Below are 72,089 nucleotides of genomic sequence, written 5' to 3' on the forward strand. Positions count from 1 at the left end.
GCCCAACTGACAAACAAATATCAAAGAGTGATATGATCTCCCGAAAAGTGGAATGTGAATAGTTACATGTTCATTATTAAGGTTCAGATTAAAAACTCCGGAGGTCAAACCTTTCATCTGTAACTGTCCAGTATTGACAGCTGTTAATAAACAGATACTGCATATGTAGATGTTTTGAGCCGTAAACTAAATTATGGATAGAGTCAAACCTTTGGATTCTTCCCTATGTTATTAATATTATATACATATGAACAAAAAGAGAAGTCCTCCATCCGGTCATCCGTTCATATCCTGTGGCACGACTGCTTCTTCCCCTGCTTCCCAAGACGCATATTATTGCGCCCGTGGAGTTTCCTGGAGGCCATGACCACGGGGGCGCCTGTGCCAGCAGTTTAAGGGGCTTAGGACGGCTGTCAGGAAACTCCAGAGTGAAGCATGGCCGGCACCAGGATCTTTTCTCTATCTCCGCTATGGCTGTTGATTTCTATCAGAGTGACTTAAAAAAGGAGGCTCTGGTTTTCCCTATAAAATCACATAGGGCACAGTCGATATAGTTATCGTCTTTAATTGGATTTTTCCAGGGAATATAAAAATGTATGTTGTGTGTGTCTTTGTATTAACAATGTTATCACAATAATTGTAATTGAGAGATTGGGGAGGTAGGTATGCGTGTCTTAGCTCCCATTGCATTCTAAAGGCATTATTTGAATTACACATTGCAGCCAAAATTTACACTATGATTTCAGATTCTGTTTGTCTTATTTATTTATTCTTTTATTATATTCAATATTATCAAACAGATTATATTCTTACTGATTTAAATTCCAACGTAACCAGTTATAGAACTGTTTTCCAGAACAATCATGTACAACATTTATTTTACATTATACCCAATACGTAAAACCATGGCATTGCTTCTTTAGTGAATGAAAAGAAGACTGAGGTGTGTTAATATAAAATGAGAAGTACATTTTCTACCTGCTGCATTTGCATAAATACATCTATGAGAAGACCCCAGAGGGTGAGGATAGATGGAAATTCGTTCCAGGTGGATAATAGACAGAAAGCCAAGTCAACTGGGTGAGACATCAATAACGCATCTTTTCTTCACTCTGGGCTGAAAACCCAGTTTTCTTATTAAGAATCATCTGCACTGCCAACCACTGTATTTGCTTTTGACTGTTTGTCTGTAATATGAAGCCTCGTCTGTGTTTGCTCTGTCTCTGTCCCACCTGATGTTCCAAAGCTTAAATATATTGTGTGTGTGCGCATGTTTGTGTGTCTGTGAGAAAAAGAGCGATATAGACTCTCTGCTGCCACAACGTGTGCCAACTTAGTGACAAAGATATGGTGTGTTTGTGTGTGTGTTTGTGAGAGAAAGAGAGAGAGGATATTGTGGCCGTTTGTGTCTGGTCAACTGCTAGAGGCATCAGTGTCTATTCGTATGTGATGTGAATGACATTGCGGGCATCAGAATGTTTAAGTAGATGAAGGGATTAACAGATTAATATGGATAATATGGATGAGGGAAAATGTTTGCCGTGTGGTGGAACATCCATCTCAAACGCTGATGGGTAATTTAATATTTTGATATTTAGTGAGTACACACATGCGCACACACACACAAACTGAAAACTGTATTCACAACTATTATGCTACACTACACCCATGGGGTTGTTAGAGTGGTTTTACTTTAGTTTTTTAAAGTTAGCAATTTTCTTTTTTTAAACTAGAACAATCAAGGATCGCTCTTTATACCTAAAACCGTCAACGGGTACAATTTACCTGTGTGCCTGTTGCCACAATTCTAGTACAACAAAAATGTATTCTGTCATTGTATTAAGGCATTGTGTTAACAAAGGAATGTCTCAAGTCATTAAATTAGTTTGTTTAATCATCACCTGTGAACCCATCTACCATCAATCCATTTTCAATATAAAAAGAAAATTGAAAACAGGACTTTTTTAAATTTTAAAAGGCCAATTAAAAAAATTATTTGCATATTTGAGGGGTGTGATATTATTATAAAACGACATTCATTGCATAATGAGCTTCCCATGTTATTTAAATGACCAAAGAATCCTAAATAAACCAAATGGACAAAAATGAGCCATAATAACAATAAACAACCACTGCACTGGTGATTTAATGTAGCAAAGCAATTAAATCGATATGACAAAGTCAAGCGCACAATATTCTATCCAGGATTTTAAAAATATAATATAATATTAGCACTTAGGCCCTATCCCTTCACCAAGTTTAGTGGAAAGCGGTTAGGTAGTTTTTGCAAACAAATGTTCCAACTGTCATCATTCTCAAATTTCATGCATTCATAAATATCAGTCTCTTAAATGTCCATCCAACCATCATCTATACCCCGTATCCTTGGAGGGACGCAGGGGAAGCTGGACCCAATCCCAAGCTGGGCGAGAGGAATGGCACACCCTGGTCGCATATCCATTCCCACTCACATTCACACCACAGTCAATTCAAAGTCTTCCATTAACCTAATTCCAATCTGCATTTCTTTGGACAATGGGAGGCTACCAAGGAGAAAACATGCACTCCAAACAAAAAGATCCTGGCCGAGCCGGGATGCAAACTGGCTCCCTTCTTCTGAAAGTGGCTAACACAGGCGACCGTGCTAATCACCGTTCCACAGTGTCGCCCTCCCTTAAGTTTTTTCACAAATAACCATGTATTTATCCCTGGGAAACAGGTGTTTTTGTGTAATCTTGTTTACTAACAAACAATCCAACAAACCCCCAAAAATGTACCTTCTTGGGGGAGATAACGCTCTTGGCATTTAAGAAGGTGCACACATGTGTAATAGGATAAAGACACAATTGGTGTTCATGGTAACAACAACTGCGTGAAAGGATAACACAAACTCAGTGCTTCAGTTTATTACTTACATTACAGTTACTCTGTAACTCAGGTCGGGCATAATAACATAATGTCTGCCAGCTCTGGTGGTGATCTGTATCTATAAACCATGGGGTAAACTAGCTCACACTTGTAGTAAAAATAATAAAATTACTCTTCAACCTATAAATGTGTATATTTGCAAGCAAAACAATAAAGCCATCACTGAATGGTTTCTCTCAAGGCCTCTTGAGGTTTCACTATATCTTCCTTCACAGCTTCTTTTGTGCTGATATTGTTCTGTGCTCATTTCATCACTCTGTTTTAAACATAAGTTTTTTTGTATGTAACTATAATAGTGTAAAGGTGGTACTGTTGGATGAATAATATAGATTCATATTTACAAATATTTAAAGCCATCTGCGGAGAGGATGAGGACACCTTCAAGCCATAATTTGTAAAATCTGTCTTTACTTTATCTGTACATCTCTCCCTCTCTTCATCCCTCTTTCTTCCCAGGTTCATTACGCTGAGGCTATGTGTACCTGTAGTACGTCTGCCAAGTCATGGCTGGGGCTCTTGGCACCTCGTGGCATTTTACCTCTTGGTTCCAACTGAAATCACAGGGTCTGCGTCCTTGACCCAGTGTGAAGTGGCTCAGCAGCCCAAGACCACCTGTTCTCACATGGCACAAGGCCACAAATCTTCATTATACACTTCATTAAAATAAACAAATTGCTGAGGAGAGAGCGAGAGAGAGAGAGCGAGCTCAGGAAGAAAAGTTTCTCAGTAACAGTATCCTTGATATCAATGAACGACCTGCTCTACCTGCTGATCCATGACCGCCTCACAGTTAACAGACTGCACAATACTAACATGTATGTTGACATGTTACTATTTCTGAATAGAGATCTGTAAACATGCCGGCCTACAGGCCAATTCTTGCCTGCTAATGAGGGTTGATAATTTGATTGCCCACTGAACAGGAACACAATTCACTCTCATGTGCAAAGTGACAATAGATTTGTTGTTACGCCGAAGTCTGTCTGCCTGCACAGGACACTAAACACTTTCTTGATGTTTTGACTGTCCGCTGAGCCACAGATGCTGATGGCAAGTCCGACAGACGTCCACATTTTCTGAGACAGACAGACAGACAGCGCCGGAAAGAGCACTGCAGACAGCTCTACAATGAAGCAACAGCACCAAACACTTCACAGAAGATGCAGGTGTGTGATGGTGTGCGAATCCCTATGTTCTATTGTTTTTTGCTGCTTTTTGCGAGTGAGAGGCCATTGCACATGGTCATACATCTCTGAGGGTGGCCATGTGGGTTCGCTCACCACTTAAGTCAAGACTGTCTCTCAGCTGATGTCTCTCAGTGATCCCCCGACTTCTCCATTACCCACTATCTGATTTGAACTAGTAGTGTTTAGTGACAATGACCACCCACCAGCATGAACTATTCAAAACTTTGGTGAATTGTACTCCACTGCCATCCATCTCTCAAACCATTATCCATGCAGCCGGTTCTTTGAAAGTTGTGGAGGGAGCTTGAGCTAATCCGTGGTAATCAATGGTCACTATATTGATACCATTCCTCCAACAATTATTTTGTCATAACCATCATCATACTGAATGGAGTTGAGACTGACCAACATTTACACAGGATACAAGGTGATCATCTGCTGGAGGGGATGATTCCCGAATGATCAATTTGTACTTTCACTGTCAATTCATGTCAACTACAGGCCTGCTGCAGAGCTCACATAAACTTGCAGATTAATCTGTGGCTGCTCAATTTTTGTGCACTTTGGTTGTTCGCAACAATCAATTCACTCCTCTTGATTGCCCAGCAGCACCATCAGCAGGCCCCACCAACGAATCAGTCCCACTGTGAATCATCTGATATGTCTCCAATTTGTCTCAGTATGTGGCACAGGACTCAGAATGCCACAGCGCTATTGCATTGAGGTCACATATGACTCAATGTCTTCTTCCATTTAATTCAAATTGTAAATAAAACGTGCGTCTTTCCCACAACACATTCGCTCTCTTAAATCTCGAAAGGCCTCAAAACTACAGCCATACAGGTGAGTGCATGTGTGAGTGAGACAGAGGGATTGAGACCGCCAAGCTCTTCCTGCAGTGATTTCTATTCTGTAAGTGTTATTGCCGTCTCTCCTCCACTCTGCTGTTTATTATGCAGCGGAAAATGATACTTTCCCTTCGGGAGGGTTTGGAAATGGTGGATGAATTGCACTTCCCTCTGGGATGGGTTGGAGCAATGTGAGTGTACCAGACAGCTTTCAGCTTTCTCTTACAAACCTCACTCTCTACTCCTCATCCTCTTTGTTCTGTTCATTCCCCCTCTTCTATTTTTTTATTACCCACTGTCTCTCTGTATTTGTGTGTGTGTTTTTGTGTGTGTGTGTGTCAGTGTATCTCAGGGGTTGAGAAGTGCTTGTCAAATTACAGCAGAATATTGATGCACGACCTGACGTGACAGCACAGACACACACACACAAAACACACAGGTTTGCACAGCTATCCTTATTACATCCCAATTTACATCTGCCCCCTAACCTTAACCAAGACCATTACTGCTCCTGACAAGATCATTCTTTATGCTGGAAAAGGTCCTAAAGATGTAACAAAATGAGTCCCGCACACCAACATTGAGAGCATCAGAGCAAGACACATCCCTCTGTTGAGTTAGGGACATTGTGCGTTTGAGGAGTGTGTTTATGTATCTGATGTGTGTATGTTTGTGTTCTTTCCTGAGCCCCGAGTCTAGGAGGAAAGTATGTACAACATGGCATTCATGGTAAATTGACTGATACTGTGCTTGTGGTGTGTTTGCGTGTGTCTGTTTGTTGTGTTGATGATGCAGTAAAATACCAGTATTCACACCTTTGTGGTCGCAGGTGTAAAGTTTCTTCCTTATGAATGTGTGACAGTCTTGCCTCGGTCTGCACATTTAAGTGTGTGTTTTTGTGTGTGTTGTCTTTGACAAACTCCAGACAGAATGGCAGAGCATTGTTGCGGAACAGCGTCGCTCTGTTGTGTCTGGTATAACAGATGTTGGATGGCTGAATGAACGATCATTAAATAGCTTTTATCTGGCTGAAATTGTGTCTGATGTTTATGTGAGTAAAATAAAATCTGTGCACCTCAGTAGATAAAACAATGTACAAAAAATTGTTGACCAATACATTTCTACAGCTTCCTAGACAATTAAAATCTGTGTAACTCATACCTTATCCATACCAGATGACATTGGGTTGGCGAGGGGTGTTTCCCTAATCAACTCTTCTCGACAAAAAGGGCTGCAGTTGTACTCCACTCCATTACAATGGTTATAGCCAGCAGACTAGACTTAGTTTAAATACATTTTTGTTTGAAGTGCATGCAGTTCCTTTTGTTGCATTGATTTCTCCTGCCCGGACACAAAAGAGAATTAATTGGATGCTTCAGAAAGATTGCTCTTTGTACGCTGAGGTGAGCGTCACACTGATTCAAACTGAAATATGTCAACAATGCACACTGCTCATGTAGCTGTGTGCGTCACATGCATCCAATGAACAGTTCCTTCACATATATTTATCCTAATGCTAATATTCTTTTGAGGAAGTGAAATGTGCAGTGAGTTGATTGTTGAGCCTCATGTCTCTAAGCTAAGAGCGTGGCTGCAGTCTTTTAGTGTTTCCTAAAGTTTGCTAAGAGAGTGAAATGAGCTTGAGGTGGCTGCCATGATATGAGCTGGTCAGATTTTAGAGAACATGGGCTATGGTCGGATGACAGCTTCTGCGGGCAATGCTCTTTATTTTGGGGCTTCTAATGTAAACAGTGGTATCCAGGCCAAGACTCCATCTTCTGTTTACGCCTCAAAACACTAAGAGCAATTACTTTCGGTGACGTTTTAGATCCTAATAGCATTTTGGCTAATTTGTTAATGTATGTTCCACCACTTTTGCTCTACACACGGACTGTTTACCTGCAGGCATCCAACGATTCTGCATATTAATATTTCAAATCTGCCCCAGATAACTGTCTGCGCTCTCTAGACACTGTATATCATGGTGCCTTAAGGTTTGTCACTGGTTGTAAAGCCCTCACTCACCGCTGCATCTTATATGCTCGAGTTGAGTGGCCATCTCTGGCAGCACGCCGCCTTATACATTGGCATATTTTTATTTATAAAGCTATCTTGGGTCTGCTCCCCCACTACTTATGTAAGTACATCTTTAAATCCCAGAGCAATTACTGCTTACGTTCAAATGAGCTTTATTTATTAGTTATGCCCAAAGTAAACACTGAATTTGGTAAGCACTGTTTTAAGTTCGCTGCACCTGCTGCTTGGAATGCACTGCAAAAAACTCTTAAGTTAAAGGAGCTCATAAACCTTGAAACTTTGAAGACTCGTGTGAGAGAAATTGGAGCGGCTTCATACCGCACTTGTTCTTGTTTTGGTGGGAATCCGGAGCTTTAGTCCTGTTGCCTTATCTTAAGGGAACAGGGAACTTATCTTATTTGATCTGTGTTATGTGATTTTTGTGTGTCTTGTGACTGTTGACATTTTTTGTATGCTGCTGTCTTGGCCAGGCTTCCCTTGGAAAAGAGGTCATTGTATCTCAACGGGACCGACCTGGTTAAATAAAGGCAAATAAAAAATAAATAAAAAAATCTGTTCATAAAGATTAGAACTGACTCTGACATTCTTGCTCTCACGTATAGCCCCTCTTGTTAATTTGAGGAGATTATTCGGATTTTAGTTCATGTCTAAAAGCAGCAAAGACCACGGGTCACAGAAATATCTTCACCAAGAGATATAGTCTAAACAGCAACAAAAGAACCAATAGCAAATTATTTTAATTGTTGTAAGTATTTTTTTAGTAAATAAAGAGTTGAGCTCCACTGCTGTTGTGTTGCTCTATTAATTCATCCATCAAGTAAGCTGAACAGTCAAATGTCAATCAATGTCCCCCTAGTCAATCTTTCAGACAGTCAATCGAGCAGCCAGCTGCTGCGTCACTCACAGGGAAGCGAGCGCTATCTAAAAATAATCTAAAAACCAGTCATGCCAGTCACTACATCATGCACTTTAACCTGGTGCATCTCTGCAGTCTCAGGATATAGCTCTGTGAGCGGCTCAGATACATTTCAGCTTGTAATAAATTCCTACTAATTCCAAGGAAGCCAAGTAGAAAATGGAGAATGAAAAACGGACAATAATTTGTCCCAAGAGGAAGGTGTATTTTCATGCCGTGCGCTGTTCCACTCTGCAATTTGTCCAGAGCATGCATGCATACAGTCAGCTAGGAATTCAGTCATCTGGCCAATTTATTTAGCCAGTCATCCATTCAAGCACTCAGCCAATCGGTGTGCCTGTGAATCAGCCAGCCATCTTACCCACTCATCCATAAACATGGCCTGTAATTCGCTCATTTTAGGACGTTAAAAGTGGTTTTGTTTTAATGGAGAGGTCCTGTAAGAGCACGGCCCTGCAGCAAGACAGATGCACATATTGAAGTCAATATCATGTGCATTAAAAATGCTTCATTTAAGATGATGTATAGAAAAAACACTGCATTCATCAGTTTCATACTATGGAACACACACTTTTGCAAGATTCTTGGTCCTTTTGGATTGACACTGCTCCCATTGGAGGGTAAATGTGAGTGACAAAAAACAAACATCTTCTTAGTTATCTCTATCAGCTGATTTTGGGGCTTGAAGCCTTTAGGTGTACGGTGAACAGAAGATAAGAGTCATGCATGAAATAGGCTTGCATTAAAACACATTTACAAATTGTAGTGCTGCACTACCGGACACATAGCCACTTGTTGTTTAATGAGAGTTGATCTCACACACCTCCTCCCTGTGCTGAAAATACTAACATAAAATAAAAAAGGAGAATTAACATTGGCTAAAGTGTCCTCGTTGCTTTTGTAAAATAGGAGAATAATAAAGGCTATAATATAAACATTTATGTGGAGGTGCTATGGATTTACCAAAGGAATAGAAAGATAAATAGTTTTAATCTCATAATTATGTGACACGTCTGAATAAGGATTTTATAATCTAATAATAATAATTCATGAGAAAACTCCGGTATCCCTCCATGATCTATAACGCTTATCTTTATAAGGGGCACTGGGGCCAATCCCTGCTGGGTGGAAGGTGGAGAAAACCCTGGACAGGTTGCTCATCTATCACAGGGCCAGCATACAGAGGCAAGCAACCAATCACACCTCCGGTTATTTAAGAGTCTCTAACGTATCTCAGGACTATGGCCGAAGTAACCTGAGAAAACTCACCCAGAGGGAGAAAGACATCATTTGTTCTATTAATTATAAGAATGATTTGAGGAGGTTATCAATCATCTCTATTTGAGAAGACAAGCACAGGATGGCACTTCCTTGCTCCTTGGTTTGAGACAATGTATGATGTGGATGACACTGTATTACTATTGGTGTGGTTTATATAACTGGGTATTCATGAAATAATTAAGATAAAGGGAAGCCATATTTACAGTGTAAGGTCTCTAATTGACAACTGGGCTTGAGGTGTTTTTGAAAGGGGTTACTTGAGTTCATCTTTTTTCTCAAACTACTGCCTCCGAAGTCAAGAATGAAACTTACCCAGACGTCAATTTAATGATCTTTGAACCTAAATAAAATGATCTGTGTATTTTGATGATATCAAGACACATCATTTGTTGATATATAAAAATACTAAAAATGTTATTATTATTAACCTAGAATGAAACTAATGCCCATGCAACACTGGAAGCCTGGGTCTTGCTTTTGCAAAATAAACAGTAACAATTATCTTTCACCACAGTTTCAGTGTCTGTTTCTTTAATATGTCGCAGACTTAAATATTCCTGCACTTACACTTCCTGCACCCATTTAAATGTAAAAGCATTGACCCTTCATGTTGTCTGAATCCATTCATTTGTTTAAACAAGGTTTTTAATTGTAAATGAAGGATCAGAAGATGAACGGATTCATACCATACAGTCCTGTATGTGATTGAGCATTTAGACCCATTTCTATTTGAGGAAATACTGTATATACCAGAAACATGCAGCTCTGAAGCAGGCGCGCTTGAAAGATGCAACAGATTGGCGAGACAGTCACGTCATGTCTGCACAGTGTGGCCCAGGTCTTAAAAATTAAATTCCCCCGCCAGCATCCATGAATTATTCTCTGAGACATCAATATGTTGGAAAAAACCCTATGTTAAGGAAACTGAAAAAAAATCCTGCGTTCACCCCCCTGATACGGATCTAAACCAAAATGTAATGGGTTCAAAGACAAGCGCAGATAAAAACACATAAATTCCTGAAGAAGATGAAGATATAAACCATCAAATTATATCAAATTCATATTATTTTCTAGTAAAAGATGTCATGTTTTAAAGTTAAGTGAAAAATCTTCACTGTGTGGAAAGGTAATGTACACTTTGGTTTGATATACTGTCTTATCTGCCTTGGCACGGTTTCAGTTTGCCTCGGGTTTCACAGATGAAACTGCAGGAGAGGAGTTGCATCACTATGAGGCTATCCTGAAATAATTTAGAAAACAATAAGCACACCCAGGAGTTGTGAAAATAATATTATTGACTGGAACACTATGACTCGAACAGCAATTACTGCTTCAGTTCTCCTGGCTGCAGGGCGCTGACATATCAATCATAGTGCCAGTGTGTCAGGGAGGCACACTGCAGCTGTGTGCATCAACATGCTGAGTTTCAACCACACGAAAATAACAAATATATTTACTACAAATGAAAGGAAGCCATTCCAGGTGTTTCATGTAAAATTCATAATTATTCATCGGTCCTGACATTTACTGATTTAATGATCATGAAAAGCATCAGTGTCACAATTTTGCATTGCAATGATTATTTATGTTATATTTTATATTGTTCACTATTTTTATATTGTTATATTTATGCTTGCAAAAAACTCACCAGAGCAAATTCCTCTCATGCGTAAACCTACTTGGCAATAAACCCTGATTTTGTTTCATAACAACAGGTTTGTTATATTTGCAGCTTTAGCACTATCTTCTCCTGAATGTCATACACTGTCCGACAAGCTTCTTTTATCATGTGAGTCAAAAGTTTCTCCAGTACAAAAAATGGATTCCAAAAGAGTTTTTGCCAGTTATCATATATATTCTTGCCTCATATTGAAACTGAGAAACACTTAATCAGTTTTTTTCTCTCGTTCACACTCATTCTCCTACAATCATGTTTCGAAGATTTGAAATTAAATCACAGCATTGTACTTCCCTGGTTTTCTGTCAACAGCACACACTCAGTCACGACTATTCGAAGTGACCGTCACTGTCAATTCCACCTGGGGCTTTACAAAATCTACAGAGAAGCACCTTTTGTTTGAGATGAGCCACGAGCCAGGTTGGCTGCGCTCCCAGTAAACGGCCCCATGTGTTGTCAGTGGAGAGGTTGGGGGAGAGAAGACTGGAAAATTACCACCAAGCACACACAATCTGAGTAACCTGACCGCCAGAGATGCTACAGAGACACATTACGAGGATGAGCGAAAACTATATCAAGCTGATTGGTTTGCTTGTGTGGTGTGTTTCACGGCTATATAGAGGAAATGACAGTGGTTATACCGTCTAACAGGTGATTTGTGTCATTGACAACCTCACACGTACACTGAGGGGATGTTTCCAGGAGCCGGGGGGGGCTGATTTGATGTGCCCCTCAATTGTCCGATAATGGTACATTATTACAGCTTTACCCTGGTTTCTGCACATGGCAACATCTGTAGTCCAATCACACAACATCACCCATAAAAATCAAAGAATCACTGAAATTTCTTTTGCACGAGTTAATAATGTACAAGGCCTGCTACAGAGGCAGCATAATAAAACTTCAACTTTTAAAATATTAACTGAAACAGGATGAGATGACCGTTCATAATACGGTGAGCTGATGTTAAATAATAAACTGTGCTTGTGCTGCTGGTCTATTTGCATCAGTCATGATTGTGATCGCAACAGTAAACTGATCATATTTGAATGCTTATGATTTAAGAAACACTGTTCATTTCACATACCTATAGCTGTAAATTGCTTATACACAATAAACTAGACAAAACTCCACCTCAGGGCTTCAAATCTCCGGGCAATGTCTGCTTTAAATGGACTTTTCAGAAGTCCTGTAGCTCATCCTCTCTCTGTGGCTGTTCTGAAACACAGCCAGCAAGCTGACACTTTATTTGGTAAGAGCTGTCAACAGCTGCTTTCCCATTGATTGTTTTCTTGCTTCAAAGCTCATCTAAAGTCCTGAGCATTCGCTTAGTCACAAATGTAATTTCATTGCAATTTCACCACAGATAACATTTTATATAGGAGCTGTGGCTCAGGGGGGATAGCGGGTTGTCGTCTAAACAGAGGGTTAGCGGTTGGAACACAGTCGTCCCCATTCCGCATGCCAAAGTATCCTTGGATAAGATACTGAACCCCAAACTGCTTGACGACTGTGCCATTGTCATGGAAAAAGTGCTCCCCATGATGCACTGTGTGAATGGTGGGTGGCAAACAACAGTAAAGCGCTCTGAGTGGTCGTCAAGAAAGCGCTATATAAATAGAGACCATAGACAATTTCTCAGAGTTATGCCAGTGGATGGTGATGTTACATTGTGATACTAAGTTTGTAGAGACGAGTCAGATTGGATGTGATGTGTCTTCTCACAGGTTAGATGTGTTGCTCTGGCCAGTGTAGGTGCACAAGGATACTTAGAGAGAAGATTGTGCTCCAAAGGCCTTATTGAGTGCAACTGTCTTCCTCCGAATACAAGGATGCACTTGAAGATACTTTTATATGCTGCTATTTTTGATAGTTTATGATGTTGTACAATGCTCATCAGTAACCAATCCCATAACTCCTCCTACTTCGTAGTCTTGGACGAGTGCTTTTCCAATGAAAGACACATACCACTCCTGACCCATGTTAACTCAACATTTGGGCAGAAAGGATGTCCTTACAGGACCTTCCCTTTATTGATCTTCTTGTCAATACACTTTCAGTTTTCATTCATGATGCATCACCCTGTTTTTAAAGCATCACATAACTATTTAAAACAAAATCATACATCAGTGTGATAAGAAATAAAAAATCTCCCATCCACAAACATGGTGGAGCCAGGATTTATGACTCATACTGCAGCCAAAAACTTTGGCTTCACTATCATAATATCCATCTTTATATACAGTGTGATTTGACTCAGGGTGTTATCATGTATCATATACATTTTAAAAGTACCAATGTTCCGTACCTGGCCCTACTCCACACACTTCTAACTAATCAACAGTGTCGACATCAAGTCTACTAAATAAAGCTTTTGCATCCATCTTAACTTGTGGTTTGATTGAAATAGCATAAAGCAATAAGACAAAAGACAAACATCCACAATGGGATACGGTTGTAAATGTGGTGAGGATGAGTGAGTGTGAGTGAGTGACAAATAGAGTGTTTAATAGCCTGTGACACGTTAAGATGAGAGCGTGAGCGGAGCTACACTCCAATTGAGGAAGATTTATAGTGGTGGATCATCAGGTGCAAAGGCTCCGAACAACACTGATGAAAAGAAACTCCGGCTTCCTGCAGTGGCTTATAGACGTGACGGCCAGTACAAGTGAACAAACCCAAAGGTCCCAAACAGTCCCAAAGCAGATCCTGCATCAGCTGATCATAAACCTACCTTAAAAACAAATTACACATTTCCAATCTAAAAAAAAACACTGATCTTTTTCAGTGTGATACAGTGCTAAGTTTTCATGGTTCACTTGGGAGACCATTTAGAAGAAAATCTCAGGTATATGTGCCACAATCAGGTTGCATGATTAAAACTAAATGTTTTGATGTAAAAAAGTAAGATATATATATTCCATGCACCTGTAGCATAGATCAGATCAGAAACCCACACTAGCTGCATAATTAAGACAAACAATTAAAGTAACATATAAAACCAATGAGAAATTCAAATATACTTAAAAACTGCATGGTGTATAGCAATACTTGTAGGAGCTCCATTAAGGAAACATTTAACTCTGCTTGACAAAGTACCACATAACTAAAGACTCAAACTGCCAAGTGTTGGAACACATATCAGAGAAGGAACTGCCTATACTATGGACACAGTATAAACATGGGAGAGGAGGAAAATACAGAGCTATATGATTTACTTGGCCTGAGGAGAATAATTATTTCAAAAACATGTTAAGGGAGATTTATAAATGTCAACACTCACACTTTAATACCACATTAGGCCTATATCTAAATGTTAGTGTTGGTACTCAGTTTGCCTGTTCAGAATCCAATAAATTACGTAACAAATTAATTTTGTTAAGCGCTGTTAACGTCCTCTGACTCTCTGGCAAAGAACATACCAGTATAAACTCAGTTGAAATTAGACCTTTTTTTTTTAATTCTGATTTTTGTAGATTACAATACTGAAAACAAATGTTTCCAATTGGATTTGAAGTGTTTTGGACCAACAATTTAATCCAAATCCAATTATTAAGGTCCCACCTCTCAAAGATCTGACATTGAGGGAAGTTGTAATTAGAGAAGCAATATGCTGGGTTTAGTCTATCAATCACAGTTTTAACTGTCCATCATTAATTTGAAGTTCTTAGAAAATGTCCTCACATTGTGCCTCAAGCAGCAGCTGGTTTGACCGATTACACTTCGCACATGCTGAATAATAGATGACAGGGGACCTTGAAAATGTTTAACCAAATCACCTCTGAGTAAAGTTTACGAGATTAGGATGCGGGGAGTAAAATGAGGGGCGGCTTAAATTCCTCAATTAACTGTATTATCTCCTATTTTCAGTACTGCTTATATATTTTGTTCTATTATTATATATTTTTACAGGGAGCAGAGAATGACTCAGTAACCGGAGATATGACAATGATCTAACACACACACTGAAGCTAAGTCATACACGGCGGTCTCTTTTTACATGTCCCTATGCAGGTCTATACAGTTCAATGACATGCGAAGCAATTGCTCACGTCCCTGTGCATTGAGACAAGAAAAGAGTCAATAATGTCAGTGATAATATAATCCTCAATCTAAAGCACCACTTAACTGCTGTGCAGAGGAGGGGCTGAAATCACCAGCCCCCAGATTACAGCTCCCTTAAATCAGGTGAGAGAAACTTTCCCTTCAAGTCACCAATCGAGTTGATCCTATTGGACCCTGCAGGTTTGACTGTTTGAAGCGAATCCCCAAGTTTAATTAAACTTTATTTTTTTAATCATTTATTTAATGACCACTATGAGTTCCTCCTGCAAAGTACACAAGTAAAGGTGGCTGCAGTTAGGAGCTGATGTAGCAAGTGGAAACAAAGTCCCTGCAGCAAACGTACTTTGTTACCACAAAGGTACCTCATGTTATAGAATGTTCAAAGCCAAAAATGCTACAGTTCAATGCCAAAAATGCTACAACTTCTACTCTATCATGTTGTTTCCTGTTTTTAAATTGCATGAACTTATATAAGCATTGTTTTGTGAGCAGGTGGTTTCTACTCCAGAATTAAATCCTGCAGCTTGACGGGTTTTTTTCCACAACTCAACCCCTGAGGCTTCTGCTGCTGCTCATTGTAAATATACAGTAAGTATTTACATGATGTGCTAGTTACACTAGCATGCTCCAGACTGTTCTAACTAACACACTCGTACACACACGTCTGTATATAATATCTCATTAAGTTCATAATTCGATTTGTAAAGAGAGATGTGTGTTTGTGTGTTTGAGAGGGGCGTTAGGGTCCAATGAAAGGATAAAGTGAGGGAAATGTGTATTTTTTTTAAACTTCTGATACACAACAGTCTTAGGCTTGAGTTTTAATGAGATCAATGAGTGAGTTACAAAGCCTTGATCACCTCCTCCTCTTTTTACCTTCCTTACTTCCAACAGCCTTCTCTCAGTCTAACCCCCTGTTCAGTCTTCTCTCCGTCTCTCTTGCCTAGAGTAGTGTACGAATAATGACAAGATTGAGTGATAAAACGGATGCAACCAACATCGCACATCCCTTTGTTTGCTCCAGATGCTGTTTAGTACACATACAATCTTGCCCGGGGTTACATCTGGATTGACTCACTCACAACACCAATTTCTATTCTCTGTGATCACATGAAAGCAGGTTTGGCACTCAGTGTCTTCGGATGTGAGAGGAGGGTGGAAGGAGGGCAAAGAGGAGGATCAGAGGTGTTCAGTGTGGGGGTGAGTTCTAAATCTTCTACAGAAGTATGGAGGTATATGACCTTTTTATTCCAGTACCTCTCTCAGAACTATTTATAAACTGACATGGCAGCAATATCATTAAATGTAAGAGATCTCAATGCTGTGGCTGTATGGGGAAGTTGGCAGAGCTAAAACCACATCTTTGACTTGCAGTGACTACCTTCCACTCACTAGAAAATGCTGGGGTTTTGTAGAGAACAGTCCTGACTAGCTCCTCCCAGGTTTTTGCACACCTTGTTGAGCTTTAAAATGTCCCCCCAAAATGAAATGGGACAAGGTTTTGTCTGAGGATATAAGTACATGGTTTGAAAGCAAGCAGCATTGGTGCACTTACGCCTTAGATTGCTTTCAAATTATATTATATATTTATATACACCTCAACATTGTCTCTGTACTGTTTTTAAAGTTAGATGGATCGGTTACAGTGGATGCTCTCGTTGTCCTCAGAAATGAAACAAAGCAGGCAAGACATTGTTCTTCCGGAATAAAAAAAACTTAAGAAGGGTTTACAAAATGTAGTTTGAACCAGTTCTGCTTGATTAACACATTTTTCATTCTCTCTCCAGCCAATTACATTCCCAGGCGAGAATACTACTTTTCCCTTTTGCATAACTCATCTCAGCCTCAGTGAGCGATCTCAGATAACAGGCTCATCTCCAGCTTTATCAACACCAGCTGCTGTTCATCAATCAACCCTCTTACCAGACACAACGTTGCTATTGGAATATTATGCACAACCCCATTAAACATGATTACTGATGTTAACCTACAATGGTTAATGTTCACATAAAAAAATCCTGTCTATAATGTGGGCATGGTACTATGGCAGGGGTTTCCAACTGGTTTTGTCCCAAGGACCACCATTCTGACAAGAAAGTAATCCGCGGCCCACTGATGCGCGTGCCTACGCACGCGCATGACTACTTGTGTGCGTGGGTGCATTTGGATAGAAGGAAGTTTTAACATTTGGTTTTCCATGTTGGTTTTATTTAAAAACCTCAAACAAATCTAGAAAAATCTTTGTAAACAACAACAAAAACGGTTGATTTTTAATGCTAAAGAATTGAAAACAAAATTAAAATGCAATTTGTAGTTGTACTGCCTCGCAGAACCATATGTACAATCATATATAACGTTCATGACTTAAATGTACAGACATGTAGCTGACATGACATGACGTTGAGAGCATGTTAAAGTAATGGTTATCAATAACAATCAACATAAGCTGGGGCTACAACTGAATAGGGAAGCTGACAAAGTAATGCAGAATATGTCACAAATGATAATCATACAATATCAGACCAACAATTAAGGCCTACTTAAGTTTAACCTCATGATCACCAGCAGCAAATTACACCTACTGCTAGTGTGTGTGTGTGGAGTGAGGGGAGACCTATCAGTGTGATATCTGGGCATGGTGAAGTCCACACAGCATGTCTATTCGTGGCGAAATGGTAGACAGCGACAGTCTCATGTCATTCTCTGGTTCAAGCCTTGCCCTGTACTTATTCTTCAAGTACGCTAGTGTAGAAAAACCGCTCTCACACATGTAGGTTGTTGGAAAGGGCAAAAGACACCTCTTTGCTTTTGCAGCAAGCTGTGGAAATTCTGTCGGGCAACTTATCCAGAACATAACAAGGGGCTGTGTGTCATACTGTGAGTCTTAGAGCTCTCCTAAGAAATTGTTTCTCAACCAGCGAAAGTGTCCAGCGAGTTTGTCTTTTTCCAAGGTATTTGTTTTTCACTATTTAATATTTTCATTATTAATTCTGCCCTTTTGGGCCTTCTTTTAGGGAAAATAAAAATACCCATCATACAAACTACAGGTGTGTAGGGTGCACTTTGTAAAATGTGGTTCTTATATTTTTATTTAGACTTAACATTGAGATTTATATAAAATATTTACATTTAAATGTAACATTTAAAAGTAACATTGAATGCTTATATTCATGGAAGATATTGTATAATTTTGCTTTACTGCAGGACATTGCTCTTAGAAAATGCATTTAACTTATTTACTTACATTTCTGTCTCAATGAAAAAGTGACTGTTGAAAGTAATGTAATGCATTTGAGCAGCATGTTGGGTGGAATGTGTTACTGTCTTAATCCCCACATTAAAATAGACAATGGTTGTCCTAAATGAGGACATACATAGGCTGAGCTGGCACTGTGTTAAATAAGAAGCTGTCACTTCATAATTTACCTATAGGTTGTTGCTAATGGTGGTGGAGGCTGAAATTTAGCATGAAACTATTTAAACCTGCTTGTTAACACTGGCCTCACTAATTAAAATGACTGATAAGCAACAGAAGTATTAACTACGGCAATCATCAGCATGTGCATAATTCTAGTTTGGTATGTCCATCATGGCTCCTCTACCCATAACATATGTGATTATACATTCAATTCCTTGTACAAGTATACGTTCATGACTCCGATTAGAAATGTGTGTGAGTTTTGTAAGTCATAGTTCACTGGTGTGAGAGAGAGAAATAGGAAGACAAATGTTGTACACTAGGCTAAAGGGCAATGTTGTACTTTATAGGTTTTACTCTGTGTTGCACAGGGTGAAGTATTCAAAAAGCCAGTGCCCTGGATCATTGCTGAAAAGCAAGACAGTTATGGGGCTTGAAGAACATCAGGAACATGGTGCTCTACCCATCACACTCTGCTGACGTCACCCCAGCTGCTTTACAATGCTGCAATCAGATATTTTCTATATGTGAAATATATTACAGTGCTTCGAAAGTACCCTTTATACAACGAGAAATGTGTGCCTCCTTATTATAATTAATGGCCAAGTGGACTGACTGCAGCCCTCCATTAATAAAATACAGACGCTCCGAGCTATTGATATCGAACAGGAGAGGGTTGGGTTTCAAACTTTATATGATTTAGATTAATTGCTTGCAATCAAGGCTTACCATTTTTTCAATATCCCCTGTTGACAGTTTGTTATCACAATTAATTAGCTGAGTGATTGAGTTTATTCATCTCTAACACGGAAATTATAGTCCTCTCTAGCACTGCATCCTCTGACAATGTACGGATACATTGTAAAAATAACAATTGTGTGTTACACATTCCTATTGAATGTGAATCCAAGGACCTGGATGACCAATTTCTTTAATTTTGAGTTAAAAGTTTATGCTAAGTATTATATAACTATCTTTTACATCTCTTTATATATTTGATTTCAGCACACTTGAGGCTCTGAATGTGAATAAATCATATATATATTACATTTTAGGAACACTAGTCATTCTATCATTGTGGTAAATGAAGTATTTCGAAAGTATATTCTAATTTATAAACAGTTCTAGTTTAAGTTTGGTCATTTATCTTTTTTATTGTACATTGTTCCTCACTAGCTCTTTTATAGGATACTCAGTATGAATTGAGCCTTATTCTGATAGATGTGAACATAATTCAAATGAGCCTTATTCTGATAGATGTGAACATAATTCAAATATTGATTATTATAGGATAAGGATAAGTCGGTCGTTACAACAGCGGTGTATATTCCGCCACTTATCAGGCCGCTGAGATCAGACACCATAGACTGTATACAACGATGGGCGATATGACTGAAATGTTTTGATCATCAACTGGTGGCTGGGTGCAATAATGGTCCTAAATCCCACCTCCTCCTGGTTAGTGGATGGGACATGGACCAATCTAGTCATCAACGTATGATATATTCACATTTATTTTCACAATCTTCCATGAATGAGACACCAAGAGTGGGACAGAGGATTGTGTTTACAGTTGCACAAGGACCCTGTTTTTGTATCTCATCCTACTTCAGTGAAAAATGAAGGCTCCCAGATTGAACGCAGCACCGCAGCCCTCTGAACCTTTTTTCTTTTCAATGGATTTCACTGTACAATGACAGTTTTTCACTGTGCAGAGCAAAGTGTAAGCAGCCATGGTCAAAACTGACTGATGCTAAGAAAAAAAAATCTAAAATGTGTTGGAGTTCCTTGAACAGGTGTCAGGTATGTTTTAAGCTTGTCTGGAAAATTGGAGAACCATATAATTTCTTTAATTTGTTGTGCAAACAGTGGCTAGTATAGAGCAAACCAAAAGCAGTGGAGGGCTCTGAGCTGAACCCTATGGCCAGCAAAAATCAGTTTCTGTCTGAAAGGACCTTTATTCATATACAGTTTATTATAAACAGTCAGAACAGTAACCATTAGCATTAAGATAATATTCCCTTTGACAAAAACTGTGAGATGATGCATTACAATTGTGAGACCAAAAGTTTGTATTTATTGGAGTTTCACGGTCTATTTGTGAACTTAATCCTCCCCTGTCTCATTAATGCCCGGCTCAAGTAGGCACCACTCATGTCTGCTATCATGACCATTACAGATCTGAGAGTTTAAGCTATTATGAAACATCCACTTTGACAGCAGCAGGCAGGAATCATTTTAATCGCCTATCCCTCACTGTCTCCGTCCCTCTTCCTTTAAGAAATCTTTACTAATTGTCACGACATTTCATTTCGCTCTCACAAATAAACCTTTTTTTCCACATAAACATTTAGCAATCTTGTATACGACTCAAGCTTAAACTGAAAAATGGACATCTCAATGCAGAGCCCGCTTTATATCGTTAGTATGCTTCTCAGACTCCATAAGTATTTATCACCTGTCAAAAACTATTTGCCCATCTTTCTACTGCTGTAGACGTCTGTCACTTTTACTAAGAATATCTCCTATCTTTCTCTTCACTGAATCCATTCTCCCTTCTTTCCCTAATTAAAGTCACATCCGTAAGGCTCAGCAAGGAAAGACTCACACACAAACAACCATAATTAGCCCCTGGATTCAGTTAGTTCAGTAACAAAACCACAGTTACAATACAATCACACTCAAGAGTAAAGACACACAAACACTGATTTGCACCACGGACACACTCATGCTGTCTTTCCAGATGTTTTGGGGTTGAGGAATTATTTCTAAGGAATTCATTTTTGACAGGTTGTTATTAAACAAGAGTTGCCAGGGCAATGCTCAGTAGGATTTAAATAGGCGTACACCCATCCTCCCTCTTCCAAACATGGTGGAGGTAAGGCAACACCATGAAAGGTCCTGTGTCTGGTTTGTCCAATCTGGGCTACCGTAAAAACATGGCAGTGCAGCATGGCAGACTCCATGTGGATATAATAATAGCTCTTTGTTAGGCTAAGAAAAAAAAAAATCCTTATTTTAGTGATAATTCACAAGTGACACACTCAAGGGATAGTTCTTAAAAATCCACTCACCGTCTACTCACCACTACGCCAATGGAAGGGAGGGTGAAGTGTTTGAGTCCATAAAACACAGTAGGAGTGACAGGGTTAATTGCAGACAAATGAAATCCAATTTAAGTAACTGGTGGCTCCTTCTTCAGACCTAATGAAACAGAAAAAATATATAAATGCGTCCATACGGCTGGTGTGGTGTCATCGAAGTGACGTAAGCTCAGGCATTCAAATTCAACTTGAAATGGCATCCTCTATACACCATGTTAAAAGCCTAAATAATAAACTGTTGTCTTTCCTTTTAATTTCTAAAGGAGTGCACAATTGTGCACTTGTTGCAAGTATCTGGTTTAGAATATGATAAAAAAAAAGCCCACCGTAGTGTGCTGGGAAGTTGATCAGTACTATTGTACTGTATAGAGTGCAAATCTTGAATCATTTATAAATTATAAGTTGAAGTTATTTGTCAGAGCAGGCTTTTGGATGCATTTATCATTACAGTCTTTTTAAATCCCTTTAATAATAATTTTCATCAACTTTTTTCAGCAATGGCCGTTCAGTAACCTCCATGCATAATATTTATTAATACATCAAAGACAGTTGCAGACGTATACTACCTCTGTTCCTCCATGTGAAATAAAGGATAAAAGAGTAGACAAAATGAAAGCGCTGACGTTTCCCTGAAGATATGTAATTTTTTTTTTTTTTTTTTACCATGACTCAGTGGAAAAATCTAACGAGCAACTTCGTCTCTGTCGGCTTTGCACATTGTAAACCATGATGAGACAGGAAAGTGCGAGAGAATAAGTTATAGCGAGCCCAGCGCTAACCATGCAATTTGTCACAGGTGACTGAGTAGATGGGTTAAACTTAATTAATATTTTAATAGGAAAATTTACCTTTTGTGTGCTCGACTTTCAAGATAGATGAGTTCCACAAACTTAAAGTCCAAGTGAGGATAAAGTCAGAACTAGAAAAAAAAAAGAAAAAATCTTGTGTAAGCTGTTTTGAATTTTTTTTTTTTTTACTTTCAGTGATTTTCAATGAATAAAAACAGATCATCTCTGGAATTAGTCATGGTTGGTTCAGTGGTAGAAAGCAAAGACTGTAATTAAAGATGGATGACACTTTTGTCTTTGGAGACAGTCTGTCTGTGCAGCAGTGTTTGTGATGTGCAGTTGTAGTATTAACATTCTGCCGATACATCATGAGTAGCTATCAGCTGTGAATCATGACATTTCACACCATTTTTTTTAAATCAAATAACGAGAAAATGTACCAGTATATACATCACTGTGAAAAGAGTGACCTAAAACAAAAGAAACCATATTTTGAAAACATACTTTTTTGGAACTACAGTCAGCCAGTAGGTGGCACTGCAGATGATTTGGCTTCACGGTAAAGTCATCCATCTTTATATAAAGTCTATGAAGGTAACAAAATAAAATAAAATAAAATAAGGAAGACAAAAAAGCTAAGAATTGTGCTACACCTCATATTTTGCAAGGGAAATAATATAAACAATCTACGACTACCTTCATCTTGATGAACATTTCAAAGTTGTTAAAAATGTGTTGGCATATCAATAGATAATGGTCTGCATTTATAATAATACATTTAAGCCATAAACCTTTTAATTTTAATACATTTTTAATTTTAATTAGAGACCCATTTTTTTTTGCAAATGCAATTACATCTTTGATCCTATTAAATACATTCGGTTCCCAGTACATGTCAAGGACACCATTTCTTAGCTTTTTCAGTCTAAAATATGTATGACTAAATCTTACCATATGTCTCATACCCTGTTTCTTTATACGTGGATATGAATACAACATTTCAGCAGCATTTTTTAAAACAGCCTTGTGCAGAAATTTTCTATTAAATGGCCACCATCCTTTAGAATCTCATTTCCCAGGAAACCACATTTGTGCTAGGCAAACCGAGGAAGAGAGGAGCCATGGGTTTGAGTTGTGACTGTGCTGGAGGGCAGAGCCACTGATTTCGCCCCAACAAATGACAGTTACAAAGTACCCAATAAAACACAGAGGACATCTGCAGCTGTGACAACTGTATCAAGTCATTTATTCACCCACTTCAGGAAACTTTACAATCTGACACAGGCACTTGGGATGCATAGTGAAGCCTCGCTGATTTCGCTTACCTCTTTGTTTCCAGAGACTACTGGCTTTGTCCTGATTCATGGTGACTCAGGTAGTGTGTGTGTGTTGAAATAAATTGAAGTCTGAGCTGCAGCATTAAGTCGTTTGTCATGGATGACAGAGTAAACGGGGTAGTCTTAATGAATATTTTAATTGATGCATTACCTTATTGAACTTTTGGCTTCTGAGTTTTTCTCCTGGCCGTCTCTAAAGGTTTAGCATCATTCCTAATTAATAGGTTGGTCATTTGTGATGCTGGCAGTTCTAAACAAAAACACACGCAGCCATTGATGCATATGTAGTGTAAACTCACACACACACACACCTACTGCAAACCATCCTAATTTGAATATCACTGTTGGAACTCCATTCATTTTTAATAGGCAAGGGAAGTCAGTCGGCGAGTTCAGTGCATGTCTGACAGCGAGTCAAGCTATTTTGAAAAGTACTGCAGCAAAGACACACACAGGGGATAGAGATGCATGTACACACATCCTCATATAGGACATGTTGCATGTGAGCAGACAAGCACATCATTATACAGACAGTACAGATTAGTGTGTATTTGAATAGATAGAAACCACCAAGCTGTTAAAAGTACCTCCCAAGAGGCTGTTCTGTGTACTTGATCCCTCCCCCCCACCCCCCTCTGAATACCAAACTCCTGTGAAGTGTGGTCTCAATTTGTTCCTCTTCACAAATAAATGAGTTTATTATGTTGATTATAAAAATATGCTAATTCACTTTCAGAAATGGCTCAGGTAAAAAACAGGAGAAGGGGTATTTCTAGTCCCGCCAATGACTCTGCATTAGGATGGATGACGTGCCTCCACATCCTCCCACTGTACAAAAATAAAGCCCAAATATGGCAGATATGGTCGCCGCAATATTGTTCTGGTGACATTTAGAGCCAGAGAAGAGCCTGTAAACTTATCAAGCACAGCACAGTACATTCCACAACAAAAACTAATTTTTGTACTTTTGGAAGCACAAAACAATGCCAAGAAAAGGGGTTGGATTTTGCCCTCCATTTTTTAACCTTGATTCCCAGTAAGAGATGCAGCTATGGCTACCAAGTCACATCAATCACAATCAATCAATCAAATTCTAATTCAATAGCCCACATTCACAAATCACAATTTCGTCTCATAGGGCTTTAACATTGTGAGACATCCTCTGTCTTTAACCCTCAGCAAGAGTAAGGACTACTAAAAACCCTTTTAACAGTGTAAAAATACGTAGAAACCTCAGAGAGAGCCACATGTGAGGGATCCCTCTCCCAGAACGGACAGAAGGGCAATAGATGTCAAGTGTAGGAAAACATCATCAAGATTAAAGTTTTTAGCAGCATTGATGAGGGTAAACATTTTGAAGGATAACTTCAAGACTATATGTCAAGCAGTCCTGCTGCAATCATAGTCTATGGTCAGCAGCCAGCAAGATCATGATCCATCATCCAGATCGGATCCACTATAGTCCAAAGTCATTGTCCACTACCGCCAGTCAGGATCCATCATCAGCTGCCACCTCGGTCGTGGTCCACCACCATTATCTGATGCCAATGCGACAAAGGATCCTCCATTATTATTACAATCAGCCAGCATGATATAGAATCCACCACACTGGATCCACCAATGCGACCTCTGATGCGTGATCCACAAATCGCAATCCATGATGATGTGGCCACAGCTGCGGCCCTGGATCTGCGGGCGATAAGGCAAAGGGACTCAGGGGAAGGGGTCAAGTCAGAAACATGTATTGATTAGATATGAATTATGATGTGATAAGGATGGAGAAGAGGAAGGTGAAGCTGGAAAGAGAAGCTCCGTGTGTCATAAATTCCCTTTGCACCATCAAGTGTTTTTGCCTTGTAATCAATGATACAGGCCGAACTTGAGGGTACACTGAGGCTCAAGGTAAATCTGACTGGCTACTGGTTTGTATGGTAGTTCTATGAAAACCATGTGGCTCACTCAGTAGATCAGACATCATTACTTCTATTCCTTTTTAAACTAAAAGCTTCCTAGTTAAGAACATAGGTTAAGTTACGCTCTGCCGCACTTATTAATGCATACCGCCAGTTGATGTTATCAACCTTCTAGACCTATAGCAGCATAACTAAGAGGAGGTCTAAGACAAGCCTGGAACGGCTCTAACTATAAGCTTTATCAAAAAGGAAGGTTTTGAGCCTACTCTTAAACGAACAGATGGTGTCTGCTTCCCGAACTGAAAGCGAGAGATTATATCGCAGGAGAGGGGCTTGATGGCTGAAAGCTGTGGCTCCTACTCTACTTTTAGAGACGACAAGTAGGCCTGAATTCTGGGAGCGGAGTGCTCTAGTGGGTTGATAGGGTACAACAGCTCTTTAAGGTAAAATGGCGCATTATTATTAAGGGCCTTGAAGGTGAGGAGGAGAATTTTAAATTCTATTCTAGATTTAACTGGAAGCCAGTGTAGCGATGCTAATACTGGAGAAATGTGCTCCCTTTTCTTGGTTCTTGTCAGGACACGTGCTGCATGGACAAGCTGTACAGTCTTTAACGACTTACTGCTAGAGCCTGATAATAATGAATTACAACAAGGGGTCAAACAACATCATGGGGCATCGTAGAAATATCTACCTTTAATCTTAATCTAGTTCTAGCTGTCACTGTACTACAGCATCCTGCCAAAGCCAGTGCAAACAGTGTCTGCAAAGCAAATGTGTCATGAGATAATACTTACGAAACATAACCAGTCACTTCATTACTATCAAATGCCTGTGTGCCGACATAAGCAAAGTAAAAAAGGGCACAATGTTAAAATGATCTTCTCATATCAGTTGTGGCCAGTAAATGACAAAACAAAAATCAACATTTGTATTAACTATCCTCTCTGTTAATACTAATAGACAATTAAAAAGTATGGATAGGTAGATTAGTAGAGTTGGAGTCAAAGAAATCAAAGAAAAAATATTAAAACCTAGTTTAAATGGACAACATTATATTAATTTGTTGCAGATAAAGTAAACTCCAGGATCATTCAGCTACACTGGTGACATGTTCTCTTCTTTCACATGGAGTGCCAAAATTATAAATATACATATAAATATTGAGGGCTCAACTGATTTCATAGTATCATCCCTCCTACAAAATTTGCCCTAAATCAAACCTGAACAAAATCCAGATCAAAAATGTAATCCAACACTGTCACCTACCCAGTGACATGTTTAGCATGCACATTATCATAATCATTTTATATGTGCTAATTTCACTTTAATTTACCATTGCTTTTGTTAACAAAAACTCAAAGAGTTGGAACTCAGAGGATAAGGAAATAATCAATGTCTAAATACAGGCTAAGGTCATACACACGGACAATCTAAGAAAATACAATAATGGCTGAAAAGTGGTCGGCTAGAGGAACAAAGCCAGCCTGGCAAACAGGAAGTGAACCACAGTTGATATACATTCAAGGAGATCTGATTGGATAATTGAGCACATGTGAGCAGATAAACAACATCAGGAAGAGAGCTAACTGAAATGCATGAGGAGAAGATTTAACAAAAATAAAAAGGGGAAATTTAGTTATGTGCAGTCCATGGTGTCTATGCAAGTGATTGCCATGTTACAGCTCACAGCAAAGTACATGATGTCGATTAAAGTAAACACCCAAACATAAGTGGTTGGATCACAGCAAATTTAGATTTTTTTCCCACCAGATCCAGGTCAGTATGGTCCTGTTCTCTGGAACAAGCTGCCTGTTGATTATTAGACTTATTATTAGTTATTATTGTGTGAGGTTTAAGTCGGTTGATTCAGCCAGTTTAATGCTGTGTTTAAGTGCAATCTGTAAACAGGGGCTTGGAAGCCTATATCATGTTGTAGAATCTCTATAGCAGGGGTCACTAAGGCAGACCACTGTACAGATCCACCCCCAGATCTATAACTGATAATTAATTGTCTTAAACATGAATCTCCTTTGAAACGTTGAAACAACTTAAGATTTAGTTGTTATTTGATGAGCAGTTAATGTAACGTGAAAGGGAAATTCTATGATAAGTAATCAGCAGTACAGTACATTTCTTAATATTGCAACGAAGATTCCTGGCTAATTATCAGTGTAAGTCTTCTCAATAATGAATGTTTAGTGGATGTGACAGAATGTGTCTAAATGTATCATAGAACTCAAGCAGTGTTATTCAATGTCTCATCAAGCCAAATGTCAGATCATTCTTCGGGACATGACATTAGCAAACTTACTTCATGGAATCCTCAAGTCTGTGTGAATCTGAACCTTCCACATTTACTATGACCTTTACTGTTGTGGAGATCCCATTGAAAGTGCATCAGATTCCTCCATCTATAGCTCAGCTGCCTCTGGCCATGCTTCAATGACCTCCATTCATCCATCCATCTCAACAGCAGATGCTCTTCTCACTTGCAGGATACATCGATTCTTTCATCACCTGAACATCTTAGCCAGCCTTGGTCATTGATTTGCTTTTCCTATGACACAGAGCTTGTACTTGCCTCAGGAGATGAAGCTTAAAAGAAGGAGACAATTCAACTCTACTAATAAGTATCTAAAAGCATCCTTCAGTATGCTTCCTATCCAACATGTGCACAGCTGTCTTGTTTGGGCACTGATTCAGAAGGATGCTATGGATTGCTACAAAAACTGAAATATCATATGGGAGGCTACAGATACAAATTAATATGGCTTGAATGCCCAGAGCTTGATGTGAACACTCTCAAAAGAAAAGTTCGAAACATTGGAACATGACAGTTGAAGAAGAGAACAACTGTCAGACCATCAGTGAAAAAGTGTATGTCAATCAAATACTACCAATCAACAACCTTAAAGACTGATGGCCTAGCCGAGGTGAATATTTTTTTTTAGTAAAACGGTTCACAGTATGTTATAAATAAAGTCTGTTTATATTAACATATTATGCCTTTTTATTGGTTAATTTTTAAATAGATAAATGAAGAATTTAGAAGGATCGTCACTATTAACCTGGAGATGACATTCATGGCCAAAATTGACCAGTATATCGTTGGAGTCCTCAACAAGAGGAGCTGCTAAAATTAAGATTCAGCGGATGAGATACAATATACAAGAGCTATGAATAAAAACATTTCAGTTCATTTTTTATTTCTACCATGTGATATTGGTTGAGCTTGATTTACACATTATCTCAGGCCATGGTTAGTGCTATGTTTATTCACTGTCACCAGAGACGTAACTTTGGACCCTTTTCATCCGTCGTCAGATGCACAGCTCATCAGCTCTATACCCTGAAGCAATGGAGCAGTGATAGCAGTGAAATGTGAATTGCTCCTCCCACCTGTAGGGCGACCCAGAGTGTTCACCAGCAAATTGTCATCTTACTTTAAGAAAGAAAAGGATATTTGTAATATTGCCCTTTTTTTTTTTGCCCCACTAATATGGCGACACCTGCGAGCTAGTTCTGGCAGGCAACTCGAGCGGCGCTGCGCCAATCAGGTGTCATACATCATGTGACATACCTCAATCTCCACAACCATCTTAATACACACCCACCTTATCAGGTGGTCTATTTAACCAGAGAGACATTTCCCATCAACCCCTCTTGCTCGCACTGCTGCTGCAGTATTGCTACCTGTTGCTTCAGCGTCTCAGCGTTGACCAAGTGACCGTTGTTCCTCCGTGGGTCGTTGTCTCTCTCAATCCGAGTAATTCCTCCTCTGAAGAAGTTCGCTTTATTTCCGAAATTTCGGCTCGGTCCTTCAAGATTCACTACGTGTGAATCGGACGTCAAGCGTCTGCGCCACGACTCCCGCGGGCCTCTCAGCGCGCACCACATCCTGGAGGAGCTGCGCACCCGAAGCGTTTAATTCATCGGGTCTGAGCCACGAGTTAGTTTCAACTACTTCTTGACTGAAGGCGGCTCCGCGAGGCCGAACAAACGCTGGTGGCAGCGTCACTGACGGCAGCTTCGCTGACGGATTCTTCCCGGCAGGGCTGGACTGGGAGAACAAAACGGCCCGGGCATTTTTTGGCTCAGACCGGCCCACATAATTAGCGGAGCACATCTGCCATTAAATTGACGTAACTTATGTCTTCTAAATGTACAAACGTTCTGGCCTAGTGGAAAAGGTGCACAATTTAACTAAAAAAACTCTCTTTCAGGTACCAAAAAAACACCAGGAAATGTGCAGTGACTTCACACTCAATTGTTTATTTAAAATGAATCTATAAATTTGTCATGATAGCTGGCAGAAAACCTGGACGTTGAGAGAAGAGAGCCCCTGGCAGCTGCCGATGAACTGGCCTTATCTGCTCTCTTCAGTCCAATCAGCTCCTTGGACAGAGAGAGAGGGGGGGGGGCACATACCCACTCTGATGTTAGGCACATACAACATCAGATTTTTAACGCTTTTATGTCGTGGTAATGTGGATATGTTTACTCACTTGGTGCATAGCCTTGTCTGCGCTCTTCAGTTCCAATCAGCTCTTTGGGCACACACACTACAGTCAATCAAACACTCATGAAACCTACAGATAGCCACACACACACCCACACAGCCACACACACACACACCCACACCCACACCCACACACACACACACACACACACACAGAGCGGGGGGGGGGGACATTGTGTTTGGAGCATCTTGCTTTGGATGGTGGTTCAAAAAAGTTTGCAGTGTAGCACGGTCTGGACGGCAAAAGTAGTCAACATCTGCCTCAACAGTCTGGCAAATTAAAAGAAGGCCAGCAGGTCTAAACGAGTCACAGAAAGTAAGCACCAGAATAAAGTAGTCCAACAATAGGCCATGTGATTGAATATCCAGTAGGAATAAGTAAAACAAAAATGTTCTTGAAAAATTAGCCAAATATGAGCTATCTAAAAAGATTAAATTGGCTCAACAACAGATAAGGCACATTAACTTTGCCAGTCATCACCAGTCAACCCCAACCCATATTTCCACACACCCATATGACTATATGGCACCAGCCTGGCTATAAGTCCACCCCAAGCCCTTTTATTCCCTCCCACCCATAACACACTGGATTATGATAAATGGGGAGACCAGCCTACTTCAGCTTCTTGTTGAAGCCAGACACCTTTTAACTTTCACCAGCTTGTCGATGTCGGGGGAAAGTTTCTGAGCAGCGGCTATTTTCATAACTTCATTCAGATGTCCGTGCGTCGTCTCCTCACTCCGCACATCAACACTCGTGTTCTCCCTCCGCTTCCTCATTAACCCCTGAGCCACCAACAACCAGCCAATGAGAGCCCGTCATTCCACACAGCCATTTGTCAAGAACTGTCACATGTCCCACCGCGACCCATTCACTGACCCTCTGGACATCTTAGTACTTATACTAAAAAATATTCGACCCTTATCACCCGCGGGCCGGATGTGACATACAGTCGGGCCGGATCCGGCCCGCGGGCCGCCACCCCTGGTGTAATGCCATAGTAGTGTAATACTACGTGGTAATAAAAACTTTCCAACGACTATTATTACAGCATTCCACCTGTGAACGGCGTGTATCGTGGGGCTATGCTGTGTGCTTGCTTATCCGTCAGGCATGATAGCGTGCAGCATGACTACTCATCTAGCATTTTCATTAGCATATTAGCATAGCCGTTTGTCACATCTATTACGCATCATTTTCATATCGCTGCGGCTGGCTAAATTCAAATCCATCATCTAAACGTATTATCCTTATGTTAATAGCTGCTTACCTGGTGCACCGGCAGCGGCTCACTCAGTCCATGAGCCTCGGGTTCGGACTCATCATCTCCTCCTCCCTGTTCATGGCTAATACTACCGTCACCCCCTTCCACCATCTGTGCTGTCTCCATGGGTGGATCGCTACAGCTAGCCTCCTCGCCCTGTCCACTGGTGCTGGTGGTGCTTGATTCACCTGAGGTGGAGGGGGCTCCCGAAGCACCTCCACTGAACATGTCAGTTATTTTAGCACATTTTCCGGCGTCTGCGGCTAGATTTTTGAGCCTTTTGGCCCTGAGCTTTTCAGCTCCACCTTTACGCTTTGGTTTGTCCATTGCCGTCTTCCACTCTCGCGCGCATAGCTAAATACAGGAAGGGGTGGGGCGTAATAATTGGTTCTGTCTCAGATGGCGCACTTGTGCACTTGAATTCAGCAGGCACCGTTTCAATGCGTATGGCGGCGTATTGGTTAGGTTACCCACCGAATAGTGCCGAAGTGACATCTGAGACACAAATTTAGTACCCCCCCACACATGCATGGGCCGAGGGCCGTCAACAAGACATCGTGGGCCGCCGGTCAGTTTATTTTTTTTTATTTTTTTGAAAAAAAAAAAAAAAAAAACCCGGGGGCGGCCATCGGCCCTCGAGGGACGTCGGCCCAGCGGGAAAATGCCCGGTATGCCCGATTGCCAGTCCAGCCCTGCTTCCCGGGACATCTCTGCTCTACCAACTTCTCCCTCACCGCGGGATGTTGTCCCTCGGAGGCAGAGGACGCGCGCCTGGATCCGCTTGGGCTTTCATCCTGTCTCCTCTGCTGAATGAAGTCTGCACTGAACGTTATGAATGAAACAATTCAGGCTGGAATCACACGCCATCTTCCCTGCACGTGATGTAAACAAAATTACGGGACCGGCTCGTGTTATAGTACTTCCTGGTACGTCACTCCAGCAGGATTATGGGAGTTGTAGTCCAATCTCCAGCCATGGGTCTGAAGCTTCTGTCTCCTGACAACAGTACCTTTCCCAAAGGAATCAAATGCTAGCAGGTAATATGTTTTGTTATTCCGGAAACTTTCAATTATATAATATAATATATATGTGGGTGGAGTGGTCTTCCTCCAACCAAGGGTTGGGGTTCAATCTTGTGCAGGGTGCTGGGCCCTCAGGTGGGCCCTCATAGATGTTGAATGCAATAATTGTAAATAACTTGTATATATGACTTTCTTATGACTTCTGGCATGCGATGATTTCGCAACGGACGTGCCATGTGCTATATTTATCGCATTGCACATGCCCGAGTTTCAGGGATAGGAAGGGAGCGAGATGGCTCACTCCTCAGCTACTTCCATCAGCACCTCCGGTAAAACAAAGTTTATTACAGCTGCGCGAATAACACGCGCATGAGGTAACTAACGAATGATCGAATATTAAATTCGCGGGCAACTATTTTGTCTTCGGATTGTCAACTACAATCTGGTGCACTTTGAGGTAGTGCACCAGAAAATTCTGGACATCCTTCATTGGATGTGAGAGAGTGGTGGTTTACTGTTGTGTCAAGACACCACAACACTTCTGTGCGCAGCGTTGTCGTAAGGCCTGCATGATTATGGCCAAAATCATAATTACGATTATTTAGATCAATATTAATATCATGATTATTCATACATTTTAGGAACAATATATTTTTATAGCATTTTCATGTTTAAAGGCACAAGAACACTGCTTCACTTCCATGTTGTGCTACATTCCAGCTAATGTACACATCTTTCATTAGGTCCTGGGCAATCGACTCTCCTGTCGGTTCTTATGGGAAAAAAATGACGTCTGTAAGCATCGACTCTTCATTGCAAATTACAATCAATGCAGTGAATTGTCAGGGACATGTACGGCTCCATTGTTGTGCTTGATCATTGCTCACAGTATTTATTGGACACATGTCTTTGGCCAAATGAAATGCGATCGCATCAGTTATTCCAGTGTGTCTTCGGGAAGGGGATGGATACGCTGTCGCACCATGCATGGTCGTTTATGGTTTTCTCTGTTGACGTTGGACATGGACGGAGATTCAGGGAGGTAATGTTAGTTTTGGCCTTGATGCACTTGTTGTACTATGGTTTGTGGGTCGTTTTTTCAGGTGGTTAAACAAGGTAGTTGTATTGCTATGCGGCGCAAACACAACTCTAAACGCACTCTGGCATGATTTGTTCTTGGTTATCATCACTTGCCCTAAATTCCAAAACTACCATACAACGGTTGATGATCCTTTTCGAAGTACTAGCTCCTCGCCTTCTGCTCCTGATAATTGATTTACCTTTCACACGACACCGTGATTGGCTACTCTCTGTCTCTACTCTCTAAGAAATACCGGAACTGGCTGCAGACAAAACGTTGTTCTGGCTACCGCTGCAGGGTGCGTGCATGACAACTCCCATTTTGTTCTCCCTCTGGTGGTTAGCGAATGTTAGTCGAGAAAGCGCTTGATTGGATATGTAGCAAAGCACGCATTTTAAATGTCAATATCGCTGACGATCATGCAATTCGATTAATTGTGCAGCCCTAGTTGTTGTGGCTCCCTTTGTCACTCTGAGGTCTGTAAATAGATAGATAGATAGATAGATAGATAGATTACTTTATTCATCCCCGAAGGGAAATTAAGTCGTCATAGCAGCCGGTACATTTGATTACAATAAAATACAATAGAATAAAATATTGAGGTAGAAAGAATAAAAACAGAAACACAAGATAAATAGGTAGATAAGGTGCAGTGGCAGATGATGGTAATAGTACTGATGATATGATGGTAATGCTATTGTTAGATAGTATATAAAAATTGTATAATATATATTTATATATGATAGTAATTATACCAATATAATAGCAGTATATAGTAATAATAGCAGTAACAGTATATATAATAATAGTCAAATATAATAATAATAATAACATGTACACATGTATAAATATGTGTATATAGACTTATATATACAAAGAATATACAAAGAGTATGATATTATATATAGTACGGGTATAAATATAAGTATTTGGCGATGCAATAGATAATATAATGTACTATGAGTGTAAGAATATGTAGACAGAGTGTGCAAAAGACAATATTATTGTATAAAATGATGAATTGAGACAGGTATATTTAGTTTAGTTCAGTGATGGTGGCTCTGACAGAGGTAGATGAGTTGTATAGTCTTATTGCGGTTGGGAGGAACGATTTCCTGTATCGTTCCTTAGAGCAGCGGGGTTGAATGAGTCTTTGGCTGAAGCTGCTCCTTAGCTTGTCCAGTGTTTTGTGGAGGGGTGAGACGGATTGTCCAAGATTGCCAGCATTTCAGGTGGTTTGCTGGACTTAGAGTGTTAAATTCTGGGGTATAGGTTGCCATGTGCCAAGTTCACAATATATTCTCCTACAGCCAGGGCAGTTGGGGGGAACCTCACCAGGCAGTATATATTCTCCCGCGACAATGTGCCTACAGCGAATGACCACACCACGGGGGTGCATGGTGCGCATCACAGTTTCACAGGTAGCATATTCTCCTGCAGGCATGCGCCATGGAGAATAGCTACACCGCAGTGGCATGGCACACATAACAGGCTCACTAGGTAGCATATTCTCCAGCAGGCATGCGCCTATGGAGAATAGCCACACCGCAGTGGCGTGGAACACATAACAGGCTCACTAGGTAGCATATTCTCCAGCAGGCATGCGCCTATGGAGAATAGCCACACCGCAGTGGCGTGGAACACATAACAGGCTCACTAGGTAGCATATTCTCCAGCAGGCATGCGCCTATGGAGAATAGCCACACCGCAGTGGCGTGGAACACATAACAGGCTCACTAGGTAGCATATTCTCAAGCAGGCATGCGCTTATGGAGAAATGGCCACACCGCGGCGGTGAATGGCGCACACATAGCAGATACCGATTCATCCGTCAGGCTCCGAATTTGTGCAGTGTTGGGGGGTTACAGTATTAGCTCATCACTCCCATCATTCCTGTGTTAGCATATTGGGAGTGATTAAGTTGGAGCCTAGACACCAAACACAAACATGTTCTATTGTGAATAATAAATATCTTAATAAATAAGATGTGAGTAGTCTGACTGAAATGGAGCGAAGCCAGCGAGCTAGTTCTGGCAGGCAAATCGAGCTGCGCTGCTTCAGTCATGTGCCATACATCAGGTGACATAAATCATGTGACATATATCAGGTGACATACTTCACTTGCCACAACCAGCCACAGCACTCATCCACTGCATTAGGCGGTCTATTTAAGCAGAGGGAAATCCCATCTGTCCAACCATACCCGAGCGTCTTGACCCCATGGTATTCATCCAATTCCTACAGAGCAGTGAATAGATCAAGAACCAATAACCTTATCATGTGTCAATGCTGCTACAATAGAAAATCTATGAATCCTCAATGATGACAGGTAAGACTGTCATTTACCTTGGCTTTATATTTCCTTATTACTGAATTGTTGTCAAGGTGAGTCAGAGTATACGATAACGGAAGCAGTCTAATAGGAAATCTGACAAGGACGCTCATTTAATCCTCTACATGACCTTATCCTCTCTAGTCTTAGAAGAACACATGTTCACAACAAGTCTGATAGATCTTGTCGAGACTTCTGAATTATCATTGCTAAGAATAAATACTGCTTTCTGTTCTTTCTTCTCTATGATCAAACGCTTGCATCCCTCTTCAACCCATCTGACGACACCCTTGCCTACCAACAATGGTTGAAAATGCATGACGAGATCTCCTCAAAGCTTCGCCATCCCTGCCAGAGCTGAGGCCTAACACCTGGATGCTGTCCCCGCACTCACTAAGATGTGGCACCGCTATGACTGCAACACTCCATCATCAATGCTACTCATGCTATGTTGGACACCACAAGAAGGAATATTGACTCTCAAACATCATCTGCAGCCTTGATGTTTTAATATGTAATCTCCGCTGCACAAATCCTTTGTTGCATGTCAGATCTCGGGATCCATCACGTCTCCGCGTCCGGGTATAGTCACAGGCATGTTTCGGCGCGCCTTCATCCCCTCAAATGGTGACGATACAATGCAAACGATGCCAAGGGATTCATTGCACCCTTGCCGTGGCATACATCTGTTCCTGTCCATCCTGGGAGAGGGATCCCTCACATGTGGCTCTCTCTGAGGTTTCTACATTTTTCCCTGTTTATGGGGGTTTTTTTGGTAGTTTTTCCTTACTCTTGTCGAGGGTTAAGGACAGGATGTCGCATTTGTTAAGCCCGATGAAACGAATCATGTTTTGAATATTGGCGATACAAACAAAACATGTGAGTGAATAATTTCTATGTGCTTTGCAGACTGATTCTTTTATTGCATTTCAGGTGGTTTGCTGGGCTTAAAGGTGAACTTCCGATGCATATGTTGCCATGTGCCAAGTTCACTATATTCCCGTATATGGAACCTCACCAGGTAGTATATTCCCCCGCAGACAATTTGGCTACATCGAATGACCACACCACGGCGGTGAATGGCTCACATAACAGGTTCACTAGTTAGCATATTCTCCTGCAGGCTAATGCCCCTACGGAGAATGGCCACACCGCGGCGGTGAATGGCGCACACATAGCAGATACCGATCCATACGTCAGGCTCCGACTATGTGCAGTGTTGGGGGGTTACAAGTATTTGCTCATCACTCCCATCATTACTGTGTAATCATATGGGGGAGTGATTAAGTTGGAGCCTAGACACCAAACACTAAATCTGTTGTAATAAATATATTACATGATCAAACGTGAGTTGTCTGACAGAAATATGGCGACGCCTGCGAGCTAGTTCTGGCAGGCAACTCGAGCGGCGCTGCGCCAATCAGGTGTCATACATCATGTGACATACCTCAATCTCCACAACCATCTTAATACACACCCACCTTATCAGGTGGTCTATTTAACCAGAGAGACATTTCCCATCAACCCCTCTTGCTCGCACTGCTGCTGCAGTATTGCTACCTGTTGCTTCAGTCCCTCCACCACCCCAGCATCCACCTGTAGGCTCCAACGGGGGGTTACAAGTATTTGCTCATCACTCCCATCATTACTGTGTAATCATATGGGGCAGTGATTAAGTTGGAGCCTAGACGCCAAACACTAAATCTGTTGTAATAAATATATTACATGATCAAACGTGAGTTGTCTGACAGAAATGGATGTTTTTTCTCTTGCCAGAGCACAGTGACTCAAAAAGTGGGCCCAAATATATATTTTTATATATTATATATTTTTTTTTCACTCCCTCTGTCTCTCTATTCACTATTGAAAGTTTGATTTGCGAAACAAGACAGACAGTCTTTCTGTCTCTCCCCCACTCCTCTGTTATCTATGAGGTACAAGCTGTATTTCCATATTTGGACCAGTGAATAATATGACTGGGGGCCTCTGGGAGGAGGACCGGCTTATTATTGTGTCAAGGCTACTGAGTTTGCCCTGACAGGGTTATTGGAACACATACACACACGTTTATACCTCTATCTTTGTGGGAAATTCATTGACATACTGGATAGTCCCCTCAGCCCACCTCAACCATCACGACTACATGCCAAACCCTGCTCCTAACCCTAACTTTAACCATAATCATAAAGTCTTAACCCTCAAACAGCCCTTTGAAGTTGAAGGGAAGTAAGGACTGTCTAAAATGCCCTCACTTTCCCAAAATGTCCTTACTACAAAAGATATAAAACTCAAATTTTCCAGTTTTTATCCTCTGGCTATAGCACAGATGAACACCAGTGGGATTTTATTACACTTTTTTCATTATTTATTACCAACAGTCACAGAAGCTAGCTCCTATAAACAACGTTTATTTCAGAGTGTGTGTTATGACTGTTTTTGCTAGGGTGCTTGTACTGTGGGATTTGCATACATTTTCTAATTTTTGTGTGTATCTCTGCGTATAGACTGTTCATTTATCCGTGTTTGTGCCCTTTCCCTGTGCGTGTGTGCCCTCACTTGCCTCCTGACAATTGAGAACTTAATCTTAAAATATCACACTAATCAGAGATGACCTTGATCAAAGTGAAGAGGAAATCTGTGATAAAAGTCTCGTCAAAGAACGTGACTGCAGTATATTTGTGAGAGATATAAAGCTAAAAGTTAAGATATAACCCCTACAGGCTATTTATGCAAATAACAGACATGGAACAGTGCAGGGATTATATGGAAGTAATGGAAAATGTGTTAAGAGAATATTTGGTAACCAGGTCCTTCATTAAATGTTTTTTCCAGATTTTGCCGGTTTGGCGAAAGGCCGTTAAGCAGCTTCCATCACCTAAAGGTACATGCATATATGCGAATAATATTCAAAATAATGATTACAATATATCTTATTTGAAGAGTCCCTTTAAGGATATCCAGGAGAAACTTTACAATAGAAGATGCTATTGAAACACATACTGAGCCAAGAGGGTAGCAAAATAATTTAAAGGCCCAATGAAATGAAGAATACCTTTTCCAGGTTGTTGTCTCTTTTTGTATGTCAAAAACAAATGTTATAGTATTATTAACATCTGAATTCCTGTCATTTCTCTTTATGTAAAGGGTTTGATGACTTTAATCCTTTATTCAGGAGCGTTTAAAAATGTTTGCCTTTGATTATAATGCCTTTTAAAAATATTAACTCATGACCATAAATTCCAACACATCAGCATAGAGGGACCAACATTTTTCATTCTAATTTGATCTATAAATCTGAAGGTGTAGGCAAAGGATGTGGTGAGTATTATGGAGGTTTTCTTAAGGCTGGTAAAAGGAGAACTCAGGCAGCAGCTGATGTCTTATGCAAACGATTCTAATGTAGACTTGATGCATCAAGGAGACCAGAAGTTGAAACAATATACAAATACTAACAGAGTAACATGATCAATTGTCACCCCCATGTCTGAAGATTTCTTCCACAGCATCCCAACTTCAGTCCAACACGAGAGAAAGTTCAACGTGAGTTGAAGTGCCGATTCCCAGAGGATGTATTCTAACCTCTAGTCTTGTAAACACAACACTGGCTGAAGCTGATGGCAAGTAAACAGCTGTTAATGCTAATGTTGGCTACACTGTTTTGGGTCAGCACGACTCCCCAGCAGAAATAATTTTATTTTTTTTCCACAGTCACACACACACCCCTGTGACAAACACACACAGTGGACAAAACAAACATATTATTAAAGTTTACATTGAATTAAAAACTGTCAAGCCCCTTTGTTTACCACCAGTCTACTTTTCACTCTAACATGAGAATGGAAGCACAACATACTCAAATCTGTTTGCTGATATTTGAAGTATCCATGTCCATTTTGCTTTATTAAGAAAATATTTATCTCATTCTCGAGCTGCTTAATTGAGCTTATAATTTTCTGAGAGACCTTGTGAGGCTGTTACAGTTTTTCTCCATTGCTTTGGCTCATTTCACGAAACAGAAATGACATTCTCAAAACAACACGTGCAAACCTCCAAACCACTGGGCACTTGTTCACAACAGATTGGAATATGTCATTCCTTTAATCAAATTGCAGCTGTATTAGCACATCCCTGCAATGTCAAGTACAATTTCCAACAGCTTGCATAAATTTCAAATGATTAGCACACCTTTGCAAACGGTTAGGTACAACTTCCTTCAGTTAGCAATTGAATATATATTTCTGGTCAAAACTGACTGTCGATTCTCAGTCAAGTGGTTGTTCTCTGCAGAACATGTTGGCATAATTTCATTGTGTACATCATCACCTGCACAATAGTTCACTCTACTGTCAAAATCTTTCAATCACATAATACCATGAAAAACATCATGGTATATACTGTAATAAGGATATCTTGGATCATTGGCTTAATTTTCAGGTGCAACTAGAACTTTAGTAATCAAGGTTGAGTTTCACACATCTGATCACCAATCACACAGTAAGTTTACAGTTTTTCTCCATTGCTTTGGCTCATTTCACGAAACAGAAATGACATTCTCAGAGCTCTAAGTGCAATTGGGAAAATAGCCAATATGGTTCAGGACAACTACATAGATCACCTTCAGAAGGTCATATCTCACTATACCAAATTTTAGTTTTGATGTGCTTATTGTTTGACAGTATATTGTGCTGTACACATTTTCTGTTACTGTAAGTACGATGTATGGCAATTACTGTAACAATTTCCATGGCAGTATGAGTGCAATAAAGTATTTTATGTGAAACCTTGAATTCATCTTTTTTCTGTTTGATACACATAATATTCTGGAAAGAAAACATCTACTGTAACCATTCAGTGACCATTCAAGGACTGAGCCAAGATTGAAATGTGCACATGAGGGATATTTCTATGGTCCACTGCCATACTGACAAAACATCTAAACATTTTGACCTGTAGTGTTTAAACAAGGCCAAAGGGACTTTTCATTTTGGGGGCACTGACTATTTATATGAGAAAATGATTTGGTTTTGAAACTTGAGTTAACTGTTTTGGGTGAGATAGGACCTTTTGAAGGTGATCTATGTAGTTGTGCTGAACCATATGGGCTATTTTGCCAATTGCACTTAGATTTCTGAGAATGTCATTTCTGTTTCGTGAAATGAGCCAAAGCAATGGAGAAAAACTGTAATGTATTTTAAATTGACAAATACAGTACATCAGTAGTCTTTTCCAAATATATGAAGAAGAAGAAGGATAGTGCTCATCGAAACTAGAAAAGCGCTACGTATATAAGTACAGGCCATCTAACAAATAACAGTCACAACCGACAACAAACTAGCTAGAACATCAAAAAATCCTCAATCTTAAAAACAAATACCCATAGGTGAATATGTTCCCAGCGGCTTTGCTGCTGGTGAAAGCGTCACGGTGTTTTAGCTTTTGATAGCCACAAGTTGTCATCACACATTGAGAGCTGCCGGAGCACAGATGCTCTGACAATTCACAGTTTTACAAGAACATAACGCAATCGCAAAAACAGGAGGACAAGGAGAGCATAACCCAGTTGATGTGACTCTGTATTTAGTATGTGTATTTAATTACTACTCTGACATCACTATATCATTTTCAAAAAACTTAGATATTTTACCAATTAATTCTAAAAGACATTTTTAAAACTTTACAAGCTGTATAGAACAACATCTCAGAATAATTTGCAGCTGTTATATTTAAATAGTCCTGTGAATTAACAATGCAGAGAAAACCAAATTACACCAAACACCGGGGTCAATTCCAGAACATCCTTTAGAGGACCTATATGAATTCATCAATTAATTAGCATTTCATAAGAAAGAGTTGGCTTCCTCCTCTACGATAGCTTCAAGGAGGTCAGTGGAAAATCTGAAAATAAAGACAGGTATGTCAGCACTATGTCATATCGTCAGCAAGAGTTGTGCTTCTTCACAGAATCTGGTAGAGTCAGACGAGTCAAACATGCAGTGTCAATCATTCATGAGGCAATAAACAGCAATGAAACATCAAGGTGTTGAAATTAACATCACGTCTGCATGACAACAGTCACCTCTGCTTGCACTCGCAGACTCTGCTCTCATTCTGCAGAAATGCCAAAATTGTGTCTATGCATGCTGCTGTATGCATTACTCTGCCATATTTGTCTTTGCTGCCTCGTGTTTCTCTGTCGGTTTCAGTTTTACTTTAATCGCAGCCCTTCTCTGATTATCATTCATCTCGTCAAACAATCTGTTCACAGGCTGCTGTAGTTCACTGGCTGCTGTAGTTACTCCTGTCATATCAATCATTCATACACACCCACACAGACGCCAGGCAAATCCCTGCCTGGCGTCATTCCTAGCCGATGATTCTGATTCCTTAATCACTGCCCCCTTTCATACACTGAACACTCAAACATAATTGTTTACTGCCACTTTAATGTATACAATTATAAGAGGTATCTACCGATTAATTCCACAAATGATTGTATGTCTTTTGGTCTCTGTTTATGGCATACATACACTCCTGATCAAAATCTTAAGACCAGTTAAAAAATGTCATGAATTTGCATTTTGCACTGTTGGATCTTAGGAAGGTTCTAAGTAGAGCTTCAAAATAGAAAAAGAAGAAATGGGAACAAGAGACCAAAAGTTGTGAGCAGGCAATTTATTGAAAACAACAATTAAACTCAAATAGGCTGTTCATCAGCTGATCAAAAGTTTAAGACCACAGCCTTTAAAAGCCAAAATCTGTGCAAAAATTTGGATTCCATGTCATTTCCTGTCAAGTAATCATACTGTGAAGATCTCTTGATGGCAAAGGCAAAAAAGCTCACCGTCTTTGAACGTGGTAGGATTGTTGAACTGCATAAACAAGGCCTCTCACAACGTGCCATCGCTGCTGAGGTTGGACGCAGTAAGACAGTCATTTTGCATTTCTTAAAAGATCCTCAGGGTTATGGAACAAAAAAATCAAGTGGTAGACCCAAAAAAATCTCACCGGCGCTGAGCCGGAGGATCCGAATGGCTGTCCGTCAAGACACGGGACGATCCTCGTCCCAAATTAAGGCCATTACTGGTGCTGCCTGCAGCCCAATAACCATCAGACGGCATCTGCGAAGGAAGGGCTTCAAAACCAAGAAACGTCTTCAAAGGCCACTTCTCCTTCAACGCCACAAAATTGCCCGTTTAGACTTTGCAAGGGAGCACCAAACATGGGACATTCAAAGGTGGAAGAAAGTTTTATTCTCTGACGAGAACAAATTTAACCTTGATGGTCCTGATGGCTTCCAACGTTACTGGCATGACAAGGAAATGCCACCCGAGATGTTTTCAATGCGGCACAGTGGAGGGGGCGCCATCATGATCTGAGGTGCTTTTTCCTTCAATGGAACAATGGAGCTCCAGGTTATGCAGGGGCGTCAAACAGCAGCTGGCTATATGGAGATGCTGCAGCGGGCATCCCTCAGGACTGAGGGCCCTCGTCTGTGTGGTAACGACTGGGTTTTTCAGCAGGACGACGCTCCAATTCACAATGCCCGTCTGACCAAGACTTTTTTCCAGGAGAATAACATCACTCTTTTGGACCATCCTGCGTGTTCCCCTGATCTTAATCCAATTGAGAACATTTGGGGATGGATGGCAAGGGAAGTTTACAAAAATGGACTTCAGTTCCAGACAGTGGATGCCCTTCGTGAAGCCATCTTCACCACTTGGCGCAACATTCGCACTAGCCTTTTGGAAACACTTGCATCAAGCATGCCAAAACGAATTTTTGAAGTGATCAACAAAAATGGTGGAGCTACTCATTACTGAGACAGTTTTTGACACTTTAATTTCTGTTTTAGGAGGTTTCTTTTTTTTTTTAGCTGTGGTCTTAAACTTTTGATCAGCTGATGAACAGCCTACTTCAGTTAAATTGTTGTTTTCAATAAATTGCCTGCTCACAACTTTTGGGCTCTTGTTCCCATTTCTTCTTTTTGCATTTTGAAACTCTACTTAGAACCTTCCTAAGATTCAACAGTGCAAAATGCAAATTCATGCAATTTTTTAACTGGTCTTAAGATTTTGATCAGGAGTGTATCTCATAAACAATCATCTAATCGGGTTCACACTCGATTTGTTTATTGTAAATTGCCAGAGAAAGTGCAGGGCGGAATTTAGTGCAACTTTGAAATGTGATACATTGAATGTTTATAAAAATAGAAGAAACAGTCACTCCGGTGCTCTGTAGCAGAGGGTGGGGGTGGGCGATGTTGACTGAAGGGTCAAACCACAAGTCAACATCAGCACCAGGTCATTTTAATTATTTGTTTTTGTTTATTTCAACATATCGGATTGAGAGACATTCACGGATGCGAAGCAACATCATGACATCATAGAATAACTTCCTGTTTTCAGCAGTTATTCTTCAAAGTAAGAGCACAATGTTTTTTTTGTGGCGGCAATCCTTTAATCTCGAGGTTAATTACAGCGCTTTTATTTGTATATGTTATGAACTCTGATCTTAACATTGTGTTGATTGCATGTCAGCTATTTCATTGGTCTATTAAGCAATGTATGAAAGAATAATATAATTCAAATCATTAAATAATTTTCAAACTCACAGAAGTCACACCTGAACAGACAAAGAAAAATTGTTTTATTTTATTAAATTCACCTGACTGTATTGCAGGGTAAGTGTTTTCTAACTTCAGTCTGCACCATAGAAGAAGCTTTGCACACAACAATAACAAAGAAACAGTATATTATAGAACAGTTTGAGGAGGACTCACTAATGACATGTATTAATTCTGAAGTCGCTCCAGAGCATCAGCCCAGGCCAAGAGAACAGCCATTCTAAACAAATAATATGTTACCCTAAAACCAAGTGATTGACCCAAGTATTTTTAAGGTGAAAAGTTGCTTCACATTCTTCAGCTCATTGCATACCATATTTATATGCTATAAATACCTGGAGAGGTCTTCTACTTAAGCTTTCATGCACTGTTGAGTCAATTAGCTGGTTCTTTTGTGTGAGCGCATACATCTATGAATGTAATGAACCTCAGAGACCGTCCTTGAGAGACCAACCACTGGCCTGAACTCTGGTCTCCTCCCCTTCTTCCTTGCCTTCCTCCTCTGCTCCTCTGATCCACAGACTTACGGAAAAATGGAAGAAGTGCAGTAGGCAGAGTGGTTGGGGGCTGTAAGGAGGGGGAGATCAAACACATGGCATCTAAAAAGAGAGGCAGAAATCCAATTAGGGAAAGAAGAAGAAGGAAATGTATGCAATCAGATGATTTCCCCCACCAAAGGCAACTGTATAACAGGCTCTAAGACTCGTTGTTTATGCATCACAGGAAAGAAGTTAAACTCAGTAGAGAGGGAAACAGACTGCAGCAGGAAAGGAGAGATGGGTCCATGGATAATTGAGTTGTAAACTAAATGAACGTTACTTTTAGTTCGGAGTAATAAAGCATATTGTTTCACTTGTTATAATTAATGTTCTCTTACCCCTACATCACCCCAAATAACGAGAAAGATAATGTTATTTAAGTCAATTTGACAGGAGCATTATCAAGATAATAATAAACTTACTAATGAAGATTAATTGATGTAATTGATTACATTAAATCCAAACTAGGCTGTAATGTACACTACAATACCCAGCCATGTGAGCAGCAACCTTAATGATCTATGACAATGGCATCATCCTGATTCCCTCAACTAAAAGTAAATGTGATTTTTACGCTGAGCTTTGCATTATCAAAAATCAAGCTCTGTGAAAAACAACAGTTCATGACCAAAGGTTTGTTCAGCAAAAACCTCTTTACAATGCCATTTTTATGATTCATGATACATCATCCCAGGTCAAAAGTTAACATTATAATGTGTATAAATGAGCCACATCAAAGTAACATTATAATGTGTATAAATGAGCCACATCAAAGGAACATGACTTTAAAGCCATTACCACAGAGTTTCGAACTTCTAATTGGTTACCATATTTACCTTTTCTAAAAAAGCCTCTTCTCATCAAAGGTTGGTAATAGTTTGGAAGCATGCAAGTGTGGCATTCGACGTTAAAGGCTTCAATAAGATGAAGTTTTAGTTGAACTAGTGACAAATTGCCAGCAACGCCACCCCAGGAATTTCACCTGGAGAGTTAGATTAACCTTAAAGTTAAAGCACACAAGTTCATTACTAATGAAAGCTTGAGACTGGGTCCAACATACAATTTCAATTCCTTTTAATTAATATATACAATCTTTAAACATGACTTCGCATAAAATATGTTCACCCAACCACACTAAAGCGAACACACATACACACACACACAACACAAAATACAAATAAGGGAGGGCAAATAAACTCAATAAATGCAAACAAAAGAAAACTAACAAAGAAATTAAATCAAAAGTAATGGAGATTTATCCAAACTGATAAATCCAAATAAATAGGTAAAGCAATTAAGCCAAACCAAAATAACTAAGAAAACGAATTAAACCAAAAACATGCAAAGCAAACCACAAAACACAAATAATATCATCAATAAGATCAGTTAGAAGTCGGTTAACTGAATAGATTAAGATGAGACTGAGGATGAGGCAGCAGTCACCATACTCGATGGTAGGTACAGCACAGTAGGAGATGCAGAGTAGGATGGATGTGTTGGCTATATAAGCCAGTGGGCAAAACAGCAGCCGGCCAACAGCAGCGTGAAGAGAGGGGGGAAAAACGTGCTGGCAGAAACCGCCCACACACACGTCAACCCTGCCATAGAAAAATACATTTGTTCTAGAAGCTGAACAACAACTGTGGTAACTTGAGTTAACGTCATCTTATCCACATACCGTCAGGAGTTGAATGAACATCAAAGGGGAGGAAGGGGATCGCTTGCATCGAGCAGCACAATTACGTGCAACTCGATCGATCAGCTGATCGCTCCCCGCTGCAACCGGCAGAGGAGGAAAACACTCGCATGCCCTACAATTGGGGCCGATACGGGAGAAGGAAGACCCGGAACTGCCTGAGGGATGGAAGCCAGTGTTGAGGACTTGTGCAAAGTTTAGAAGGTACACAGACGCAAACAACTACTACATACCAAACAACGGCGAGCTGCACGACCCAGCTAACAAAAGGCGACCAGGTGAGGTGGCCAGGTGCGGTGATAACAGGAGGCGGGGCAGTCTGGAGCTCCAAGGCAAGAGGGCTCCCAGTGCACAACCACTCACCTTTATAGACAGCGCAACCAACCGTGATGGGCCGGTACTGCAGCACTAATTAAAGGCCCATCCTGCTACATTCTACCCCCATCGACTTCATCGTCGTCCCGACGATGGAACAACTGATCCAGAGGATCACCCAACTAACTCCACGGCCTAAAGAGCGCAGTAACGGCATTTGACACTGGACCAGGGGGATTTGCAGCCCCAAATGCCAAGTTCCCTACAGGTCGCGGAAGGTGATAGAGGTTTAGGTGCTGGCCAGCCATCGACCTGGCTGACCGGCGTACTTCACTTTCACCAGCATAACTGGTGGATGGAACGGCCAGGGAAACGGAGGGTGGATCTGCCACTGCAGTAGAGGGAGCGCTTGACGACTCTAACCCAGCAGAGTCAGGTGGTGGGAGCAGCAACCGAGGGGTGGTTTGAGTCACCACGGCTGTGCGAGCAGGGGCAGCAACAGGGGTCTCCGGCCCCAACATAAACAAGTCTCCGTCAAACGGCAACTCATCCTCTGACCGAGGCCGGTCAAGAGGGGGTGGACAATGGGGCAATGCACTACCCTGAGGGGCAGCTCCAGCAACGGCTTTCAACAGTGTTCGATGGACCTGCCGAACTTTGGTCTGGTCGTCCATCGGTGCGATGGTGTACACTGGACCACCTTCTCGGGGTGCCTTTACGACTCGGTACACCACAGGGCCCCACAGATCTTGTATCTTGTGGCGCCCCCTTGCACTATGATCGCGCAGCCACACCAACTGCCCCACCTTTAGTGGGTCATCCCGAACCTGATTATCATGATTCCTCCTCCTGCGCTCTGCCGCCACCTTCAACCTTTCCCGGGCCCCGTCAAAGGCAAGCTGGAGCCGGTTTTGATGTTCTTGGATCCACTCATGGACCTCGCCACCCACAGGGTCTGAGACTCTACCCAAGAGAAAATCAACCGGCAGCCTGGGTTCTTGCCCGAACATCAGGTAGAATGGAGACTCGCCGGTGGACTGATGGGGAGTGGTGTTATACGAGTAGAGCACCTGTGGCAGGCAAGAGTGCCAATCTCTTTTCCGAGATGCAGGAAAGGCACGCAATAAGTTGTGGAGAGTGCGATTAAAGCGTTCGCATTGGCCGTTGCCGGCGGGATGGTATGGAGTGGTGCGAGATTTTTCAACACCGTAAAGTACACAGAGCTGTTGAATGAGGGAACTTTCAAAGTTGCGGCCCTGATCAGAATGGATACGGGCAGGAACGCCAAACTTATAAAACCACTCAGAGACCAAAGTCTGAGCAACAACTGGGGCTCGTTGATCTCGGGTAGGAACAGCCAAGGTGTATTTACTGAAAACGTCTGTCATGACTAAGACATTCTCCAACCCGTTGTGGCTGGGTTCCAGCAAGGTAAAATCAATGGCCAAGATTTCATTGGGACGCGAAGCCAACAAATGCCCCATGAAACTGGGAGGCGGTCTGGGTGTGTCCTTAGCAACTTGACACCTCTCACACTCTCTGCACCACTGTGCCACCTCTGAGGACATACCTGGCCAGTAGCACCTTTGCCGCACTAGCTCCAATGTCCTCTCCACACCCTGATGCCCATGCCCTTGATGAACCTGAGACAGCACCTCTTGCTTTAACGTGGCAGGCAGCAGAAGCTGAAGCACCGCTTCGGCGCCATCAGGACGGAAGATGCGCCGGAAGAGAACACCCTCCTGCTCAACCAGCCGGTTCCACTGACCTATAATGGTCCGTGCAGGAGGAGACAAGTGTTTCCGCTCCTGATAATTGGGAGTCTGCTGCCGCCCCCAGAATGCTAAAACCTCCTGAAGGACAGGATCAGCTTGTTGAAGTGCCTGGAGGTCAGAAGGTGCATGATGGGGCAAAGCAGCAATAGCAGCTTGATTGGCGGGAGTGGTTTCACGCTGCAGGACCTGCCGCAAGGGCTCAGGAACTGAGGTACCAGGAAACATCTCCTCTAGGTTATTTGGCCCAGGTGGATGCTTCCGAGATAAAGCGTCAGCATTTTTATTACTCCTCCCAGAGCGGTACTTTATTTCAAAATCAAAAGCTGCCAATTGTGCTGCCCAACGCTGTTCGGTGGCACCGAGTTTGGCAGAAAACAAGTGACTGAGGGGATTATTGTCGGTGTACACAATGCATTTATAACCAAGCAAGTACTCCCGGAATTTTTCTGACATAGCCCACTTGAGAGCTAAAAACTCCAATTTCATGGAGCTGTAGTTCGACATATTTCGCTCTGTGGGCCTCAACCCCCTGCTAGCATAAGCTATAGGTCTGACCTTCCCATTCTGTTCCTGGGAGAGCACAGCTCCAAGGCCACCATAGCTCGCATCAACCTCCAGGATGAACGGTAAGGAGAAGTCGGCGTAGGCGAGCAGAGGTGCAGTGGTAAGTTTGGTCTTCAACGCTTCAAAATTGCGATGGCACTCATCCGACCAATGCTCCGCCACTATTCGCACCACACCCCTAGACTTCCTACCAGCTAGTTCTGCTACCAGCTTGTGTAGAGGGGCCGCCAACTTGGCAAACCCCTCCACAAAGCGGCGGTAATAGCTGGCGAAACCAAGGAATGAGCGTAGGTCAGCGATGGTGGTGGGAGGCTGCCAGTTGGCAACTACCTCTTGCTTGCTGGGATCGGTGGAGACTCCCTGATCAGAGACCACATGGCCCAAGTACCGCACCTCCGGCTGGAAGAACGCGCATTTGCTTAGCTTAGCCTTCAGGCCTTGTTCCTGCAACCGTCCCAGTACAATCTCCAGCCGCTCCAGGTGTTGTTCCACCGTGGAAGAGAAGACTATGATGTCATCCAGATACAGGAGCAACGATTGACATTGTTGGTCACCGAACATTCGCTGCATCAGCCTCTGGAAAGTGCTGGGGGCGTTGCAAAGCCCAAAGGGCATGCGGTTCCATTCGAATAAGCCGAATGGGGTGCAAAAGGCGGTTTTGGGCCTGTCTGCTTCTGTGACCGGGACCTGGTTGTACCCGCTGGCCAAGTCAAGAGTAGAGAACCAGCGGGCACCTGTCAGGGCGTCCAAAGATTCCTCGATGCGTGGAAGGGGAAAAGCATCCTTCCGCGTTTTGTTGTTAAGCTGGCGGTAGTCCACGCACATGCGTAAACTGCCGTCTTTCTTTTTCACAAGGACAATTGGGGAAGCATAAGGACTGCTACTCTCTCTGATGATTTGATTTTCAAGCAGTTGGTTAATATGCTCCTTAACCACCTCGTACTCGGACGGCGGGATGCGCCTATGGCGTTGCCTGACAGGCACTTTGTCTAAGAGCGGGATGTCATGGCTGATCAGGTTGGTGCATCCCAGATCTCCCTCATGGGAGGAAAAGACAGAGCTGTACTGCCTAAGAAGGGACTGAACCTTACCCTGATCTTCAGTTGGTAAGGCTGACAAGTCCAGAGCCCCAATTCGATCTGGCACGACTTCAGACGTGGCCTGGGAAGCCACGGTGGCGACTTCTGTTGGGGTCTCGGTGACTCCTGCAGGCATGCTGACAACCCGGACTTCATCCAAGGTGCCCACCACAGTGCGAGGGTACAGCAAAACACTAGTGGAGCCAACATTTACGATCGGGATGTACGCAGTGCCTCGTACTACCCGAACCAAAGCAGGTGAAGCAAGCAGCCCAGCAGGTAGGCCAGACTCCGAAGGCTCAAACAACACCCTAGTACCCGAGTACTGCTCGGAGCATGTTGCTGTAACTATTGTCATCGTACCACCATGGATGCGGCATGCCTTCCCACCCCGAACCTTGACCTGGCCTGCTGCGTGCTGAGGGGCTTGCCTGCTGGCCTGATGACACTTCTGTAGTGCCTGCGTAACTGTCTCTGGTGCATCTGATACAGAGAGCGAATTGAACAAAGCCAGACCATGCTGTCCAAAGAGCACCTGATAACATCGATGAATAATGTTCATCCCCAGAATACCCGGAACCTGAGCAGACACCGCTCCCGGAGGATCTTTCACCACCAAAACCCCACACCGCGGCACCGAAGTGCCACAGAGCTCGACATCTAACTCCAGGTAGCCAACATAGGGGATGTCTAACCCATTGGCTGCTCTGAGCTTCAGCCAATTACAAGCTTGTAGCCTCTCATGCCCCCAAGGCTGGAAGTGTTGCAGGAAAAAGCTTTCTGTAACTGTAGACACCATGGAACCGGTGTCTACCAAGCAAAGAACCTGAGCTCCACCCATGTCCACGGCAACATGGGGGCAAGACGACATCAGCTCAAGAACTTCCTCCGAGCCAGTGGCTACCCCCCCCGAACTGTGGCTCTGCAGTTCGGCGGGTGCTAGTTTTCCGGCTCCTGGGCCTGATGAAAATGCCCGTTAGACGGTTGACGACCAGGCAAAGAAGACTGTGTGCGAGCAGAAACCCGAACGCCATCACAATCGCTTGCGTAGTGACCTGGCTGTTGGCAGCGCCGGCATATAACAGGGCCACGACGAGGTGGAGGGCGGCGCAGATGAGAGGGCTGAAATGTGGCGATGCTCTGGGTAAGTTGGTTCAGCTGTTCTTGCTGCAACCTTAACATCTCTCTCATCTCCACCATTTCCTGTCCCTGAGGTGAAGTGGTTGCTCCCTGGGAGCCACTCTGTACCCCGTACTGGAGACCAAAAGCTGACGGGACGGAATGACTCCGACCCCTCCCGCCCCCAGGGAAACCCTCCCGCTCCCACCGGATCGCCTCACCCCGTACATCAAGTAAAGTAGCAGTAGCCTGCCTCCTGACCAACTGCTTCAGCTCGCGACGCAAGGCACCGTCCAAAACATGCTCGACAAATTGGTCGCGCAGCAAAACGTCTGCATTCGTCATCCCACCAGGTGCACTTCCTTTCACCGACGCCATCAAGCTCAACAACGCGAGGGAGAACTCATGCAGTGTCTCCCCTTCTTGTTGCCGTCGGGAGAAGAACGCCTCCTGTAAGGCTACATAAGACTTTGAGCACCCATACAGTTCCTGTAATACAGAGATGATTTTAGCTGAGTCTTCCCTCTCCACAACAGACCGATATTTGATCTCCTCTCGAGCCTCACCCTCAAGATGATCAAACAAGAAAAAGGCTTGCTCAGATGTGGATAAGTGACGCGCCCGCATGCAGGCTTGAACCTCCTCAAGCCACTCATTCAACCCCATCCCTGATTTTCCCCTGAACATAGGACACTTTCTATCCCTTGGCACAAAAACCAGCCTCTCTGCTATGGGGTTCCTAGTAGTAACAGGGGCCACAGGTGGCACAGAAGAAGTGGAGGATTCCGAAGTAGGATCAGGCACGGCCACAGCCTGCTCCTGCCGCAACCTCTCATTGTCCACCTTTAACTGCGCCACCAGCTCCCTCAACTCCTGCAGCTCTACATCCATAACTAACACTACAGTCAGACTAGAACACAACAACCCCACAACTGGATCCTCACCGGGACTCTGCGGACCACGAAAGGCCAAGCTGCTGTTTTGCCTCTGAACACAATTCAAAACCTCTACATCAAATATGTACCCTGGGGACTATTAAAATAAACAAAACAAATTATATAAAGGAACTGGACCACACGTCTCTGCTTTCCAAAAGTAAAGATCCTGCCAACAACGCCAAATGTGGCATTCGACGTTAAAGGCTTCAATAAGATGAAGTTTTAGTTGAACTAGTGACAAATTGCCAGCAACGCCACCCCAGGAATTTCACCTGGAGAGTTAGATTAACCTTAAAGTTAAAGCACACAAGTTCATTACTAATGAAAGCTTGAGACTGGGTCCAACATACAATTTCAATTCCTTTTAATTAATATATACAATCTTTAAACATGACTTCGCATAAAATATGTTCACCCAACCACACTAAAGCGAACACACATACACACACACACAACACAAAATACAAATAAGGGAGGGCAAATAAACTCAATAAATGCAAACAAAAGAAAACTAACAAAGAAATTAAATCAAAAGTAATGGAGATTTATCCAAACTGATAAATCCAAATAAATAGGTAAAGCAATTAAGCCAAACCAAAATAACTAAGAAAACGAATTAAACCAAAAACATGCAAAGCAAACCACAAAACACAAATAATATCATCAATAAGATCAGTTAGAAGTCGGTTAACTGAATAGATTAAGATGAGACTGAGGATGAGGCAGCAGTCACCATACTCGATGGTAGGTACAGCACAGTAGGAGATGCAGAGTAGGATGGATGTGTTGGCTATATAAGCCAGTGGGCAAAACAGCAGCCGGCCAACAGCAGCGTGAAGAGGGGGGGGGAAAACGTGCTGGCAGAAACCGCCCACACACACGTCAACCCTGCCATAGAAAAATACATTTGTTCTAGAAGCTGAACAACAACTGTGGTAACTTGAGTTAACGTCATCTTATCCACATACCGTCAGGAGTTGAATGAACATCAAAGGGGAGGAAGGGGATCGCTTGCATCGAGCAGCACAATTACGTGCAACTCGATCGATCAGCTGATCGCTCCCCGCTGCAACCGGCAGAGGAGGAAAACACTCGCATGCCCTACAATTGGGGCCGATACGGGAGAAGGAAGACCCGGAACTGCCTGAGGGATGGAAGCCAGTGTTGAGGACTTGTGCAAAGTTTAGAAGGTACACAGACGCAAACAACTACTACATACCAAACAACGGCGAGCTGCACGACCCAGCTAACAAAAGGCGACCAGGTGAGGTGGCCAGGTGCGGTGATAACAGGAGGCGGGGCAGTCTGGAGCTCCAAGGCAAGAGGGCTCCCAGTGCACAACCACTCACCTTTATAGACAGCGCAACCAACCGTGATGGGCCGGTACTGCAGCACTAATTAAAGGCCCATCCTGCTACACAAGCATAAGCACAGTGCTATAAAGGTTGACTGTAGCAGATCAGTTTTAATCAATCAATCACTGTGAGGACATTAAATGTTCTCGATAAATTTGGATGCCTTTTTTTAGAAAGCCTAAATCTCAAAAAGTCACATTCGGGGTATTTTATGCATGTTTTGAAGTTTTTCATGTTGTTAACAAAGTTTTTCAAAAAGAGCACACCATTTACTTAAATTGTATTTATTTGGCTGCAACGCTATGGACTCAAATCACATAATGGTGAATAGTTGAGTAGTTTATTTTCGGATTAACTATCCCTTTATTGTCAGATTTCATCAAGGAAAATGTGTCACTTTCAGCTAAATCTAAACTCCTGGACAAAATGTCACAATTATGGTAAGGAATCCAGCAAGTGGAGTGGGGTAGTGGGACATATCAGGTTTGTGTGGTAGATTAAGGCATATCTTTCCCATTTAGGCCCTAAGGAAACTTTAACTGTGCCTAACCAATTTACTGTACTGAATGTCTTTTCATTAAATCAGCGAAATTTGTAGTCCAACAATATAGTAGCAGCATTATTATATTGCTGAAAGCCAAATGGATATTGGATAATATAAATGTCAATATTCTCTAATGTCGATGTCTTGAATCAAAAACATCCTGTGGCTGATAAGAACTGAAACAGTAAATTGACGCAGCGAAGTACAATCACAGTCACTCTTTGTCTTGTAAGAAGGGAGAAACTGATTTGACATTTTCATTAAAATGAAAATTTTACAACCATTACTACATGATATCAAATGCAGCAATTCTAGTATTTGTATGTGTACGAGTCCCAATTTATTTTGAAATGTTACTTAATATATATAAAGTCCTGATGTTCTGATAATCTCTGCCTCATTTATATTAAATCAGTATGAGAAAAATAGCTGAAAGCAAAAGTGAATTAACACAAAGAGGGAAAGAAAACAGAGAGGAAGGACGAGTCCCAGGAGAGCTGGAGGATATCTGTTCATTTGGAGCTGCACTGCCCCTCGAAGTCCCTTGTCAACAAGCTTTGCAGTGCCTCCACTCTTGAGATTAATTGGGAGGCTCTGGTGTGTATGAGAACAATAGAGCAAGACTGCATATATATTTCATCAAAATTAATTACGTGACTGCACATCAGTGGGTTTACCTTTGCATGTGTACAAGAGTACCGCACTTGGCAATGAATTGTCATCTGTCATCGCATACTAAATAGCTCCTTATTTATTATACAGTTGAGATGCCAACACTAAGTCGTGCCACAATCTGCTTTGATCACAGCCTCGAAAAAATCTTCAATCCTTAGACCCTTGATTTGGATTAAGCAATAACTTTCCGCAGGAAAATCCTTGTAGCGGCAAACAAAATGAAAAACATGGAACAAACCTCAGGAAGGGCCATAGAGAAGGAAATATCATGTTGACAGTCTAGATCAACATAGTACATTCAGTGTATAACAACATTTAAAGATAGTGCTGACCTTGATGCTATGTTAGAGGTGTGCTCGGTCACAGATCCTTTAGACAGCACTCTCTGCAAGGCTGGATGTAACCAGCTCCCGGACGAGGTTAACATCAACACCAATATTCAAATACCAACCCAATTAAGCAAATATTCTTAATAAGACTCTGCCATGTAAACAGCATTTTCTGATTACCTTAATACAATAAAGCTCATACTCCGAATAAGAAATAATCAAATTAAGACATGGAGTATTCCAACATGTAGACATTTTAACTGCATCAAAACATTTGAGTTTTCATAGCATTTTTGCGATATCGACATACAGCAGTTAAAAACTGCTTGAATACAGATTCCCTGGGTGCAAACAAGATGGAAAAATGAAAAATAGTTGAAGCTTTTGCAAAATAAGACAGAAAACACTATATTAAACAATTTCTAGTTTTATAACCTGCAAAATAATGTCGGACATAATGAGGTTATTCATAATCAGACTATGTTCTGCAACATGAATGGGAATATAAATCTTATTTTAACGTGAAGGAAGAGGGAAACATAATCAGCCTTCGTGTGCTACACCAAAACCTTGGGAGAAGATGATTACTGTCACAATTATGGAGGAATTCTGTATTATAAAAAGAAGCAGCTTTTAGCTCCCTCTTTAGACACACTACTGTCAAGCTGACTTTATTCTTGAAGACTGTTATGAATTCTATTGGACAGATTTGCATAAGTTGTGCAGAGACACTCAAATACCACAGAGGATAAGCACTAATAACTTTGGCCATTATAGTAGGGTCAGGAACCTCAATTCCAGGCAGTCCATGTGTCCTTCAGTGTGGCAGGCTTTGCGATAAAGACTGTTAGACACAGACTATAGCTAAAATATTGAAATCCTAACTCAACTCTAAATGAATAAAGATAGAAGTAGTTTGAGCCAGATAAGGCCTTCACGCTAATGATTAATAATAACCCTTTCCTTCCAAGTGTTTAATCTTGAAAATTAGAATGTGTCTGCGTCACAATGCTGTTTCGTTGTTTTGGTTAAATTGTTTTGAATGTCTGTACAAACAGAACATTGTTTTGATATAGCAAGAACACAATAATCTTCTCTCCAATTGTCAACACCGTTGGCCCACATGCCATCAGCAGTGTCAATGCTGGTCAAGAGATGAACATTTTGAGACTTGTCACTTCCTTATTCCAAAGCCAAGAAGGAGGGGCTACGCCTGCGCACTTTCGAGGAGGAAGAACCAAGATCTACTGTTATAAAATAGACAGGCGCTGGCTGTTTGATGCGTTCTGATGGGTCTCGTGTTCTGATGCGACTTGTTGGATGCCCATTGCTTTGCTGATTGTTACCTTTCATTGCTTTCTAAATAAATACTTGATTGAACAAACCGAGTTTGGCTTGTCTTCTCATATTTAGGATAAACGAACACGCTTAACAAGACACTGATTCAATTACCTCAATGGAGAGGTGGAAAAATCTAAAAAAAAAAGGCCCTGTTATGGAAGGGGCTAGACAAATTTGGAGATGTTTACAGAACTGTCGATTGGGATAAAGGTTCGATTGGACATATACTGACATGTATACTGACCTTTTCCAACGCCAAAAAACTAGAACAAGCCAACAAAAGACAGAGAAAAGAAGAGTTTGAAGAAAGCCAATGTCAGTCTTCGTCTATGTCTGATGTTTGTTCCCCACATGCGGCTTCAGCTTCCAAATGGCTGCGATCAAGCCTAGGGCCGATCCATGACAAAACTAAATGTGTCTGGTGCTGTGCTCCAGAGTCGAAGAAGCACCCAGAATCAAAGCTGCACTTGATTTCATATGATCAAGCATGGACAGCATTCAAGAACCACACAGTGGCCCTGGAAGATCAAGTAATGCGCGACAGAATTAACTGTCTCATAGATTCGGCGGCTGATCAACCCTACGCACTGGAGATCAGATATCCCCTAAAATGCTGGTTGAAACATGTGCATAGATACCAGAAAATGAGTGAAGATGACAAGCTTCCATTGATGCACAATGTCACTCTCCGTGAGGCTCAGACAATGTTCTTTGACCACGTCAAAACAGTTATCTTTGTGGAACATGAACTAAGATCAATACAGAGCCTCCTCCATGACTACACATCCATCATATCTGGGTACGGCTTCCCAGGATCCGGGGTAAAGTCATCTTACATCAAAGACATCCTGACCCGGGAGTTTGGGGGTAAGATTGGCTTCAACTCACGCCCTCAGAGGAACCAGAGTGACCTAGTCTATGATACATGTGGGGGAGGTACATATGTCGAAGCAGCGCTCTCATCCATTGGTGTCAGCAGTGAGCAACTTGTGCACAATGTAGCTGAGCGGCTCAGAGATGATGTCAAGTCCATCAAACTTCAGCAACTAGAGGAGGAGGAAGAGTTCTCACCACTCATTGTTCTACTGCTATCTTCTTTGCAGGGGAAGAATAGGGGTAGTAGATCTGTCTCCAAGCACACTCTCCCTTTCATCTCTTTTCACACAGTACATTGTAAAGCGAACTACCACAACTCCTGGAGACCTGGGGGCTGATTTGTGTAACATTTTTGCTCTCCCGGATGGTGGCCATCTTGGATTTTGGGGTCAACAGGATGTCTTAATGTCAAAATGATGTCAGAATCACAATCTTTATGGTCAATGTACCACAAAAAGTTTCCTCATACATTATTCTAGGTGCTCTGGTTAAAAAGTTAATTTGTGTATCAAATTTCGTTGTCGCTCTACCAGATGGTGGCAATCTTGGATTTCGGGGTCAAGATGATGTCTAAATGGCAAAATTGTGTCAGAATCACAATCCTTATGGTCAATGTACCACAAAAAGTGTATTCATACATTATTCTAGGTGCTCTGGTAAAAAAGTTACTTTTACAAGATAGTGCGGCTGCCATTTTGGATTTGGCCCTCTAGCGAAAAATGCCGAAATTTTTGCGAGGGACATGGGGGCAATTTTTTTTATAAATGGTGTATAGATGTCAAATCAGTCGTCAAAACATATTTGCCAGAGAATGGTCACGGAATTGAGGTTCCTGACCCTACTATTAGGTTCATAGTTTTGGTTTAAAGTGAAATGACTGAATGGAAAGGAAATCTTTAGATTTGCTTGTGATGTTCAAGGACATGAGTTACAGTATATCTTGACTTTTTAAACTACACAATAACTAGGTCAATATTTCAGTTTTTCCAATACTTTGATTCAAGACCAACGACTGCAAAATTAACTTATCAAACTTAGCTGTATATTCACTGAGCTTTATTTTTTTTTGTAATCCTCTTGCTGCAGTCCCACTCATTATATCCCTTGACAAGTTTTTCAATCTGGTAAATTGTCAAAAAAACTCATATTTCATACTAGCTCTACATTGCCCCTTTTTCAAGAGGTCTTAAGCTACTGTCAATCAACACATCCTGCACCAACACTTCAAATTAAAAGCCTTTCAGCGGCCCGGATGTATAATACCACCCTTTTTTCCAGGCTTGACTGTTATACCAGCCCTACAAACATGAATATATGTGACTGAGGGAGTGAGTGAGTGACTGAGTTATAGCATTGACCAGCAGCTAGAGTGTTTCAGAACATTCGATTTCAGGCCACCTTCCAGGCCGATCAATCTTACCACAATATCAACATCGAAATTCTTCATGTATCAAACCCCCGATGGTTGTGAGAAACCTGGGTGTCATGTTTGATTAATGGCTTTCCTCTCCTGGCAATGCTGCATGTCTCCCAGTCTGATTTTTTCTCGAACATGTTGAGAAATGTTTGACCATCCTCACACATTAGTGTATATGCTACTATATATTAGGTACTATTCTCCTGTACAGATATATGTCTAATTCCACAGATACTCCCTTCTCTCTCTATCAGTACCCAGGGCCCGGTTATCGATAAAGGACCAACCAACAGTACACTGTAGTGTTTATGTTGAGCGACTTCCATATCTAACTCAGATGCCCCAGACAGAGAGGCACCAACTTCAACTCTTTAGGGTATTTCACCATTGGCAAGAAGTAAGGACACAATGTGATTTAGTTATGTATACTTTAGGCTTAACTATCCGATAGGATTCGAACGCCTACATGTAAAATAGAGAGTGACAGCAATTCTAGCCATTCATGGATGTGCTGTTAGAATGGGTGTTATACGGAGCCAGATAAAGCCTGATTATTCTGACACTAAACTCCATGTTTATCTCTCGCCACAACTACTGCAACGCCCATCTTTTGTTCCCCACTTCAAACACAGTAAAACTCTCACAGATGGTTTAGAATGTAACAGGATGTCTGCTTTTCGATTAGCCTAAAGTGATAGGCCTGTGTATCACTCCACTGCTTATTGCGCTCCGCTGAGCAGCGATGGACAACAGAATCAAAATCAAGATATTTCTTGTGACTCCTGACTCTTAGACCATCAAACAGGCTCACAATCAGTCATGGCAACATCATTCCTCCAAGCAACATCATCTGCCATTCCCATCCATGCACACAAGACCACTGATGTACAGTCTTCTTGATTCCCAATGGTGGAACAAGCTATCAAATGAGAGCAGTGGGATCCCTGTATCTTAAAAACCAAGCAAAAGTATTCAATTGGGATTCAATTTGTGGTAAACGAAGTGTTAACATCAGAGTATGGTAAGGAACATAGTTATGCACAGGCCAAGTTAAGGAAGTCATTTACACGTTTGAAAATGCACACATATATTGGAACATTACATAAGTCGTCATGTGGAAGGCAAAAAGAGGCTATGATCAAAATGTGGAGTTAATGAGGGTTGACACGGGTAGCTCGACCATCAGAATTCTCTAAAGGAGTACAGAGAGAGAGTGAGCGCCAGTGAACTACAGTGAATTGTCAGAGCTGCTCCACGGGCAATGGGAATACATTAAAACATGGTTGTTAAGGGCTTTAATGACAGGCATCAAATGATGAAACGGAAAAATAAAGCTTTACGCTCATGGCTGCAATGTGACTCAAAATGATGAAAAGGTTTCTCTCCAAATGGATTTAGGTTGGCCTCAGAGTGGTGTAAAGTCTATTGGGGATAGAGAGCTTGAGCATCAGTAGCAGATGTTCCATGATCAAAGATTCCAAATACAAAAGGTTTATGATTAGTGGGAAAATATAATATGATGAAATGATTGAGAAATCTTTGGAAACACTGTCAACAATCATCAGTGCTCTATAACTCTGCTAGGTGTTATAGGATTATAATCAGTAGAAGGAGGCTTATTTAAATTAAAGGACAAGGGGAGAATTGTGCACAGGGAAGCAAATGAGAAAGATGATCCCATGCTAAAAAACATAGTTGGGTTGCCTTTGAGCTAGGCATTTGTAACCTCCATTAGTTTCTCACAATGAAAATGCTGATATGCACTTTAAATATGCACCTAACATCTCTTACTTTGAAGTAAGCAAGTACACCCGGTTACTTTTACATGTAAAAAGTCCTGTATTGGACAAATTGGACAGCGCTCACCTTGATTTAATTGGTGCTAAATGAAGGTTAGAAGTATTATATATAACTTTAACTATATCAAAATGTATAAAAAATAACAACCATACCAGTGAATTTTTTTTTATCTCGAGAAATCTGTGAATCTGTTAGAATAAGGTGACAATCAGCTCCATTTTGCGGTTTGTCATAAGCCCTTTGCACATTTCATAATTGTGTTTAGATTGAAATTGATTGTTATCCAACTTTAGTCGAATTTGAATGACACAACTTGTTTTCGTTTTTACTTTTCACCAGTTATTTCAATTTTATTGTATTTGGCTGCAACACTGTTTACCCCTGAATCTCCAAAAGTGTTTTGTGGACTCAACACACCCACCTTTCATGGGCAAAGTGGTGAGTAGATAATGAGGGAAATATTTGTTTTTCGGTGAGCTATCCTTTTAAGTTGTCAGTGAATGAAGATGAGCACACAGCTACTTTGAGATTTCCGCCAAACAGCAACAGTTAAAGTGATTTTTGAGAGGAGGGGACCTCGGATTAATTCAATTTGCGGAAAAAAATCTCCCAAACTTCTCGATCTTAAGTTGTCAGGAAAATAAGCTGAGCCAACGGTAGCTGTAGCTCGGCTCACAGCTTTTTGAACACCTCCTCTGTCTATCAAACACTGTTGGGGTAGAGTCGGGTTAGAGTGAAACTGCTTTATTCAGTGTTTTAACTAGATTTAATCTTTGTTAATTTATTTTGGAGAGATGTTGGAGACCTTTGAGTGTTATTCAGTTCCTAGGAAGAACTTCTTGAACCAGAACCCGGAAACGAGAAACTCGAGTGGCATTACATTATATTGTACATTGTGTAAGTGTCGTTCTGTCCAGGACAGACATGTGCAGGTCCACGTGCACATGGGTTTTCTGCTGCATGTACTGTATTTGTATGTATGTTTAACTGCCACATGGGGTATGAATTCATCACATGAATGAATTTGTCTCATGAATTTCCTTGTTGGTCCACCTCTTCCAATCTGGAACAAATTGGTGGACCAACAAATCAACTCAAACAGCCATACCTTGAACACCACATCCATGGCTTTAAACAGTGTGTGGCTAAAACAATGGAAACCTACACAGCAATAGTAAATGATAATGTGTGAAAAGTAATATCGTTTGCTATCAGATCAAATTACATGGTTTTCTGGTGGTAATTTACTGAATTAATTTTGTGATCAAGTTAGGATTGTATGGACTGAAAAAGTCACTCACAAGCATGGAATTTGAATTATAATACAAAAAGTGCAAAGTTCCGACAACAAAATATATAATTTCCAAGAGATATCAAAAGTTTGGCATTTCTTTTATTGATCTTGTTCCCGTGAGAGGGAATTCTTGATAACGCAGGTTTCCAGCGATAGATGTATTAAAGATGAATATGATATGAATTGATGATTGACTTTAGTTTTGAAGGCTCAGGAATTTTTTAAATAATGATACAGAGAGAAAAGGAACATAAGGATGAGAAGTATGAGTGAAGATTAGATTGTTTGTCGATCATTTTGTGAGATATGTCATAATCTTCTTTTTTCTTTGCCTGGAACTCTTTGACTAATACTGCAGTATGTGGAGCTGGATATGATGAGGCCATGCTCACAGGACACATATTTGTTGTTTAACTTTTGTTTATTCTGTTTTCTCCATCATTTTATTTGTATTTTGCGTGATTGCGCTAAAACAGTGCCATGCATAAACATGCTCAAATTTTGGTAAACTGAATTGATCGCTTTGCAGCTGCTGAGCTTGAACGTGGGCATTGATTACTCTTGTGAGACTTATATGATGCTCAGGTTTTACAGCACCCTGAAATGAAAGATACAATTTTCGCCTAACAAAATCTTACACTTTGGGAATGAATATCCTTTTTTGAAATCTACTAACTTTGAAGTCCATTTCATAGCAAGACATCTCAAAATTATCTCTGCCAAGCTTTATTCTGAAAAAGTGAAACAGAGTAAAGTCAGAAGTTTTAGTAAGGACTATGTTTTGGACTTAACTTTTTGGACATTCTGGACATAAACAACGTATTGTGACGAAACATCAGAGGTAAGACTTATTTGTCGTTCTTTGAGGTAAACTCCATTTTTTGGTCTGGTTTGGCTGTTTGTAAAGTGAGTGTTGATTGAAATAGCATGTTTATCAGTACAGGCCTTGTGTACAACTAGTTTGGGTGTTTTGTCAAAACACTTGCTCAGTTGGTTTGTTTTTTAATTGCTTTTGGTGAAAATTGTTGTTATGGGCATTTTGCAGAGCTGTTCTTACGAGGTACAGCATGTCAATATTAACTCAACTTTATTTCATATAACACCTCTTCAAAATCTGTAATGTCCACTGGCAACCCAGTGGGTTTTAAGAGGAAAATTCTAAATTGTGTACTATGAGCGTGAACAAGTTAATTTGTAACTGATCTTTGAGCTACCCTCTTTTAAGTGTGAACTTGCACGACACTAATCAGTAATTTGGACCTTACATTGCTACATTTATCATTTTTAGCTCTATCACTCTGCCAAGCTTTCAGGGATCTTAATTTCCAAGATTTGTTCTTATATCTTTTGTAACATTTCATGTGCCACCAAATGGATTCATGTTTTGAACGCAATACAGGTCACCGAGTGTGTCACACTATTGCTGCGAATCTGAATATCATCACACAAATGCTAAGGCACGGAGACACTTCTTTCCCAAATCACACACATACAGGCACACTAAGAAAACACACGCACACACACGCATACTGACACCATCCATTAGAAGCAGACAGGTGACAGCGGGCAGTGGTGGCAAACTGTGACAGGAATGACATGTTCTTTAATCAAAGAGGACACACACACCTCTACGCTGTGATTACAACAGCAAAACGGGGTGAGCTCCATAGACATAAGGTGGAGGATAATGGGAAGAGGGAGGGCAGAGGATAATGGGAAGAGGGAGGGCAGAGGAGAGCGGCAGATGGGGAGAGAAGACAACATATTTCAGCGACTTGGAGAAAAGGATGAGGAGATAACAAATGAGAAGACAAGGGACCAAACAAACTAGAACAAGGGGATTCCCTGCTGGAAAAGGCCTGAGTAGACAAGTGGAGCCAGGATGGCCATATGATTCACCTCGCCCCTGATGTAATGTACCAGGTGTTCAGCTGTCAGGTGTTATGAACCGGTCTTCTCCTACTGTGTCCTCTGTCATCTGTTGCCGTACAACAGCCTGCTCTCAGGCTGTGCCCTGTCTCCTCTTTCTTTTAGCTTTCCTTTTCTTTTATCCTCTCCTCTTCGATCTTTTCTTATCTCCCGCTGCCAGGAGGAGGGGGCATTTAAGGCATAGGCAGCTATACCATCGGGCAATTCTCTGTCTATCGTCATGTCAAATGTGCCCTATCTTGGATAGAACGGTTGTGATTGTCCTGACTGACGGCCAAGGACGCTGGAGGTGAGGGAGGTGCAGACAATTACTGTTAATATTAAACATGTTTAAAATTTACAAATCAAGGCTCAATTGGTAGGATTAAGATTATTTTGTAAAACCCTCACATTGTAGAATTACTTGGGCTTAGCCACTTCTGGTGGACTTTTAGACTAGTGTGGTGTCATCCTATTATCTGCAAGCCCCGACATTCATGAAACAAGGTCATTTGCACCGTGTGTTACCTCTAAAAGGTCCACCAGAAACGGCTAAGCTAGCGGACGTTAGCATTTCTGATGGTCCCTTAATGCACCTCGTTGGAAGATATCTGCAGCCATTAAAGCTTTAAAACACGGTTTAAATTACCACGTTTTGGGTCGGATATGAATGTCGGGGCTTGTTGTCACTTCGATGACACAACAGGAGAAGTATGGAGACGTGTTGTGCTTTTTTCTGTTTTTACATCTGAAGATAAGCCCCTAATATCTTCAGTTGTATTGGATTTGGCTGCGACACTGTTTACCCCTGAATCTCCAAAAGTGTTTTGTGTCATCATTTTCGTACGTTTTCTAAAACAGTCACTCGTGATAAGCAGTAATTGGCTACGTGTGCCGGGGGAGGAAGGTCACAACATTGGAACGACCCTCTTGAAAGTTCAGTGTGTAGAATTTAATGACATGTAGTGTGAAGTTGCATGTTGCAGCTGAATAACCCTCACCTCAGCCTCCCTTTCCAAATATAGAAGAGAGCATGTGGGAACCCTCAGTTGTCATAACAGATCAAAAGGTGTTTCTCCAGTTTGGACGACTGTAAAAAACGTGGTGCCCTCCGCAGAGAGGACCTGCTCCTGATGCAGATATAATGTATTTAAATGTAAAAGACCCATTGTGAGGGAAAGAAAACAACAATTTGTACAATTTAGAATATTACACACTATATCACTGGGATTATTTTATATTCAATATCTACCAAAAGATCAATTCACCTAAATTTTACACACTGAACCTTTGCGGTCTCTTTGTGCACCACTGAAAGCTTGCACCATCATTTCAGTATGTCCAGTACATAGAGTTTCTCTATGATGGCACTGTTTTCAGTAGGGATGCACCGATATACCGATATTTAAAATAACAATCTGGCCGATAGCCGATACTTGTTTATTTTCTTTTTGTAATTATTCATTCACCTTTTTGTGCCAGAAAAATAATTAAATCATTATTTAAAAAGCACTATTTAAAAAAATGTCAGCCCTTCATCACTCTTATCTTTTAATGAGCACAAATTGAATCAGATTTATGAAACAATCTTTGATTTAACTAAACTTTATTTAACAGAGACATATTATGCCCATTTTACCGCAAGTTGAATTGGTTCCTCGGGATCTTAATGAAATGTCTGTAACATATTTTGGTCAAAATACCACAAGGATTATTTAAAACAGCACCTTTTTACCCTGTCTAAAACAGCCCTGTTAAAGTATCATTATAGAGAACGCTCTTCTCATTGATTTACGGTAGCAGTATTGCCCGTTTATTAGATGTGTTACGGCTTCTGTGTGTATGACGTATGTTGTCAGTTCCCTTGTTACCTGTGCATGAGACGGATGAATAGAGCCGGTGCACATGAGAATAAAGTACTTAGACGCTACGCTCATACTTTTTACACCAAGTTACACTGCGTGAGTCAAGATAACCTAACAAGCCCTCCTCAGTTTTACCTGGTTTGGGTGTCGGGCAGAAATCACATCGCGTCATCACCCACCGTGGCCCTTCGCGATGCTTGTTTTAATTAAACAGTCGGATTCCCCTGGTCCGCACCAGTTCCCAGTCAGCTGCTAGGCTGACTGGGAAACAAGCCGGAGGGTTCCCCCAGCGGTCGCCGTAGCTGAGGTGATTCGCGAGAAGGGCCCGACACGCGTCCAGAGTGGCCGCCGCTGACCGCGTACCCGGTCCCCTCCAACGGCCCGCCTTCCGCGCCGGCGATGGACACCGCCCCGCGGTCCAAGAGAAAGAAAGCCCCCGCACCAGTGACGCCGTGAGGTGCCACCGGATGAGGACCTCCCGGTGCCGCACACTGAGCCTCCGGCGGCGCGGAGAGGAGGGCGACGGAGCGGCACGTGCCCAGCGGTTTTACAACAAATATGAACATCGGCCAATGATATCGGTGAAAGTAAAGTTTATTACCGATAAGCCGATATCAGTAAACGAGGCGAATATCGGCCGCTACCGATGTTCGGCCGATATATCGGTGCATCCCTAGTTTTCAGTCCTGTCTTGAAGTGTGGCCATATGCAACATAACGGGTGCAAACTGTTTTGCCGTTAGACATTTTGTGTGACCTAGTTCTTTACAAGGGTTCTGTTTGTTGCAGACTGTTCACAAAGTTTGGCTCATGGGCCTGCTGCACAAACTCAGCCTGTAAACCCAACGTATTCTCTTTGCTTATGATTGTTCTGTATGAGCTTCCTCTATGTTTGACTCAAATTATTGAGTCTCAATCTTTGTGTTTTTTTCTGATTAATTCCTGTTCTCTTGTTCCTCTCGTCCTCTGGAAATGAATCCGGTAACATGCCTAGGCTTTTCTTTCTTCCTTCTCTACTCTTATCTTCACCGCTTTTGACCTCCTCTGATATTTTCCATCTCTGGATCAAAGTAGGGACACAGATATGTGTCCTCCTCTCATGTAGGGTTTCTTTTGTTGCTTCATCAACTCTATTCTTTCTCACACATCCTTTTTTGTTGCATTGGCTGTTTTGATGCTGCTTCAGAGCAGTGTTCTCTTTTGGGAAAACTTTAAAAACAATACTAACAAGTACAGTGCCAGACTAGACTTGTTAAAACTAAATATAGACATCACTTTTAAGTGATATCTCTTCTAATATCTGATCTCAGAACAGTTTTCTATCCCATAAAGGATCTGATGTTTTCTATTTGTATTCATTTTATAATTTATTGTCCAGTATTAGTTTGACAAAGATAAAAATTGCAAAGATTATATTTAGGATCGGATAATATCTATAGCTATCTACAGAGATGCTTGTCAGGCTGCCCTTGACCTCCATCATTCTGAGAATAGTTATGAAACATCATTACGCAAATGTATGTACTGTTCTTGTGCATCAGAAAACTACTTCAACAGTCTTTTCATCCTAAGCATTAAGAGGCAGCAGTAGTGAACAAGAGACACTGCAATTCATCATCTGTGCAAGATCTGCAGTGCAGTCTGAGACACAATATTGTTCAATATCATTGTGGGATTGTTCAAAGCACGGGTTGTGTGCATAGTGAGATGGCGAGAGAGTGGTTTTTGATGGTTGGAATCTGGAACCTAGAGTCAGTTAAGCTGTGAAGAAGAACCATTTATGAGCAGTTTATGCTGTTTGCCAGTATAAACAAATGTAACTCCTCAACACCCTAACCAAGTTCCTGTACTGTCCACTTCTCTGCCGTTCTGCATCTTGCACGGTTTCATTTTTGCAAACCGGCACCCGACCCGCCTTGTGAGTATCAAAAGCGAGTCCATTGTGGTACTTTTTTTAAGCAGCAAAGCCACAATGAATATAGTCACCACTGGTTATTTCTGTCTTCATGTCATCAATATTGATGTTCTAGCTGGTTTGTCATTGACAGTGACGAGTGGAAGTGAAGTGGTGAAAGGTCATGTCATAGGCTTCATATAAGCTGATACAGATGTTAAAATACTGCACAATCATCTTAACATCAGATTTCTCCAGAAAAAGTAATTACTTCGGTTCTTATTAGCGGGTGTCTGACCCATACAGAGTTCTAGTCACGCAATGAAAAAATAAATTAACCCATCAAATGTATTTTAAAAGTACTTGTTCATACAGTACATACGGTAAATGTTAAAATGTTTGATCTCAAGTTTATACTATTGTAAGCCAAAGCAAGAAAGAGTGTGGTGGACAAACGATTGTCTGTTACATTGGGGGGGGAAAAGTTTTTTTGTGTTTAGATGGATAACCATCTTCTGTCAAAATATTAGAGGCTGTTGGAGACTTTGCTCCAATTCAGCCGTTTTTATTCGGAAAAAAAGGGAACCGAAGCAACTTTTTCTCACCTCAGCCGCTCTTCTCTCACCTCCGCCGTTCTTTTCTCACCCATATCTTCCTCCCCCACTTCCTCTCTCGCCTGGTTGGACTATACGAGCAACCTGCCTTCACCTTGCTGCCCTTCAACAACCTCTCCTGTCCTTGCCATATTGTTTCATTTCCCTACCACCTCTCTCCCGGCATGTCTTCTCACCTCCTCTTCCCCACTTCCTTTCTCTGTTGTTAGACTTCACAATAACACAGACAGACACACACACACACACAGAGAAACACAGAGGTAAAAGTTGAATGAATATATTCCAACTTGTGCATATAGTGAATATAAGACATATTCAAAAGATGGGCAGAAACAGAGACCAGTTCCAACGGTTAGCACCGGTCCGTAAACCGCCGGCTGTTCACGGCCGGTCAGTCCTTCCGCCTGGCTATCTCAGGTCCCGGAGTCCCAGGTACTTGCCGGTCCTTCCTTACTCTCTGCTCATTGACTTTTGAACTGCAGCCGCTCACATATCCCACAGAGAGGTCGAGGTTGACTTTTATGATCAGCCAGCTTTCGGGACAGGCACATGATTGGGGAACCGCCGAGTGGGAGAAGCAGTCAGCTTTCTGTTCTTCTGTGTCAGACTTGATGGTGTCCGGAAGGTTTTTGACCATGCTACCCCCGGCTGAGAGGCAGCTTGTGGCCTTCCTAACCTGGTCCAAGGGAGCCCGTGAGTGGTGGATTATTCCATCGATTTCCGGACGCTCGCTGCTGAGAGCGATTGGAATTCCTCCTAGCTGACGGACGCTTTCTACAATGGCCTCTCTGACATCATCAAGGATGAGCTGGGGGCAAGGGATCCTCTGGCTGATTTGGACCAGTCTTAGCTACAGCTATCCGCATCGACAGACATCTCCAGGAACGGAGGCGAGAGAGGGCAATCACCGTAGTCGTCCACCTTCATCACCTTTGGACACCTCCGGCAGGACCCGGCTGTCATCAGCTGAAAAACAGCAACGCCGTATGGAGAACTGATGCATGTATTGTGGGCAGGGAGGCCACTATGTGTCATCTTGTATGGTAAAAGACTGGGCTCACCAGGAATTCCAAGGGCACTGGTAAGCCATATCAGAAGTTCTGAAAGGTCCTGCTCTTCTGCTCGGGACAATCTAACACAGTTTTTATTAACTCTGGGGCCAACACCAACCTCCTGGACCATGCTCTTGACGTGCAGCTGGACTTTGATCAGGAACCTTGATCCAGCCCATCAAGGCCACTGCTCTGGATGGGCGCCTTCTCTGCACAGTAACCAGATTTTATATCGAAAAGGTATTTATGATGACAGGGCAATAAATCGATTTACTGCAGAATAATGAATTGTGACAGAACATCATCAACCATCCTCTGTTGGAGCAAAGATAAACAAGAGTGTGTGAATCAAAGGAAAATCTTTCAATAGTATGCTTTCATCCCATTGACCCAGCATGTTCCTGCTGTGCAACTCTAGATAGGTTCAAACCTACATTTTACATCTATTCCTGGAATAGATAGAGCCTTATTCACAAGGCCACTGTATATGCATTAGCTTCCTGTTGTAGACTTTTGATAGAGTTATCAACAAAACCTGTAGATTTAGAGCAAATATACACTCTAGTTTTGATCCTTCCTTGATCCCGGATTAGACCCCACAGCATTTCTGTTTATTTACTTTGCTCTTAGTCACTATCAATTATGATAAAATAGGGATTAGCACAGTATAATTTTTCTTTATTGAATTACCATGGATCAAGCTCTTCAGATTTACATTTGTGTCATCACATTTTTTGATCAGGGATCAACAATCAACCTTATTATAGGATAACATGGATGGTCTCAATCCATCAACCACAGAGTAATAGGCCCAGCAATCTTCTGCAGCACTACTCTGGGATTACAGTTTCCAGTTACAGTCCAATCTGAAGCACCTGTAAGCAAAGATCTGCTAGACTGTGTACTTTACCTTATCTGAAAGACTATTGACTTTGATAAATCAACTAACAGAATCGTTTTGATCCTTTGGCCTTTGGGTTATTGACCCTCTTCGTATTTTCTATTTCCGAAAGATCCAACTGCGTAGTCCAACTCAATGAACATAAGCGTTACAAATTTGTGTACATTCCTCATTTTCCTCGGCTTCAAAAACTGAAAGTGGTGTCGTTGTGTCAACTCACTAAAGTTCATTAAGACTTTGTGATATTTCAAAGTTTCTTGCTGAATATCAACATAAAAACAGTTTTTTTTAACAACCTCTACATCTTTTTGTCAGACAAACAATTCAGCATCAATGTTGAAATTGCTGGGCCTTATTCTTGGATTCCCGAACCCTAACCTTGAATGGTTGACTGTCATTCCCTTAGGCACTTCCTGTGGGAGAATGTAACTGCTCATTAAAACACTCACCATACATTGTGCAACAACAGGCATTCAACGTGGAGATATGGAATGAAACAATTGCTCTTCTGCCTATTATATGCCTGTGTACAATCAAATAGATTCCGTAGCTGTTACTTTAAGATGAAAGAGATAATGTTGCTATAAAGTGATTACTAGGGCATAGACCCTCACTCACATGACAACACAACTTAAAAAGCCCAAATAAATTACATTAACATAACTGAAATTAGCTTTTCCAAAAGGCACACGCAGAAGGCAATGGGTATCCAGCACGTTAACCTTCATACCAACATGCATAGATTCATGTACGCACATATATCAGTTCACAGCAGGATACCACTTTATTCTCCACTGAATGCTGAGGTTGAACGATTCCACATATAGCACTGAGACACACTCATACACACCCAACCACACACTGTATACATAATATACCTACCAGTACACAGCTCTCACAGCAGTTGGGCACTTTAATTTCACTTTCGCTGCAAACACACACACACAGACATAAACACGCAAGTTTGATTTATTGATGTATTCCCAGATAAATTATGTACATTTGGATTCCATATGGTGTTGGCTAAATCTCTCATCGCATACTTGTTACAGCTCCATCACATACAGGGAAAATTCATTCCCGAGTCAGACATTGAAAAATATTAACTGCAAGAAAAATCTCCAGAAACAGCTTTGTCACATGTCATGATTAAAAAAGGTAGTCTATATTTGGATCAGAAAGTTTTTAGCTGGTAGACTAGGAAAGTCATAAAATGTCTACTTTATTCTTAAATATGTTTAAAAGATTCGGCTCAAACCTATTCAAGCCAGACATGTGATATATTTCATGAATTTATGTTGTGTAACTACACTCATAAGTCATTCTGGCATCAGCGTGTGCATAATGTCTCAAATTTACTTTTGGCTCACTATCAGGGCTCAGTGAACTCTGGGAATCAATTTTATGCATTTGCCAAAAATACATCCTAATACAAGTTCATCTTCCTTGCCAATGCCAGGATTTTTTTGGGGGGCGGGGGGTGCAGTCAGTCAGCTAATGTGTGTTCTTGTAATGTTGAGTGAGGTAACTTTATTTGTCTGCACAGCAGGGACAACAGTCGGGTATGGATGGAGACCAAGGCGGGTTGAATTGATAAAATAATCCATAGTAGAGCTCAACAATGCAGTTCCAGATGTTACAGTCCCATTTTCCTAATAGAGATTTTGATCATCAGCCCTACTTTTTGAACCACCCAAGGTAGACTTACCACAAGCATTGAGATTTTATAAAAGTTTGATATGCTCCTGTAGATGCCGTGTGATATCGGCTGCGTGTTAAGAAACACACATTTTAGTCACGATGCCTGTACTGTTTAGCCATGTGAAGCACTGTAAACATACATACACTACCATAT

The 72,089-nt window shown here is 41.4% G+C and overlaps 1 protein-coding gene and 1 long non-coding RNA gene across 2 annotated transcripts; both read right to left on the reverse strand.

Annotated features, from left to right (window-relative positions):
• Positions 1–29,627: 29,627 nt before the first annotated feature.
• On the reverse strand, positions 29,628–31,617 carry LOC128448639 (uncharacterized). Its single transcript, XR_008339774.1, has 3 exons — positions 31,294–31,617; positions 30,009–30,050; positions 29,628–29,898 (listed from the first exon to the last, which is right to left on the reverse strand). It is a non-coding gene; the product is annotated as an uncharacterized LOC128448639 (long non-coding RNA).
• A 15,460-nt stretch (positions 31,618–47,077) lies between these two features.
• On the reverse strand, positions 47,078–52,323 carry LOC128448069 (uncharacterized). Its single transcript, XM_053430608.1, has 2 exons — positions 51,369–52,323; positions 47,078–51,273 (listed from the first exon to the last, which is right to left on the reverse strand). Exons 1-2 carry the CDS (start codon positions 52,321–52,323, stop codon positions 47,078–47,080), a joined length of 5,151 nt encoding a protein of 1,716 aa, XP_053286583.1.
• Between the last annotated feature and the right edge of the window lie 19,766 nt (positions 52,324–72,089).

This window comes from Pleuronectes platessa, chromosome 9 (assembly GCF_947347685.1).
Source record: "Pleuronectes platessa chromosome 9, fPlePla1.1, whole genome shotgun sequence".
Classification (NCBI taxonomy): Eukaryota; Metazoa; Chordata; class Actinopteri; order Pleuronectiformes; family Pleuronectidae; genus Pleuronectes; species Pleuronectes platessa.

What these genes read in the sequence shown, in the direction of transcription:
- LOC128448069 (XM_053430608.1), bottom strand. Translation starts at nt 52,323, where the DNA reads ATGGATGTAGAGCTGCAGGAGTTGAGGGAGCTGGTGGCGCAGTTAAAG. An exon ending in CCGGCGCTGCCAACAGCCAG is followed by an intron (nt 51,274 to 51,368) that starts GTCACTACGCAA and finishes CATTTTCATCAG; the next exon opens with GCCCAGGAGCCGGAAAACTA.